Source organism: Neomonachus schauinslandi, chromosome 8 (genome assembly GCF_002201575.2).
Source record: "Neomonachus schauinslandi chromosome 8, ASM220157v2, whole genome shotgun sequence".
Classification (NCBI taxonomy): Eukaryota; Metazoa; Chordata; class Mammalia; order Carnivora; family Phocidae; genus Neomonachus; species Neomonachus schauinslandi.
The window spans coordinates 116,109,458-116,175,128 of NC_058410.1; the positions used below are offsets into that span (position 1 = coordinate 116,109,458).

Sequence of the window (65,671 nt, forward strand, 5' to 3'; positions counted from 1 at the left end):
TTCCCTTTTCCAAATCTAATGGACATTTTTCATCTTCATTTTGTTTTTTCTTCCCTGGAGCATTTGACCTTATTGACTACCCTTTGAAGTTCTTTTCCCTGCTGGTTTTTGTGAAACCACTCTCTTGCTCTCTCTCCCTCTCATTTGTCCTTTTACCTCTCTTCCTGGCCTTTCTCAGGCTACTTTCCATGACTTGGTCCAGGCCCCCTTCTTTCCTTATCTGCACAGTTCTTTAAGGCACTCTCATACCATCACTATGCTGGTGACTCTGAAATGTGTATTTTTAGCCCCCATTTCTCCTTTAACCTTTACTCCTAGATATCTGTCTCATGAATCTTTTCATCTGAATGTCCCCAGTTGCTTAAAAATTAATGTTTCAATTTAAACTTATTGTGCAAGCATTGAATATTCCCTAATTTGAAATTTGTCTTTTCTTCCAAACCTGCTCCTTCTTCATTATTCCTGGTTTCAGTAGACAGAATCACCAACCACCCGGTTGCCCAAGCCAGAATCCTGGAAGGATCCCCAGGCCACACTCTTTCTTGCCTCCCCCCTCCCATTCCCATTCTAATAACCAAGTCCTAGCGAGTTTACTGTCTAGCTAATCAGAATAGCATTACATTATGAACCCTGAGGACACTGCCTGCCTACCTACCTCTGGCCTTTCCCCAGCCCTGGGCACCATGTGCCCACCCACTTTACAGATGAATCACAAGTGCTCCCTGGGCCTTGGGGCCTCTGCTTAGGACATCTCCTGGTCATTCTTGACCTACTCCCCCAGTCTTGCTTCTTTCCAGCTCCCAACTCTAGCTCCAACCTTAATCTCATCTCTGGACTTCTGGATTCCAGGGCTAGAGCCAATTTCCCCCACTGGATTGTGACATGGCCTTCAGTTCTCTATATGCTTCAGAGATGGTCTTTATCCTACTTTCTGCCCTTGAACCTAACCCCGAATCAGCCACTTGGCCAGCTGTGCTAGTCCCGATGAGGAAGGAATGCAGCACTGCTCGGGTGTCCCCACCCAGACCTTTGAAGATGTCTCTTTACTGGTCTTCTGCTTCTAGTTTGCCATCTCCTCTAGTCCATGCTCCTCCCGGCTGCTGGAGGGATGCTTCTGAAGTGAAAACCAGAACCTCTCACTCTCCTACTCACAATTCCTTGATGGCTACCTCTCCCCTTCAGGTAAAATCTCCACTTGTTCACCTGGCACACAAGGCCCTTCAGGATCTGACTTAAGATATGAAGTAGGGTGGAAAGAACACAGCTTGTACAGAGTGGCTTTGAACCTTGGCTCTGCCATTTTTTGGCTCTGTGATCTCTGGCAAGTTACTCTGGACCACGACTTCCTCATGTACAAAATGAGAGAGGAATGTTTTGAGGACTCATGATTTATATGATTTTGTGAAGCATGTATCACTGAGCCTGGCACATGGTAAGTGCTCAAGAAATGTTAGAGATGTTCTCTACCTTCCCTCCCATCTTTGTGCTTTATGTTCCCATCAGCAAAACTGACTTACTTGGGGGTCCTTGATTATGCACACTTTTCATCATCCACGCTGTGTGCATGCTTTTTCCTCCTTCTGGAAAGTTTACCACTTACCGTCCACTCCCCCTCCACAAAGAAAGCCAATGTATGCCTTTTTCAAGAATTAGCTCAAATCTCAAATGCTATGGACCCATCTCTGACTCTTGTAGGTAGAGTGAGACCTCTTTTTTCTAATGCTGCCTGTTTTAGTTATCTATCCCTGTTCCATAAGCCACCCTAATATTTAGCATTTTAACAGAAATGTATTCTCACAATTCTGCAAGTTAATTGGGCAGCTCTGCTTCAGTTAGTGTTTGGCCGGGGCACTGGGGTGGTGGGATGTCCCAGCCTCATCACTTGGCAAGCAGTTGACACTGGCTACAGCTGGAGCTCAGCCACTGCTGGCATCTATGGGCTTCGGGTCTGCCTCATATGGTTCTCTCAGTGGCTGCTCGGGCTTCCTCACAACATGGTGACCAGGTCCTGAGGAGGCACGTTCCAGGTGCCAAAAGTGGGACCTGCAGATCTCATAAGACCCAACCTCAGAAGTTACACGTTCACTCCTGCCACATTCTGTTGGTCAAAACAGGTCACAGGGCCAACCCAGACTCCAGGGAAGGGGGGATAGACTGGACGTCGTAATGGGAGGAGGGACAAAGAATCTGCTGCCATCTTCAATCCCCCATGCTCCCACTGCACTCTGTCACTCACCTTTATTGTAGCTCTAATTACAGTGTACTTTTAAGACCTGCTCCTGCATCTGTCTCTGTGCCAGGCTCTGTCTCAGAGCTCAGAAAATGGCAACCCACTCAAGTATTTCATTTGGTTCCCAATGTGCTTTTATGATTCTTTTGAATTAATTACAACACTTAAAAATGGAGAAATTTTATAAAAAATTTGGGATTTATAGTTCTTTTAGAAAAAAAAAAAGCTTTAAATGAGGCAATGCTAGCTTTGAATTCCCACACGGCAACACCCGACCAGGAGCTGCTGCCTCTCCAGACAACCTTGCACCCAGGGCGCCTGGGTGGCTCAGTCAGTGAAGCGTGTGCCTGCGGTTCAGGTCATAATCCCAGGGTCCTGGAATGGAGCCCCAAGTTGGGCTCCTTGCTCAATGGGGAGTCTGCTTCTCCCTCTGCCTTCCCCGCTACTCTTTTCATGCTCACTCTCTCTCTCTTTCTCAAATAAATAAATAAAATCTTAAAAAACAAAACCTTGCATTTGGCACATTACCTGCCTGGCCTTCACAGAAATGTGAATTTGCCACCTTCAATTTTAGTTCCTTGAAGGCAGAGTTTGGAGCATCTCAGACACTGGGCACTTTCATTGCCAGGTAAGGTTTTTTTGTTGTTTTTTTTTTAACTTATTTTTAAAGATTTTATTTATTTATTTGTCCGAGAGAGAGAGCAAGCACAAGCAGGGGGAGCGGCAGGCAGAGGGCGAGGGAGAAGCAGGCTCCCCGCTGAGCAAGGAGCCCGATGTGGGGCTTGATCCCAGGACCCCAGGATCATGACCTGAGGCGAAGGCAGTCGCCTAACCAACTGAGCCACCCGGGTGCCCCTTATTTTATTTTCAAAGATTTTATTTTTAAGTAATCTCTACACCCAATGTGGGGCTCAAATTCATAACTCTGCTATCAAGAGTCACAAGCTCCACCAACTGAGCCAGCAAGGTATCCCTATCAGAGTTATTTTAATTTTGCTGAGTTAGTATGTGTAAAATTGTATCTCATGGTTTTGATTTGCATTTGTTCATTACTAATGAAGTTGAGCATCTTTTCTTATATTTATTGGCCATTTGGGTTTCCATTTTGGTGACTTGCCTATTCATAGCTTTTGCTCATTTTCTCCTGTCTTGTCCTTTTCCTAGTGATCTGCAAGAGTTCTATATAAATCCCAGATACCAAACTTTCGTCGATCGTATAGGTTGTAAATATTCTCCAAGTCTGTGGCTTGTATTTTTATTTTGTTGTGATGTCTCTTATCTTATAAAAGTTAAAAAAATTAAAGATATAGTCATATGTGTCTATATTTCCCTTTATTGTTTGTGCTCTTTGTATCTTGTTTAAGAAATCCTTCCCTACCGGGCGCCTGGGTGGCTCAGTTGGTTGAGCGACTGCCTTCGGCTCAGGTCATGATCCTGGAGTCCCTGGATCGAGTCCCGCATCGGGCTCCCTGCTCGGCGGGGAGTCTGCTTCTCCCTCTCCCACTCCCTGTTTGTGTTCCCTCTCTCGCTGTGTCTTTCTCTGTCAAATAAATAAATAAAATCTTTAAAAAAAAAAAAAAAAGAAATCCTTCCCTACCATGATATCATCAGTATATTATCTTACAGTTTCTTCAAACAGTTTAAAATTTTGTTTTTCACATATTTAAACCACCTAAAATTGGTTTTGGGGTATGTTGTAATGTAGGGATCTATTTTTTTTCTATTTGGATAGCCAATTAACTCAAGACAGTTTAACAGATAGTCCATCCTTTTCCACCAATTTATGTCACTTTTGTCATATGCCAAGTTCTCAAGTCTTTGAAGGTCTGAGTCCAAGAAGTTCTACTCTATAAAAATGGTCTATTTATTTGCCCATGTGCCAGGACTATACTGTTTGATCACTCTGGCTTTATAGTAAAGTTGTGATTATGGTACAGCTAGCCTCTCGTATTCTTCGATTTCAAACTCGTGTTGGCTTTTCTTGGCTATTTACTTCTTTATAAGAATTTTAAGGACAGTTTTTTTTTTCTCTCTCTCTTTAATGACTTTATTTATTTATTTGACAGGGAGAGAGCAAGAGAGCCACCTGGGCACCCAGTTAGCTAGATTTTTAAAAAAATAATAAATTCCTGGGGTGCCTGGGTGGCTCAGTCATTAAGCGTCTGCCTTCGGCTCAGGTCATGATCCCAGGGTCCTGGGATCGAGTCCCACATCGGGCTCCCTGCTCTGCGGGAAGCCTGCTTCTCCCTCTCCCACTCCTGCTTGTGTTCCTGCTGTCACTGTCTCTCTGTCAAATAATAAGTAAAATCTTTAAAAAAATAAATAATAAATTCCTGTTAAACTTTATCCAATGTGTTCTCTGTACCTATTGGGACAATCTTTATTTTCCCTTTAATATGACAAATTGTACATATCATTAATAGAGTTTTAAAGTACACCATCCTTGTGTTCCTGCAATAAAGCCTGCTGGTCACGCATACACACACACACACACACTTGCACAAACTCCACCAGATTCAGTTTGCTAATATCTTATTTAGGATTTTAGTCTTTCTTTTTTAAAGATTTTATTTATTTGTTTGAGAGCGAGAGAATGAGCAGTGGGGAGGGGCAGAAGGAGAGAGAGAAGCAGACGATGCGGGCTGATCCCAGGACCTGGAGATCATGACCTGAGCTGAAGGCAGAGGCTTAACTAACTGAGCCACCCAGGCACCCCTAGGATTTTAGTCTTATAAGTGTGATTGTCCCTCTTTTTCTGTTGTCTGCTACAGTTTGTATAAGTAAATGAAAAAAAATGGTTTTTGATAGTTGGCAAAATAGGGACACCTGGCTGGCTCAGTCTATAGAACATGTGACTCTCGCTCTTGGGGTCATGAGTTCAAGCTTCATGTTAGGTGTAGAGCTTACTTAAAAAAAAAATAGTTGGTAGAATAATACATCTATAAAACCATCTAGATAGGGGTATGTGTGTTTTAACTTCTCATTCCATTTATTAGAATTACAGATCTGTTCAGGTTTTCTATTTCTTCTTGAGTCAACTTTGTCCACTTTTCATATGATTTCCCCACCTCTTCAGGACCAAGACCTCATCTCCCATCTTTTGGTGGCTGGTAAAACATTTTTAGTTCATAGAACCAATTCTTTCCCAGTCCCCTTCTAGCAACCATTGCCATGGTCAACTTATTATCTGGCTTTCAGTTTTCTCTTTGTTTCTAGCACTTGGGATTTTATTTTCCTTTTGAGAACTCAGTCATGTTTACTCTTCCCCCCATATTTCATTCAGTATTTCCAGGTGATGGGTGCGTTTAGATATTCTAAGTCCTCCATCTTGCTTGATTCTTTTTTTTTTTTAAAGATTTTATCTATTTATTTGACAGAGAGAGACACAGCGAGAGAGGGAACACAAGCAGGGGGAGTGGGAGAGGGAGAAGCAGGCCTCCCACAGAGCAGGGAGCCCGATGCGGGACTCGATCCCGGGACTCCAGGATCATGACCTGAGCCGAAGGCAGTCGCCCAACCAACTGAGCCACCCAGGCGCCCCATCTTGCTTGATTCTGAAGTTGTTCCCATTTTATAGATAAGAAAGCTAGGGTTCAGAGTGATTTAACAGCCTGTTGAAGGTTGCACCACTAATACTTTTAACCTAGTAATTGAACCCAGATATTATGGTTCTAGATCCTGTGCTGTTGCCACATTATTCCATGCTGCCTTCTGAAGCCAATGAAGCAAGACCAGAAAGGGACATTGCAAAGCTAAAGGGAAGGAGGGTCTCATAGGCAAGACGGAGGAGGCCTGAGATGAAGGTGGAACTGTGTAGATGGACAAAGCTAGGAAATATGGAGGAAGTAATGGTGTTAAGAAAATGGCATATGGGATTCCTGGGCCGCAACTGTTGGAGGGAGAATCATGGCCTCAAACCATCCTCTCTGAGATCCTGAAATATGTAGCCCTCTAGCCAGATCCTGTCATGCATGCATCCATTAAACGAATATTTTAACTCAATATTTATGGAGTTCGAGGTCCCCTGTGTATGACAAGAGTGAGCATCTGTAGTCACGATCCCTGCCCTCAGGGAGCTTACATCCTCCAGAGAGACAGACCTCCATCAAATTATGAACAAATGTTGAACTGCAACTTTGCCAAGTGCCTCTGAGGAAAGGCACACCTTGGTGTGGGAGCTCAGAAAAGGGGAATCTGACCCAGGAAGGAAGGGCAGGGTACCTTTCCTGAGGATGTGGCAGAGACACTGAGATCTGAAGAATGAAGAGGAGCTAGCTAAAAGAGAAATGGGAGAAAGGGCCTTTCAGGCTGTGGGCCCAGGCTGCACAAAGTCTCTCTGCAGGATGAAGCGCTGAGTGGACCGGAAGTGGAGCCCTCCCACTGGGAGAGTGGTGGGAGAAGAATCTGGAGAGGCCGGCAGAGCCACACCTGGCAGGGCCTTAGAGGCCAGGTTAAGGACTTGGGTTTTTAACCTAAGATCAGTGGGAAACCGCAGAGTGGGTTTAAGCAGAGTGCCTGAAACAATCAGATTTGCATTTCAAAAAGGCCTCTTAACTCAGGTGTGCCGTGTGTCTTAGAGAAGGCCATTGTCAAGCTCTCCAGCTACCGCAGTGATTCAGAGTGGAGCCAGATGGTCCAGATGGTGGCTGGACCAGGGAGGTGGAGGGATGGAGAAGAGGGACAGACTTGAGAGCTATCGTAGTGGATACAACTGATTGGAGTAGAGGTGGATTCAGTACTGAGATGCTCACCACAAACACCGCTACATCACATCCTTCGATGGCAAGGGCCACATCATATGCCTGTTTGTAATACCCAGATCCCAGAACAGCCCTCGTTAGGTGGTGGACTTGGTACGCACTTCCTGAAAAGGTGAAACTGACTAGCGGTCTCCCAAGTGATCCTCTTACCTCTAAGTTTCTTTCATTCCTTCTTGAAAAAATCAAGTGTCAATAATCAGCCTCTCTGATACATCCATAGGGAGAACTCTGCCAAATTCTAAAGAGTATACTTTGGGGGGCAGTTTATGCAAGAACTAAGGTCTACCTTATACTTTAACATGAACAGTAACAGGGGCACCTGGGTGGCTCAGTCGGTTAAGCGTCTGCCTTCGGCTCAGGTCATGATCCCAGGGATCCTGGGATCGAGCCCCACATCGGGCTCCCCGCTCGGCAGGAAGCCTGCTTCTCCCTCTCCCGCTCCCCCTGCTTGTATTCCCTCTCTCGCTGTCTCTCTCTCTGTCAAATAAATAAATAAAACCTTTAAAAAAACAAAACAAAACAAAACAAAAAACATGAACAGTAACAATAATCTTACTGCGAGTGTTGTCCAAGGGAGGAACCTTCTAAAAGGGTGAATGGTAATAGCACCCTCGTCAGTGCCCGGCTGGGGTCAGAGGTGCCATCTGGAGGGGATGCTTCTGTGGGACCCCCTGCTGACTGTTCAAAACCATCTGCCCAGCACAAGAAGAGGACATTAAGCAAACAATTTTATGGAAGAAGTGCAAATAGCCAGACATGAAGTGTTTATCTTGGAGCTTGACAACACGGGGCGGGGGTGGGGGTGGGAGACACAAATTGTAGAAGAGATGAGTGGTCTCCCTGGAGACATTTGTACCTGAAGGCGGTCCTAAGTTTTTTTGAGATGTCTCTTGTGTGTATTGTCTCACACAGTGCTTTTTTTTTTTTTTTTTAAGATTTTATTTATTTGAGACAGAGAATGAGATAGAGCATGAGAGGGGGGAGAGTCAGAGGGAGAAGCATACTCCCTGCTGAGCAGGGAGCCCGATGTGGGGCTCGATCCCGGGGCTCCAGGATCATGACCTGAGCCGAAGGCAGTCGCTTAACCAACTGAGCCACCCAGGCGCCCTCACACAGTGCTCTTACTTTGTGCTCAGACGCATGATTTGCTATGGTTTGGGGACTGAGAAGCCTGAGCAAGGGAAAAGTGGGAGATGGATAGGTAAGGGAGAAAGAGGCTCCTTTCCTTCTCACCCCTCCACCAAAGACTTTCTTCTTCCCTTCTCATCCATCCTGGCCCGGTCCCACCTCCTCTGTGAGGCCCTACCCAACCACCCTACAGGTTCCCAGAGATCCCCTGCTCCAGAGGTGTGGGGCCCCTTCTGCATGGGGCACTTGCCGTTCACCCTATGCGGAGGGAGCTAACTCTCATGGAGCATCTACTGCAGTGCTTCTCTGTCTTGGTGCACATCAGAATCACAGGGAGGGTTTGTTAAAACACAATGCCCCACCCCCAACCCCTCCGGAGTTTCATGTGTAAGGACCTTCTGTTTAAGTGTCAGGGTGAAGATTTACTCCCAGGTCTCCTTGACTCTAGTAACCTTTCTTTCTCTGCCTTGCTCCTTTGCATAGTTAGTTATTCTCCTGCATGTATCTAGTTCCTCAACAAAATAGTCAAGTTCTTTTTTGTATACTTTGCATCTCCTGCTTTGTCTAACCTATATCTGTGGGCTTAATTGACAGGAGACTGAAGGATTTGGGCAACTAACCCAGGGAAGCTCCCGGTGCAACAGAATCTGAGCTGCTCCCCATCCCACAACACCTCCTTCTCCCAGCACTAGGGAAGGAGAACACCTGGTCAAGGAGGGTAGTTATTTTTCCTTCCTGCGCAGGTAAGGGAGACGCCTAGGGCAACAGTTTGGTACAGTTTGGTATGTCTCCCACATGATGTCACCGAAATAAACGCCTGTTTATCTTCCAAGTTCAGTCATGTAGGCAGCAGAGAGGGGACAGCGGCAGAAATGTGAGAAGTGGAGAGGAGGGGAAGGTGGGGTGGTGTTGACTGGGGAGCCGAGGAGGGAGAGATGGGCCATAGGAAGGGAGATACGGGTACCAGGGGCCGCTGGCTGTTCCAGGGTTAAGGGACAGAGAGGAGAGCGGGGAACGGAGACAGAGAGGCTGCGGGTCGGTCAGGCCTGGAGAGAATGAAGAAAGTGAGGGGGTGACGCTCCCGGCAGCCCCTGGAACCAGAAGAGAAGCCGGGTTCATTCCGTACTCTCCAGTTCCCACCTCGGTCTCCTTCCCGACTCCTCCGCGTCTGTTTCTCTCTCTTTTGAAACTCCGGGAGCAACGCCCACCTTCCTCCCGCCCCAAAGTCCCGGGAGCGCCGCAGCCGCTGGATACCTGGGGTTGGAAAGGAGGGGAGCCAGGATCAAGGGTTCTGGGGAGCGGGTATAGAAAGGGGGCTCCTGCAAGGGTGAAGTGGGTGTTGTCTATTTCTGCAGGGCAAGAGGGCTCTGGGGGTGAGCTCCAGGCCGCCAGGTCTGTGGGACTTGCCTGGGTGGGAAGGTGCCCCTGAAGTCGGTATTGAAGGTACTGGGGATCAGGGGAAAAATCGAGAAATCCCAAGCGTGGGGTGGGGTGCCCTCGGGTCTGTGGATCACACCAAGAGGCTGACTCCTCTGCCAGCGGGGCAGAGAACTGAGCAAGCCGCAGGAATCTGGGGCGGATCGGGGTGGGGGCGCGAAGGGCAACGGAAACAGGAAGTGAGGGGCAGAGAGGCTGAAGAGGGCGGGTAGAGGGAGCATCAGTTACTCCGGGTGAGGCGAGTCCTCCTCCCCGACCCCGGCACTGCACGGGACGCGGCGCGCAGTCGGGCACCCCTGGACCCTGGACCGGGCTTGGGGCCCAGCCCCGCCCGCGCAACTCGAGGCCGGGGGCCAGCGACCGCTTCACTTGAGGCCCCCACCCCTCTGCTCTCGGCCGCAGCCCGACCAGGAACGGAACTACAGCTCCCGTGCGGCCCTCCCTCCACTCAGCCCGCGGCTCGGCGGGCACCGGCTCGCGCACTCCTGGGAACTGTAGTCCCTGGCCCTCCCCGCCTTCTCTGGGAGGCGGCCGGGATGTCCAGCCGGGAAGTGCTCGCAGCCCTCTCCACGTCCCTCCCTCTTGTCTTTCCAGCTATGGAAACCAGCTTCTTGCAGTGATGAGGAATTACTCTGCTGCCAAACATCACGGTCCCGTTGGCATCTACAAACGTGCCTTACTCTCTCGAGTCACTTTCCTACTTTCCCTTTGATATTGAAACCCTGGATTTCAGGCTGGGCGATTCAGGTTTTAGGGGGCAGTTTTGAGATCTGACTTGACATGCTGCGCAGCTCTTCACTCTGTCTCTTCCAGTTTCACAGATCGTTCCCCACTATTTTCATACGTATTTGTTGACTTGGGGTTCAGAAAATTGGAATTCACACACCGTGAATAACCTTTGACACCCCCCCCATTTCCAAGGCTGATTTCCACATGGTTTCCAGGCTTGTCTCCCCAATCTTTTTGTTTGTTTTGTTTTTCCCCTTCTAGCACACCCCTGATAAACAGACACACAGAACTGCAGGTTTCAAAGAAGAAAAGAAGCAAATTTGTTGTTGTTGGTAGGAGGGCATGAAGGAGAGGGTTCTTCATCTTCCCCAACATCTTGTATAGACGAGAGGTTGGGGGGGGGGGCAATAGAAAAGGCAGTAGATGGGGGCGCATGCCCCGCTCTGTACAATATAGAAGAATCTGATATAGATACTTTGTATAAAAGCCACTTGTCCTCATTTGTGTCCGCTTGCTGGCTGGCTGGGTTGGGGGGGGGGGCACTGGGGGACAAAGAAGCTGGGGGTGGTGGACCAGGACACAGAGACACCCCATGGTCCCCATCCTCTGGCTGTCCCCTTGTGGGGTCACTTTGGATCCTTGGTGGGGGCATAGCAGAGCTCCAGTGGCCGGGATACCTTCCAGAACTTCTCATTTACCAGTTCCAGGGTCAGCGAGCCATTCAGTGTCTACAGACGGGGTGGAAGAGAGAGAGGCAGGGTAAGAAAAAAGAAAGTTGGAGAAGGTGGTAAAGGATTTGAATAAGGCAGAAAGTGACCAAGGGAGGAAGAAAGAAAAAAAGAGTTAATAAAAGAGATGGGGCAAGGCAAAGCAGGGGCATAGGGAGTGATGGGGGAGGAGACAGAGATGGGAGATGCAGCGGGAGAAAGGAAGGTGGGCCAGTTAGAAGGTCAGGATCCCGGGTTCTGTGTGGCCCCAGGCCACCCTCCCCTCTCTCCCCTCTTACAGCCCTGCCCTCAGAGGCGCTTACCGTGAAAGCTCCGCCCCCAGGGGCGATGTAGATGGTGTACTGCTTTTCGCTGACACCTTCCAGACTGGGCAAGGCAGGCTCCTCAGGGCCGTCACCTCCTCCGGTACCCCCACCCTCCCCACCACCCCCATCAGGTCCCCCGGCATCAGAGGCGCCCCCTCCAGGCCCTCCTGGCTCCCCAGCCTCCTGCTGCTGCCTCCGCTCAAGGGCAATGCGCAGGGCCAAGTACTTGGAAAGATGGTCCACTGTGGCATTCCCAGTTGTCTTCACATACCTGAAGTGGGAAAGAGGGCAGGTTTAGGGCACAGAAAGCCTTAAATGGCCAAGGGAAGTAGGGGACTTTCCAACAGGGCCTCTGGGTTGGGGTTTCTTGCTGGGTTTGGGTGCAGCCCACTTCTGATGGAAGTCTATGTGATCTCTGGTTTCTCAGAGGTCAGGGGAAAGACAGGGCTCTCACCTAGTCTGGCAGTATTCTCCCTTCTCCACGAGCAGGGGGTGGGGCCGGAACACGAGCTCAATTTCTCCACCTGGCTCCGGGGGACTGGGGGCCCCAGGAGGGCTTGGGGGGCCTAGGGTTCCCCCTCCCAAGGTCCCTCCCCGGTCACCAGAGTCTTCAGAACCGGCGCCCCCACCCACCCCACCAGTGCCACCTCCCCCTGTCCCTACACTGCTCCCCCCTGCGCCCCCACCACGGGGTCGCTTGGGAGCAGGGCCTGGGGCAGAGTCAGGGGCGGAGTCTGAGCTCACATCCTCTCCATCCCCCTCTCCCTCCCCAGGCTCTCCTTCCCCCCCACTCATCGTGGTGGTCTGATCTGACCCGGGCATCGGTCGCCTCACACGCTGGGCCCTGTAGAAGCAAGTGGTTGAGGTTAGAAAGCACCAAGGATAAAGGGTTTAGACTTTAAACTTATGAGAGAACAAGAGATCAGGGAAATCTTACTGATGACACCTAATATTTGTTAAATACTAACTACATGCTAAGCACACTGGCTAAGTATTTTGCACTGCTGGCCTCTCATAGTACAAATCCTAGAAGCAGGTGATTATATTCTATTTATGGTTGAGGAAACTGAGGCTTAGAGAGGTTAAATAACTTGTTTGCGATCACAGCCCCTTGCCTCTCTCCTCATGGACTCCAAGAACCAGTAGCATAGGTTTGTAGAAATGCGGAATTTCAGGCCCAACTCCAGACCTACTGAAATAGAATTTGCATTTTTAACAAGACCCTCAGGTAATCTAGATTCCTATTAAAGACTGAGCAATGCTGGCCTGGGAGGTCATTTAATTCCCAGTGGTGTTTATGCTCACAATCACTCCGCCGCTCTAACTTCTAGAAAGTTAGAGGGCGAGCCATTTTCTTCTTAAGAATAGTAGTGCCAAGTGCTAACTAAGAAGTTGCAATTTATGTCCCTGACTTCCGGGCTTCAACAATCAGGCTGTGGTTAGCTATTAGGGTGCTAAGGCTTAGAAGCTGGCAGGCAGCGAAGACAGCACCAGGAGTCTGACCCACGCATCTGTCCCACCAGCCCTGCTACCGCCTCTCTCTAGGCCCGAACCTGTGCATGGCCTGCATGCGCAGCCCCTCCTCAATGCTGGAGCTCAGTGCCTGCTGGTTGTGCAGGCGACTGAGGCGGATGAGCACCCGGTCTTGGTGGGCCTCGTATTCCTCCCGGCTGGGATAGATCTTAGAGATCAGGGCATCAAAGTTGGGGTCTGGCCGCAGAGACCGCTTGGATACCAGCTTCTTGCGGCAGGTAGGGCACTCCTTGTTCCTGGGGTGGGAGAGAGGAGGCCGTGAACAGTCAGTTGCCAGGGTATTGAGGCCCCAACTCTGTACCCTTCACCCCATCTCAAACACATCCCTCCTGTTACCCGCTCCGCAGGGCCGTGACAATACAGTCCGAGCAGAATCGGTGGAGGCACTCCTTGGTGGTCATTGTATTCTTCAGCATGTCCAGGCAGATGGGACACATGAGTTCTGAATGCAGTGACCGAGGGGAAACCGCAATCTCTGTGCCATCCATGATGGCTTCCTGGAGGCATCAGTGAGTGGAAACGTGATAGTGGGTTGGGGGGAAAGGGATTTTAGAAATAAGTAGTCCATGGAATGGGAATTTTGAGAAATACAGTGAAATAGCAGAATCTGGGTACCCCATGTTGGCCACTTGAGGAAGATGGTAATTCTGAGAGAGAGGAGCTTTGACTTGGAGAGAATGGAAAACAAAAAGGATTAGTGTCCATTAACTAAAAGTAGGAGCTTTGCAACAGGAGGATTTGAGGTTTGGTGAGAGGTCTGGGAGTGGGGGTGGCACAGATTTGGAGTTTGGGGAGGACTTTTTCAACAGAATTTCTTAAAGTGTGGTCTAGGTTCGACCTATATCAGAATCTCCTAGGGTACTTGCTTAAGCCGCAGATTCTGGGGCCCCATCTCATTATTGTATCAAAATGTTGGGGGTGGGGGAAGGCCGAGAGGCTCCATTTTTAATAAACTTGGGAGGAGAATCTCATATGCACTGACTTATGACACTGAGCTGAGGAACAGTGAAGATAATTTCTGTCTGTTTACTATCTTTCAGATGAAGGCAGTCATACTTGCCCATCTGTGGCACTAGCTGATGTGAGGATTAAATGAGATAAATGTGAAGTGCTTGGAAAAGATTAAGATGATTCAAAGGTAGGACCAAGGGAGTCTGACATCGGGCAGGGTCCGCAGAACAGGGCAAAAAATGGCAGAGGCTGGGGGATGGGGTCAGTGGATTGAAAGGTTTGGGGAAAGGGAGTAAGCTGTGAAGGGAGAGTCCCTGTCACCTGCGGGGTCCGGTGGAGCTCATACAGACTCAGTTCCCACGTTTTGCTTGCATTCTGGGCATTCGCCGGCGTCGTCATGGTGACCGAGCACAGACCCCCCCCCACTAGGGTTCCGCAGCGGTGGAGGAGGAGGAGAGGTAGGCTGGGGAGAGGGGGAAGGGGGAAGGGGTGTTAGGGGGGCCGCCCTCGCGCAGACCCCGCCCCTCCGGTGGCTCCCCCCACCCCCCTCCGCCCCGCGCCGCGCTGCCCCTCACCCGGCTCCAGCCGTCCGCGCCCCGGTTGCCGCAGCGCCTCTCCCTGGGCCCGGGCTCCCAGCCCCAGTTCGCTCGGCCCGCAGCCGCTGCTCAGACAGCAGCTCCCGCCGCCGCCGCCGCCATGGCCCGGGCGCTGGGGCCCTACGTCACTTCCGCCTGTCCCTCCACTACACCCCCCCACCCCGGCCAGCGGAGACGTCACCCGCCACTCGGGGCTCGGGTGGGACGCGACGTGGGCGCCCGGGTACCCCGCCCTCGGGACGCGCCCGCTTCGCGTGTAGAGCCGGCGTCCCCGGAGTCCCGAGCTACTTGGGGACCCCGGTCTCAGTCCCCGGGCCGGCACCGTCGCGCTGCCAACCTTAGCCACCGTTCCCTTCCCGAGGTCCCCACCCGGGGCCTCCGCTCCGGAGGGCGGGGCCTGGGATCTCTTGGACCCCGGGAGGGGACAGAAGGGTTGGAAAAGGGGCCACCTCCCCCACTCCGCGTCCCCTAGAGGCTCTGGGGAACAGCTGCCCCCCTCCCCACAACTTCTCCGTAACCTCAGCCCTGCATTCCGGGGAGGGGAGGGGGTAAGGTTGCAAAGGATCCTCGGCCGCTTCAGTCCTCCAGTCCTGTGAATGCAACTAAATCCGGATGAGCCCGGGATTCCCCTTACCACCCTGGGGACTTGCTCCACCCTCCGCTTTGGCTCTCCCTGGACCCTCCGACCTGGTCTCTCCTCGAGGTTTGGGGGCGGCGGCTCGGGACGTCCAGACTCAACTCTCGGCCAGAGCCATAGACTCGAGAATTGCGTTTGGACAATCAGGAGCCGCGGCCCGGGGCGGGGGAGGGAGGCGCACGGGAGGAACGGGGGAATGGAGACACCACGCGGAAGCAGGGACACACACACAAGATGGGGCCCCTATAGGGGAGGGGGTGTGCGTGTGGGGGGGGGGTTGGGGGCACAAGGGGCAGAAAGTCTGGAGTGGGAAGCGGGCAGGAGCCTCCTCCAGGACTTCCCAGTAAAGGAAGGGGACGGGGAGGAAAGAGAAGAGGAAGGGGCAGAGCGATCCCCATTGAGGGCAGGGGATGAGATTCAGGGCGGGGGGTGGGGGGTAGATGGAAAGAGACCATGGTGGGCGTCCTGTCTCCTCCAGCCTGAGCTGGGGTTCCCGGACTTGGGCTGCAGCTGCCAGGGGGTAGCCTGTTTCTGGGACCAGGCAGCAGTGGGTCCCCTTGCCCCCTCCCCCAGTTCCCCCCTACTTCCCTGTCCTCTCCTTCAGTCCGTGGCCAGTCCTTATGTGGGCTCCAGAGTCGATTAGCGCGGACCCCCTCCCCTTCCTCCTCCTCCTCCCAACCCCCTCCCTTCTGCTCTCCTCCAGCCCCTTTCATCGGCTGGTCCATTCCCCTAATCCTGGCCCCCTCCCCTAATCCCCCCCCCCCCCCCCCCCCCCGCCGGCTGCAGCTATTGTAAGGTGGAGAGGAAGGGGGGGGGACTCAGAGAAGGGAGGGGTGGGGGAGGGCCACCTGTTCCAAGACCCCCTCCCAAGGCCAGACTGGACACCAGGATGGGGCCATGAACAAACCACCCTTGGGGACCATAAGGACCCAGGGAATTGGGGGGGAGGGGATTGGGGCTGCAGGACCAGGGGAAGGGGGTGGGGCAGAGACCCCCTCCCTCTAAAAAGACCCAGAATGTCACGCATACACAGTGACACACACTCTCTCCTCTCATACCCGGCGGCGGGGGTTGCCCTGGGAGACCAGGCAGTGAAAGGGAACAATCCTTCGGGAAAGGGAAAGGAGGGGGAGGTGGGGAAGGGTCTGAGGGCTTAGACACAAGAAGAACCGGAGGTGGCAGGGAAGAGGATTTGGAATTTATTAGGGTCACAAACATCCCTGCCTCCCATATTCAGCATTCCAGAGCCATACACTGCCACCCCTTTTGTAGCCTGGGAACTCAGAGTCCTCATCAGCAGGAGGCCGGGTGGAGTGGTGGGGGAGTGAGCAGAGTCCAGGGTCCGCGAGGCAGTTACATGAAAAGACCTCCTGGGAGGGGCAGAAACATTTGGATAGATGCATAGGTGGAGACAAATGGGCTGGGGGGGCACCCACTTCGGTCCCTCGCCTGTGGGAACTTCTGCTCTTCCCTCAGTGGCTCCAGACTCCCTTCACTTGCTTTCTCTTATCATCTGGGTTCCACTTCTCTGCCCTCTCCCTCCCCATGATGGCCTCATACCAGTGACTTCCACTGAGGCCCCTGTGATGTATCCACTGTCTTCAGATGCCAAGAATGCAACCACATCTGCCACATCTATGGGAATGGCGGGGAGAAGGCAGAATCCTACTCACTCTCATGGACCCAAAGTCATCACCTCCCACCAGAACCCCTCCCCACCAACACACACACTCCAACCACCAATCCTAGTGAAATTCTCTCAGATATGACAAACATTGGGATCTCTTCCTTCAGGCCCCCTCCCTAGGGCCTCCTCCTCATTCAGTGCTCACCCTCAGGATCCCCCATATGTCCCATTGGGATCATTCCAATCACCTGTAAGAAAATATAAGTGGGTGAAAGTTTCTTTTATGGATTTTTTTTTTTTTTTTGTAGGTTGAGTCTGTGACCCTTTTGTCTTCATTCCTTGTACACTTACTGAATATCTACTATTTGCCAGGCCCTGTGCCCAGATTCTCTCTGAAGCCCAGAGAGATTGGGTATCTGAACGATTCTGCCCTCTGCCCTCTACCCACAGCCTCCTACCTTGTCCAGCACTTTCTGTGGCACTTTCTGTGTCATGGGTGTTGTAATAAACCCTGGGAGGACAGAGTTACAGCGGATCCCATGTCTGTGGAAGGGAAAGTGGCTGCTGACTCTGGAGAGGACTGAGCACTGACCTGCCCCTCAGACCTCCTGCATGCCTCAGCAAATCCCTCTGTACTCCCAGTGGTGTCTGACCAACCGTCCAAGCTCCCGAGCTGCCGTCTGGGTCAGCCCAATCACTCCAGCCTTGGATGCTGCGTAGTTTGTCTGTCCCATGTTCCCCACCTATAGGTGGGTCAGAGATTTGGGATGAGTCAGGAGTCCCAAGGAGGGGCTCTCTGATCTATGCCCAACTAGCTGGCTGACCTCATCCCAACTCAGTCTGACCTTCCCTATGATGCTACTGATGTTGATGATGGACCCACGGCAACCACTGGACACCAGGGCTTGGGCTGCAGCCTGAGTGACTAGAAAGATGCCCTAGTGAGGAAAGAGCAACAAGGCAGAAAGGATCAGCTGGGGTGACAGTCTTCTTCCAGCTCCCTCCCCCAGGCTGGAGGAACCAGAAGTCACAGGTTCAGGGGTCACCACCTTGAGATTGACAGCTATGACTTTGTCCCAGTCATCCTCAGACATGCGGAGCAGAACCTCATCCCTGGTGATCCCCGCACAAGACACAACGACAGATGGCGGGCGAGAAAAGCAGGCCTATGGAAGTGGGCGGTTACACACCAAAACCCAAGGAGAGCCCGGGCAATGGAGGCAATGTCGGCTCTTTAAAGAGGGCGAGGTCCTGTCGCGTTCACCTGTACTTGTTCCAGCAGGCGCCTGACCGCCCCGGACTCAGACACGTTAGCCTGGAAGGCGGCATGGGCCCCGCCGGGCGCCACCTCCTCGCTCCCCTGCCCGCCCAGCAGCCACACCGTCTTGCATGCCGCCGCCTTGTCCAGGTCGCAAGCGGCCACGGTGGCCCCCTCTCTGGCTAGGCGCACACTGACAGCCCGGCCGATGCCGCCACCCGCGCCTGAGGTGGGAGAGAACACGCAGGAGAGAACACGCAGGAGGGGGGAAAAGGGGAGTGGGCAGGGGTCAGAGGTCAACAGGGCGCAAAGTTAGTAAAATTTGGACCGGGGGCCAGAGGTCACAGCGCCTGTAGACGCCGAAGGCGCGCCCCCGACAACACTCCGGCACCCCAACCCCCCTGGGGAGGGCATCCCCTCAACCTGTGACCAGGGCCAGCGCGGAGCGGAGCCTGAGCTGAGACGCCATGTCCGGCCGCGGGTGGGCGGGCACCCAGCACTGAGCCAATCCCAGCGCAGAGGGGGCGTGGCAAGAGCAAAGCCGCGCCAATCTAAGCCAGGCCAGCGTTGGGCCATCTGCGGCCACCAGCGCAGGCTGACCTCCCACTGTGGGGGCGTGGCCAGTCACCACCACTTGGGGGCCTGGGGAGTGGGGAGATGAGGGGCCCCCATTCCTCCAGAAAAAGACAAAGACCGCGTGTGGGGCGGAAGATCCGAGGACTTTATTTCCGGTCACCACCCCTACCCCTCGATTCAAACAGTGATATCAAAAGAATAGAAAAAAAATCAGGCCAGGAGATTAGCAACCCACCTCCTCCCTCAATCACTCCCAAATCAAGACACACGATTGATGTTTAATTGATGTACATCCCCAGCTCTTCCTGCTACCCCCCCCCCCCCAGGGCTCTGGTTTTCCCTGAAGCTTCCACCAACAGGTGGGAAGGGGAGGCAGACCTTGGAAGAAACCTGTGTGTGGTAGCTTGGTCCTCTGAAAACAGGTTGGGTATGGTACACGGCATAGGCTGTCATCAACCCCTCTCTTTTCCAGCCTTCTTCATGGCCCCATTTAGCCCCCAAACCCAACAACATGGTCAGCACATGACTAACACTATGGTCCCTCTGACTTCTCACTCTCACTTCTGCAGCTCCTGTAAGACTGCAAAGTCTTGATGGCCCTAATGCCAAAGTCACCACTTCCCTAGGATACAACTTCCTTTGGCAGATGTCTCTGGCCAGGGCCCCCAACCTCCACAGATCCCTGACCTGGAAGACTTAAGAGGCTAGAGGTTTGGGGCTGGGGTGGGGGCGGTTTACCCCACCTCTCACTCGAGGTGGGCTATCAGCACCATCATGACAACTCCCCCCAGCAGCCCCAGCACCTCCAGAAGTGACTGCAATGGTGATGCCTCCCTCAACAGCTCAGGCAACACGGACACCGTTGCTACGTAGATAAAGCCACCTGCAGTGAATGGCAGAATCCAGCCAGGACCTGTACCACCTGCAACTTCACTGCCCACTGCCCCTCCTTCAGTTAGGAGGGCACAGGCTGTGCCTGCCAGTGCCCCTATTGCTGTCAGTAGTTGTAGACGCATCGCCTGGTGGGCAGAAAAGACAGAAAAGTACTCAGCAACATCTAAAGATGATCAGCTGTTAGGCACGTCTGGTGGGGCATAGGTATATATGGGCAGAGTGCATGTCTTTGGGAACTAAAGACTAAGTCAAAAAGAGGAGGATCTAGAATAGACACTGTCTGGAAAATCTTAAAATATCAAAGAGGTCCTTCCTACAGGCCTTCTGATTGAGTAGGTCAGGGTGAAAGACCCTCATAAACCATTCAGATGGTTTGTGGACCATAGTTGAAGAAATACTCAGCCACAGGACAAAGAAACAGAATTTCTTCCCCCTCATTTCTGGAGAACTTGTTGTTCGTAACATTACAGCCTGTTTGGAACTAATGAGAGGTGATCATGGGTTTTGGGTGGGTGAACAGGAGGTAAAGAGTTTGAGGCAATCATGTCTGATGCACAGCATCACCAACCTGCTTTTTGCTGCACCCAGACTGAACCAGGATGGCAAAGTCCCCGACTTCATGGGGTACTTCGTGTAGCAGGACGGTCATTGTGGTCAGGATCCCTAGCCCCCAACCTCCTCTAAATGAAGCACCAATGGCCAGACCATCTGTGAAGTTGTGTGCCAGGTCAGCAGCCAGATTCAGGTACCCTGATACACGTAGGTCTTGTACAAGTGGAAAGGAAGACAAAATGATTATCACCCCTAATTCCAGCCCTGGTCAGCCCTTATCACATCTCTCCCCAGAGATCACTTCACACCCAGCCCCTTCATGTTTCTCAGACACCTGCCATTACCCACAGTGCACATTCCATGTGAAATATGATAACCCTTGCCCATGTTTATCAATAACTCTGGCCCTCACCTGAACCTGTTTTTTCTTCTCCAGAATTCTGAGGTCTCACTGGCCCATCTTTGAGCCCTGTGCTTCCTCCTCTCCTCTTCCGAGACCCACCTGCTTCCTTTTCTTCCTCCTCTGAGCGCTGTTTCTCCTTTGAAGTATGCTCTGAGAGAAGAAGTTAGTAAAAGCGGAGAACAGAGATCTCCAAAAATGTCCTCAAAAGAGAAGTCCCCTTCCACCTAAGAGCCATAGGGTGAAGGGATTCTGAGGCAGGCAAGGTGCTTCTTAAGGAAAGTTGTTCCTAGACTTACCCTGTTTTCCATGCCCATGACTTCCCTGTGTGTGACCATGAGTTTGTCCATGTCCATGACTGTGTCCATGTCCGCCTTTCACATGTCTCACAAATTTCTCCACCACAAGAAAGGCAACAATTCCACTGAGGACCCACAGTCCCACAGACAGAATGGGGCCCTGGCCTGGAAATAGAGACATTGAGACATTGAGGGAGATGTGGATTCGAGACTCCTTTTCCCCAAGTACAGGAGGAGAATAGGGAGAGAAAGACCTTCCCCAACATTCCAACACATCTCCATCCATTCCCTCTTTACCACTGTGAGAGTGTCCATGCCCAGGCTGCTCCAGAGGGTGGTGAGAATGAGGTTCTAGAGAAAGGGAGAGAAAAGGTCAAATGAGAAACTACCCTGCCCAAGTGGCATGCATTTGGGGAGATACTGGAAAGTCAGGGATGACAAAGGGGAAAAGAACCCTTTTGCCCAAAGAATAAAATATATTAAGATTTGCAGTAGTGGCCAAAGATCACTTACCCAGGGCGTGAGGGATGAGGTGCAGAAAGGCATCTCCCAAGAGCCCACCCGAAGCAAAACTGAGCAAGATCTGGAGCAGAGAGCGGTGCCGGGGGGAGTTTGATTCCACAGGGATAAGGAAGAGGACAAAAAATGGAGCTGCAGAGATCAGAACGGTGGCCCCCAGTGCCTGGTGGGGAGAGAGTCAGGGGTCAAGTGGTGCGGGGTTTCCCAAAAATCCAGAACCGGCCCCTCTCTCCCCCATCCCTTGGGGACTCACATAAGCCCAGAGAGTGACAGTGTCCAGGTCCTGCTTGATGCCTGGAGCCCCAGACTCCCCATAGCCTCCATGGCTGTGCTCATGGTCATGTCCATGTCCATGTCCTCTGTGGTAGAGGCTCTCATGTGATTGGCCATGGCTATGGCCATGGTGCAAATCCTCATGTGAATGTCCATGTTCGTGACCGTGGGTATGCCCGTGCCAGATGCTCTCGTGAGTGTGGCCATGGCCAGGAGCATGACTGTGTCCATGGTGGAAATCCTCATGTGAGCGCCTGTGGCTGTGGCCATGGAAGTCCTCGTGCAAGTCCTCGTGCAGGTCGCCATCACCCCCGTGTCCGGCCACTAGCAGCCCCAAGGCCGCCCAGGTCAGCAGTCCCACGGCCACCCAGTGGGGGGCCCCCAGGCCTCTGGCCATCGCGCTGACCAGAGGGACAGAGACAGTGACTCCACTTGACCCTCAACTCTATACCTATGAGGGGTCAGCTTTACTCCGTTCGTGCCCTCCGTCCACTTCTATGGGCCGCTACCCCATTCCGCTGTCCCCACCCACACTGTTCCCAAGACTCGGTCCCTTTATCTCAAACCCCCTCCCGGATATAGGGCCCCCGGGGCACCGCTCTAGGCTTTGATCCTCCACTTTACGGACTCTCTGGGCCCTCGTCTCTATGATCCACTAAGTAGTGGAAAGGGCCTGGAAAGGACGGTAGGGTAAAGCAGGGAATTCTCACCGGCTTCGGGATCCTCTCCTTTCCCGGTTTGCTCGGACGTGGCAGTCCCGCCTCTGGCTCCCGCGAGAGCAGGAAGTTCCGTTCCAGCTCGGTCCCGATACCTTTACCAATATGGTGGCACTCTGGTGGCGGCCCAGATGCCCTACTCTGGCGCGCATGCGCGGGTGTGGAGGTTATTTGAGGGGAGGCTGGGCGAGGCCGGCTAACAGGGCCGAGGAGACCGCCTCCTCCGTTTCCAACTAGACGAGGGGGCGGGAACTAGCGCGGAGACTTCCCGTCTATACCAAGATGGCTGCCATATCGGCGCTGTCATTTTGGTACAGAGCAGAGCGAAGCGCTTAATTCGACCCGGTTCAGGCCAGAGTCTTTTTCTCTGGGGCTTCCTCGTGCTCAGCTAACCCCCTGGTCAATACTTGGGAATCCCTGATACCTCTTCGGTATCCTTGCACTCAGCCAAGACTCATGTCTTGGGCTGCTCGCCCGCCCTTCCTCCCCCAGCGGCATGCCGCAGGGCAGTGTGGGCCGGTGGGGGTGCGAAAAGAAATGCATTGTGGGGTCGCCTCCCGGTGGCGGCGGCGACGGCCCTGGCTGGATCCCGCAGCGGCGGCGGCGGCGGCAGCAGCCGGAGAACAACAAACCCCGGAGCCGGAGCCGGGGGAGGCTGGACGGGACGGGATGGGCGACAGCGGGCGGGGTGAGTGCCCTAGCGGACGGACGGGCGAACCAGTGACCGCGTTATCTGCGACCCCTCCCCCGCGTCCCCTGGCGCTCTTTCCCTGGCGCTCCCGCCCCCTTGTTTGTAAACATGCGTCCCCTCCCTCCCTAGGGCCTTAGCGCCCTCCCCCCCCTGGGCGGGGCGGGGAGGGGGGAGCTTCCGCCCTCCTAGCTTTGGCTGTTTGAGGCCCTACAATCTGGAGGTCCCGGGCGTGGGACACGAGTCCTCAAGTTTGGGGACTCTGGACGTTTGAAGGCAGATCCTGCTTCCTAGGAGGGGTTCTCTTCCGCCTCTTTTGCTTGTACAGTCGGGCTACAAGCTGGGAATGGAGGGGCCGTCAGTTGCACCCCACGTGCAGCCCCACCCACATAAGACATGACTGGCTTGGGGTGACTAAATGCATTGCTTGGAATTCTCCCTCGCCTGAACTAGCCTGTCTCTTGTCAACCCCCTCCTCTCACCACAATTAGGAGTTAAGCCCTTGTTTGACAACGGGGTGTTTCTGGACATGAGGATGAGTGGGGTGGGTTCGGGTGGGGTGCGGTGGGGGATTAGAGAGAGAATTAAAGTCTCCAGTTGGATGATCTAAGACTCATTTTCTCTTTTTTGTCTTTCTGTCTGTGTGTCTCTGTGCCTGTATGTACCCCTCCCTCAGACTCCCGAAGCCCAGACAGTTCCTCCCCGAATCCCCTTCCCCAGGGGGCCCCTCCCCCTTCTCCTCCTGGGCTACCCTTACCCCCGTCAGCAGCCTCATCCCTTGGAGGTTCCGGGGCCCCCCCCCCCCCCCCCCTGCCCCCCCCCCCCCCGGGCTCCCCTTTCCCGGTCATCAGCTCTTCCATGGGGTCCCCTGGTCTGCCCCCTCCAGCTCCCCCAGGATTCTCCGGGCCTGTCAGCAGTCCCCAGGTGAGAGGTCATGGCTCACTGACTGCCTCTCCACTTTCATTTCCTTGTTTTCCTTGTGACCCCAGATCCTTGTGTGAACTTCCCCATGGTCCACTGACCTTCCAGTCCTCTAATCCTGGCAGGCCTGTGGTCCTTGTGAGACCCTTTGCCCTTCCTGAGGTGACTGATCTTTCAGTGCATGCTTCCTCCCCACCTTATAAAAGAACCCTGAATATTCTGATGTCCCTTTCATCTATCTGTTATTTTTGCCCTTTTTGTCCCATCTGCCATCCTGAAATACATGCCCTTCAGGGCCCCTGTATTGCACAATTTCAGGGAGAACTGTATGTCTGATCTCTTTGCGGTTGTGCTCCAGGGGTGGCCCTTCACAGACTGCAGTGTAAATAATGTCCTCTGTAATGTGCAATGCAGGGCCCTGCCTAGGTGGTAGGGGATGATTTCCATGACCTCTGAGAGATTCTCCTTCCCAATGAGTCTCCCTGTGACTTCCCTATTTCCCCCATCCCAGATTAACTCAACAGTGTCGCTCCCTGGGGGTGGGTCTGGCCCCCCTGAAGATGTGAAGCCACCAGTCTTAGGGGTCCGGGGCCTGCACTGTCCACCCCCTCCAGGTGGCCCTGGGGCTGGCAAAAGGCTTTGTGCCATCTGCGGGGACCGAAGCTCAGGTATGGGGCTCAGAGGATCACCAGAGAGGAAGAAAGAGAGTGTCTGACATTTACCAACACCTGTGGGATTCCCAGGGGCTCACAGGGTTACATTGGAGCAAGTGGGTGGGGGGAAGCCTGGTGATAGGTAAGGGACCTGGAGCTCAGATCTGGGATGGGGGATGGTCAGAGGAAAGCGGGGGCTGGTATAGGGTTTTGAACAGTGAGGAGTGTGGGACTGGATCATCCCTCGTGTCCGGGTTCCCCATCTCTGGATTTGGCAATGGATTTAAGCTAAGTTTGCTGGGGGGAAGCTGGCAAGAGACATAATGGCAAGGGACCTCCGTGCAGCCTTGTTGCTCTTCCCCTCACCTTCTAGGCAAACACTATGGGGTTTACAGCTGTGAGGGCTGCAAAGGCTTCTTCAAGCGCACCATCCGTAAGGACCTGACCTACTCGTGCCGGGACAACAAGGACTGCACCGTGGACAAGCGCCAGCGCAACCGCTGTCAGTACTGCCGCTACCAGAAGTGCCTGGCCACCGGCATGAAGAGGGAGGGTAAGGGCCCGCCAGCCAGGCTTCCCTAGGCTACCCTGCGGGAGAGGAGGGAGGAGGTGGAGGGAGACTGCAGGAAAGGCCAAACTGTGCCTCTAGGGAGGACGGCACTGTTCTCTCTCCTCCTCCAGAGGGCGGTATTCGATTCCTCTCTCCCGTCAGCAGCTCTTGTCCCTGGTATGCTGCTTCGTTCTCTAGTTTCCTTCTTAATGGGGGTGCTTCTCTGTGGCCTGCCCCTAGGACCCGTCCTCCCGTCCCTAGTGCTAGGGTAGGCTAAGCTTTCCTTACCCATGAGGGCCTTCTCTGTCTCCCCTTCAGTTACCTGAATAGTCCCTCCTCTTTGACCCAGTGGTTGCTTCTCTGTGGTCCGTCCTCCAAAGTCTGGGACTCTCCTCATTTAGAAAGTTACAGACTTTACTGAAGACCTCAGGGATGCCTTCCCTTTTCTTTATCTTCTTAAGTCTGATTCTGGAATTCTCAGACTCTTTGGAGTGTCTTAGTCAAATCCCTCATTTTAGCGAAGATGAGCCTGAGGCCTGGTTTTCCCAAGGTCATGTAACAAAGGAGGGGCAGGGCTGGGATCAGAATCCATCCTTGAAGACTCAGGCCAGTGATCCTTTCACTGCTCTTTGTTGAATCAGAAGAGCATCGGATTTGCAGTCAGGCACCCTTGGATTTAGATGGATGACTTGCCGTGTATTACGTGAACTTGGGCAAGCTATCTAACTTCTCCAAGCCCTGCATTCTTCATCTTTAATAACAGAGATAAGAGCTCACAAGATTCTTACAGTAATTGAGGGAACATTAAAATGTGTTTTCACATTTCTTAGCATGTAGTTGGTCCTCAGTTTAAACGTTAGCTTTCTCCATCATCCTTTACCCTCCCTTCCCCTCCTCCTTCTTGGTTTATTTATCTGCCCTTTTGTTTTGTTTTTTTTATCTGCCCTTTTGTAACCCCTGCTTCCAGACTGCCCCTAGTCCACCATTGCTGGTGACTTCCCCAATTCCTATAAATATCTCCTAAGGGCCATGAGAACCCTGATAAGACCCTAAGGACATTTCAGAACCCCTCACGGCTGACTGTTGACTTTCCCCTTTTTTTTTTCCTCCTCTTCCCACCCCCAGCGGTACAGGAGGAGCGTCAGCGGGGGAAGGACAAGGACGGGGATGGGGAGGGGGCTGGGGGAGCCCCCGAGGAGATGCCTGTGGACAGGATCCTGGAGGCAGAGCTTGCTGTGGAGCAGAAGAGTGACCAGGGCGTTGAGGGTCCTGGGGGAACCGGGGGTAGCGGCAGCAGCGTGAGTGATGGGGTCAATCCAGTCTCTTTCCTGATGGGGGTGGGGGATGGGAGTCTAGGTTGGTTCTATTTCCCTCTCCTCTCCCTTTCCCTCCCAACCCCCACCCCACCCCCAAACACTGCCTGGGACTGGAAGTGCTGCCAAACAAGGTCTCTCAAACATCTGAGGTGGGTGTGATAGTTTTCTCTGTCCCCATCCCAAAACAACCCAGTGGCAGAACCACAGGCAAGTCCTAAATACGTAACTGTTTTCATGAATGCCTGAGGAGAAGCCTGACTTACAAGTATTGGTTCAGATGGTTTTGAAGGGAGACTCCTTTAAGGAGGTGGTATCAGAAACATCTTACAAGGGGGGGGCTTCCACTGTACCTCCAGACCTTCCATAACTCTTACCCCCCATCCCCTGCAGCCAAATGACCCCGTGACTAACATCTGTCAGGCAGCTGACAAACAGCTATTCACGCTTGTTGAGTGGGCGAAGAGGATCCCACACTTTTCCTCCTTGCCTCTGGATGACCAGGTCATATTGCTACGGGCAGGTCAGTGACCTTGGATCCCCTTGAGCTCTTGACATATGACCCCTACTCGACCTTCTGACCTTCAGTGACCCCAGTGCATACTTACATACCAAGGGGGCCAAGTTCATTGACCTCACCGCTTCTTCTTCTCTTCCCCGGATACGCTTTGAATCCCATGGTCTGCTCTCTGGCTCCTGACCCTTGCTGCCCCCAACCCAGGCTGGAATGAGCTCCTCATTGCTTCCTTCTCCCACCGATCCATTGATGTCCGAGATGGCATCCTCCTCGCCACAGGTCTTCATGTGCACCGCAACTCAGCCCATTCGGCAGGCGTGGGAGCCATCTTTGATCGGTCAGTGGCCCTCGGCTGGGCTGGCCTGTAGGTAGAGGGGGTGGGGCTATAGGCTGGTCCGTGTCCAAGGCTGGCTGAGCTGTGACCTTTGAGTGACCTGCAGGTCCCTCTCCAGGGTGCTGACAGAGCTAGTGTCCAAAATGCGTGACATGAGGATGGACAAGACAGAGCTTGGCTGCCTGAGGGCAATCATTCTGTTCAATCCAGGTAAGAGGAGGATCACCCCTGTCTCTCAAGACCAAGGCAACCTTGGAGCCTCCTCTTCTCCAGAGACTCCTAAGTTACCCAGCTATCCCCCTCAACCCGGAAATCTCCCAGCTGACCAAGAAAAGCCCACATCCACTGATACATTCCCCTTTGATCCCATTCCATAACTTGCCCTGCTTCCCTTTCCAGGCGTCTGGTAAAGGGCTAGTAGGTGGGGCCCAGAAGGGACATTGTGTGGGCCACATCTCCACATTTCTGACTTGATTTGTCTTCCTTCTTCTTCCTCCTCTTTTCCCTGCCATCTCAGATGCCAAGGGCCTCTCCAACCCTAGTGAGGTGGAGGTTCTGCGGGAGAAAGTGTACGCTTCACTGGAGACCTATTGCAAGCAGAAGTACCCTGAGCAGCAGGGACGGTGAGAAGGAGCTGTGGGGGTGAGGGGTTGTGGGGTGCCATGAGGGTGTGTTCAGGGCCCATGTGGTTCCATCTGTCTTCTCCCACCTCTACCTCAGGTTTGCCAAGCTGCTGCTACGTCTTCCTGCCCTCAGATCCATCGGCCTTAAGTGTCTAGAGCATCTGTTTTTCTTCAAGCTCATTGGAGACACCCCCATTGACACCTTCCTCATGGAGATGCTTGAGGCTCCCCACCAGCTGGCCTGAGCCCAGACCCAAACATGGTGCTCCTCCTCACACCTGAGGAGTACACATCTGAGGGGGACTCCAGCCTTGGGGCATGGTGGGGAGGGGCCATGCCCTAGAATCTTGATGGGGTGAGGAGTACAGGGCAGAGCTGAGACCTCCAAGGGGATCCATAAACCCTCCAGGGGGTTTCCGTGACATCCCAAGTCAGAGGGGACCCCAGATCCTTGTGAGGGCTGGACCTCTCCCTTCAGTGGCCTTGAGTCTCTGAATTTATCTGGGTCTGCCATGATTTGGGGTGATTTCTCACCCCCTGCCTGGAACGATCTCTCCTTCCCCCAGCACAAAGCACTGGCCTTGCTCACAGGACCTTGCTTCCTTCTCATCTTGCCTCACTTAGCTACCCATGCAAAAAGAGAGAATGGGAACTCGCCCAGAGATGGATATTGGGGGGCAGGCCCCCCAAACTGACGGACATGAGAGTAGTACTCTGACAGGCCTTCCTTGAGGCCTTGACAGTAGCCCGGCAGGTGGGGGCTACTCTGGAAGAGGGAGGGGCCCTGTCACTGTTTCCAGTCCAGAGTCCCTCTCACACCTCACCTCCTGCTGCAGTCAGACTGAAAAATAAAAAGGTGGTGGTGGTTAGGGGGTGGGTGAAGATGTAGGAACCCATCTGCTATTTTTAATTTCCTCTGAGGATAGAGACTTGCAGTTAGACTCAAAGAAGTACTGTACTTTCCCAGGTTGACTAAGAGATGCCAGCGGTGGAGGTGGTGTTTGGGAAAGGCTGGGCCCTGAGATGGTCTGTCCCTGGGGCCCTTCAAGCACTGGCCTTCCCAACCCCCTCCCCATCTCTTCTTGTCTAACTAGGGGAAGGGGCCTGGGATGTGATGGCGGGGAGGGGCAGGGGATGGTTTGGTGAGTAGTCCTCTCAGGCCCTTCCTTTCACAGACTTCCCCCAGACCTGGGCACACACAGTGTAGCCTGGGGGACACAGGACCCTGGCCTGAGAATTGAGGGGGAATGGTCAGCCTGCAGAGATGGGGTGCTGGGGCTGCATGATTTTTGCCCTGCAGCTCTTCTCTCTGGGATTCCTTTCCCTTCTCTTTCACTCACACATAAAATAGCTTTCAAATTAAAATCGCTGTTTTCTGGACTGCGGTGACTGTATTGGGGGGCAGCACTGCGTCGGCCACGGGCGCGTGCGGGGGGGGTGGGTATCCGGTCGGGAGCTCCGGACGCGCTCCCTTGACGCCGCCGCCGAGGTTCCCTGGGGCCCGAGAGGCGGGCACAGGGTGGGGGACACAAGGCGGCTTTGTCGGGGAGGGGGGGAGAGGGTGTGCCAGGCTGGGGGCGGGGCCGGCCGGAGGAGGAAGAGGGGAGCGGCTGATTCTCAAAGGCGCCTTGTTCGCTTGCGCCCTCCTCGCGCCAGCGGGCGGCGGCGCCTCGGCTCGCCCCTGTCTTCTCCGGCTGCGCCGCGGGCTCCAGGCAGACCCGGCGCCGTGCCCGTCCGTGGGGACGCACTGGGTGCTGAGCGCGGCGGCCTCTTCAGGCGTTGCCCGCCCGGAGGCGGTCTCTCGTCCCTGAGTGACCCTGTTTCCCCGCATTCTTCCAACTAGCTTCGACGGCCCCCTCATCTCTCCGATGGGTCCCTTGCCATCTGGGCTCCCGGGCTCCCTGACTTCGTCCCCCTCGTTTTCATCTCCTTGGACCTGATTATGCTGTGTGTGTCGGGCTGTCCAGTCTCTGGCTCTCTCCGCCCCCCACGCCGGGTCCCTCTGCCTCCCTTCTAACCACCTGTCTCCGGCCCCTTGCAGCCGTCGGGTAGCAGGTCCCCAGTCGCTATCTATAGCCTAGTCTATAAATACCCCCTCCCCAGGCCGGCTCTGTAATTACACTGGGCGGGGCGAGGGGAAGTAATTATGGAGACCTGATAGGGGGGAGGTAGAGACCCCCCCCCCAGGCCCGCCTCTCCCCTCCCACCGTGCCCTAAGTCCCGCCCAGGACTGCTGAAAAGGAGTCTCTGGGCCCCCAGGTGGGAGGGAGTTGAGGTGGGGGCTCTGAGTGGACCTCTGGGTCCTAGAAAAGGAAGGGGCAAGGGAAGAGATATCGGGGTTCCCGAAAAGGTAATCTTGGGTACAGGCCACTCAGTCTCTGCAAGGAGCAGGGGAAAGCAGTCTGAGGGTCAGCGAAGGAGGACTCCTGCCCCCCCACTCCCAACCAGGTGGAGATCGAGGGTGGGGTTTCCCCTCGGTGGCTGTGGGCGGGCGGCTGGAGGAGGGGGCTGGGCCGGGGGCGGGGTGGGGGCTGTGGGCCGCCGGGGTGGCCGAGGACACACAGGAGCGGTGGCCACCGAGGAAGGAGCAGCGCCAGAGACCCGACGGCGCCCGGCTGCATGGAGCTGGGCCGCTGAGAGCTGTCGCTACCCGACAGCCTCTGACCTCCGCCGGACCCCAGCGTCCGAGGCTCAAAGCCTGCTCATTCTCTCCCGTCAGCCTTGGGGCGTTCTGCTCCTCTGGCCGCCCATAGATCCTTGGGACCCGGCGTTCGGGTCGCCAGCCATGGAGCGGTGCAGCCGCTGCCATCGCCTCCTCCTGCTGGTACCGCTGGTGCTGGGGTTGAGCGCGGTCCCCGCCAGGGCAGGTAAGAGGAGTCCCGACACCTGCGTCCTCAGAGTCAGGCTGCAGCTCTCATAACCCGCCCCCCCCCACCTGCTGATGCCTGGGGCAGAGCTTCCAAATCCAAGAAAGGCTGGAGGGCAGGTCACCTAGGTCCCTGGGAACCAAGGTAGGGATCTCTTTGCCTCCTTGAAGTGACTGGGAGAGGGCAGGGAAGGCTGAAAGGTGGAGGCTCACCTTAAAGAAGGGACTGGATGCTGGGGTACTCCAGGGAGAGCCAAAGGTGGCCGGGGCTGGTGTAGTCCAGCAGATGGTGGGGTGGGGAGGTAGATGCCAGTGTTGATGGGTGAGGATTGTGTGTGTATCTTCTGGGCTTTCTATCTCTATGTCTGGGGTGAGAGGGAAGCATCTGTGGGTCAGCGCAGAGCCTAGTAAGTAGAGAAAGGAGGGACGCCTGGATTATTTGTCCCACTGGCTTCCGGGACAGGATCCCCTTCCCCCTCCCTGTGCCCTCGATGCTGCCACGCGGCTGGCTCTGGGGAGCACCGGGGCTGGCTGCCAACAGGACGGCCGCTGGACAGGCTGGGATCAGGTGTCTGAGGTGGGAGCCAACTCTTTGCATTCCTGCCCCACCCCTCCCCCTCTGGCACAAAGGGACCCCTGGGACCCTGGTGTCCACAACCCCAATCATTTCCTTCTTTTTCCCAGGATCCAGAAGTCCTGGCACCTAGGAAAGGGATTTGATGCCGGACAGGAGGAGGCTGGGTGTACCTGGGTCCTGGGCAGTCCTGGGGGCAAGCCTCCCACTCCTGGCAACACTGAAGGCTGATTTGCATGTAACTCCACTATTCATTTCTTCTCCATCCTGGAGAGAAAATGGTCAGAATAGCAGCATAAAGGATTTAGATTAGATTACAGAAAGAAGAACTTCCAAGATTCGAGGAGCATGAGGCTGAGGGACAGGAAATGGACGTGTGTGATGTCTGTGGACTCTTGGAGCCTTTCTTAGGGAAGAAAGGAATCCTCTAGCATGGAGGCTGAGATGACTGTCTCTTATTTTGGGTTTGAGTGGCTAGAGATGGGACTCTATAGGGAAATGGGCTAGTGTGGAATTCATAAGAGTAAAAAAATGCGGCATTTGGGGGCCAAAGGTAGAGTGGTGGGGCTGATGGGGCTACCAGTGAGGAGCCTGTGGGGCAGACTGAGGTCGGAGTCAGTGGGCACATATGTGGCCTGAGATGGGCAGATGGGTGGGCAGACCTGTGGGTAGGTCGTCTATAGGATAGAACTATACTCCTGTGGTGTTTGGAGAAGGGCGGGGGCCTCTGAGGTCTCCTTGGCCTGGGGTCTCTGTGAGTCTCTGTGTCTCTGTCTCACTCACCCTTCCTCTCTCAAAGCGGCCCTTGTGTGTTGGTGTTTGCGGAGCTGCCACACTCAGGGGCCAGGCTAGGGAGGGGGGGCGGGTGGTGAAGGGGAGGGCGAGGCCGTGGTTTCCCGGCTCCTGGACTCAAAGGGCCTTTTTTCTGCCTGTCCGCCCCACCTCACCCACCCCACCCAGCTCTACTCTCCTGATCGCTCTGGCCCCTGCCCTGCCCTATGCTTCTCTAAAAATTTTGCTGGACTTTCTTTGGGATTTTTCCAATCTGGACCTGATGGCGTGAGGAGTGTGTGTACCAGGGAGCAAGTGAAGGAAAGGTGACCTTTGTCTTCCAGGGAGTTTGAGCCTGAGGAAGCTGAATTCTAGGTGGTTGGGGGGATGGCCTGGGTCTCAAATCTTTGGATCCAAGAGGTGGGGGTAGTGGGGCAGGGTTGAAGTTCCAGGTGTGGGGAACTTGCCCGGGTTTTGGGCAAGGACTCTGATGGGATCCACAGATGTATGGCTCAGGGCCCTGGACCAGCTCCGGATCCTCGTGGCAGTTTCTGCCCCCACCCCCCCCCCCCCCCGTCCATCTCCCCAGCCAGGGGTACAGGCTCCTGGGGTGGCTCTTTCTGCTATCTCCTTCCTCAGCATGGTCAGAGTTGTCCCCACCTCCCCAAATGCAGGCACTGAAGCAGTTTGGAGCCCCATCCCCTAAGGTTTGCCTCTCTGCTCCCTCCCAAGTGGCCCCCCCTGCACCTCCTGTGCTCAGGATGATCGATTGCCCAGATGTTGTTTGTGCTGGAGATAGGGGAAAGAGGCCAGAGACCCAGAGACCCAGAGATATGGAAAGGGAGTGAGAGAGGGAGAAAGACAGGGGAGAGAAAAGCATAGAAAGAGCATGAGGGAGGTGGAGGAAGACAGAAGAGACAGGGAGACAGAAAGATCAACAGATCCAGAGACAAGAAGAGTGAGAGAGACAGAGAAGGGGAGATGGTGGAGAGTAGAGAGAAATCCACAGGTTGAAAGACAGAGATGGGGAGAGACTGAGCAAGACACACTGGGAGGGAGATGGGCAGGGGTCATGTGGAGCTGAACACAGGGCCAGTGCTGCCCTCTTCCAGGTGACTCTGGTTTCCTATCCATTCAGGGCCCATTCAGGGGAAAGTAAGGGAGAGGTGACCTTTGCCTTCAGGGAGCTTGAGCTCCAGGAAGTTGAGTTCTGGACTCCAAATACCCCCATATCTTGGCGCTCCTGAAGGTGTGTCCCTTCTCCTGATCCTCATGGATTCTCCCAGGTGCACGCCCTGTGGATGTGCTCCGGGCCCTGAGGTTCCCCTCCCTTCCTGATGGCGTCCAGAGGGCAAGAGGCATCTGTCTGGCTGATGTGGCCTACCGAGTATCCCGACCAGCCCAGCTCAGTGCACCCACCCACCAGCTCTTCCCAGGTATGGGTGACATGCTGGAGTAGCGAGAGCTGGGGGAGAGCCTGGAGTGGGGTCTAGAATCAGACACCAGAAGGGAAAGATTTTATGGCTCTTTTTGCCTCTCATTCCACCTGGTTGTGTCTCTCTCGGGTACCAGGAGGTTTTCCCAAAGATTTCTCATTGCTGACTGCTGTCCGGACCCACCCTGGCCTCCAGGCTCCCCTCCTGACTCTCTACAGTGCCCAGGGTGTCCAACAGCTGGGCCTGGAGCTTGGCCGACCCTTCCGCTTCCTGTATGAGGACCAGACTGGACGGCCTCGACCTCCGGCTCAGCCAGTCTTCCGAGGCCTCAGCCTAGCAGATGGCAAGTAAGTCAGTTTGCTCCTCTGGTCTGCCTGGACTGGCCTTTCAGGAGCTCCCCTCTGGCCACTGGCCCCAGAACCCCCAATCCCTGAACTAGGAAGCCTTTTGGCCACACCTCACCTACCTACTGCCCAAACTTCAGACGCTTCTGGCCCAGAGTTTAGGCTTTAGAGTTTAAATCCTTGCATGTAGTACTAGCCTGTGCTTTGGGCAAGTTAACTTTTTTAAGCCTCAGTTTCTATGGCTATAACATAGGGATGATACTATTATCATTAGCTCCAACCTTTCCATCATCTGCTCTCCAGCCCTGTTGACTCCCCCCACACCCTCAGTCAGTCAATTGAACCACTCCCCCCATGACCAGGTGGCACCGTGTGGCTGTGGCTGTGAAGGGCCAGTCTATCACCCTCATAGTTGACTGCAAGAAGCGAGTCACCCGGCCTCTCCCCCGAAGTGCTCGTCCACTGTTGGACATCCACGGAGTGATTATCTTTGGTGCCCGTATCCTGGATGAAGAAGTGTTTGAGGTAACCAGAACATAGAACAGAGTGGTTTCTGGTCCCACATCTTGTGCCTGTTCTCCTTCTGGCCCCAGTACTCCATCTTCTTATAGCCTAGCCCTTCATTTGAGCTCTCATGAATCTCTATTTCCATTTCCTATCCTCAGGGCTAATTTTCTCTGTAGGACAATTAGGTGCCCACTTATATGGCAGGACAGCTGTCTTTATCAGTCTTCATGAGTCTGCCTGTCCATTCATCCCTTCAACCAATCTCTCTATCTGCACCCACTCATTCATAGACTCATCTAATACCCATCCATCCATTTATGCACTCACTCACCAATCAAGCATTCAGGTTTGTACCCACTCTCTTGCCCATCTTCCTCTGCCCGGCCACTTTCTTCTTCACTCATCCATCAATCTATCATCTTTAACCCATCCATTTATTCACTCATTCATCCACCCACCCAGCCCATCTACCCATGCATGCGAGGATGCATGTATTCATCCATCCCCTCATTCACCCACCCATCTCCTCACCCACCCACTTTCCATCCAACCATTCACTCATTCATTCACATATTCACTTCCATCCATCTATCTACCAATCTGTTTCCTCTACTCCATACCTCCATTTATCTACCCACCAATCCTCCCATTCATTCATTCACCATCCACCAACTCTCCCGTTCAGTCAGTCATGCATTTGAGCCCCCATTCATTCACCCACTGACCCATCCATCCCATCCATCCATCCATCCATCCTTCTATCCATCCACCTGTCCATCCATCCACCCACCCAGCCAGTCAATATTCTCTGAATACCTGCTGTCCCAGTGTCAAGGGGAACACAGAAGAATAATAGAAGGTCTCTATTATTCTCAGGAGCTCCCAGTTCCTCTTTTAAGATGAGACAATAACCCCAAACTATAATACAAGGCAAGATATGCTAAGTACCATGTGTGGGCACAAATAAATGCCATTGGAATTCAAAAGTGGCTTCCCTCTCCCCCATTTCTAGAGGTCCTGAGAATTCTCATCATCACTGCCATTGGAAGGTCAAAGCAACTAAGGCTGGGCCACTGTTTCCAGAAGCCTTTGTGGAAAGGTCCATGCATTACCACAGTGTTGGATTTAGAGTTGGAATGTTTGAATTCTAGTCCCGAGTCTACCATTGCAAGTGACCTTGGGCCAGTCATTGCCTCTTTGAGTTTTCCTGAATGGAATATTTGAACAATAGGCATTGTCCTACTGATTTTTCCAGTTGTGGTGAAGGTCCAGTGGAATTATGGATGGGAAGGTCCTTTGAAAATGAAAAGGGCTGTGTACATGGGAGGGCTGATAATGATCTTTCCCATTATGTCCTTTTACCTAGGATTGGCTCTTACCCTGTGTCCCAGACTTGACCCTCTGTCTCTCTCTGAAACCCTCTCTGCCTCCCTCCATTGATGTTCGTTCCCCATGTCTTTGCAGGGTGATATCCAGGAGCTTGTCATTGTCCCAGGGGTGCAAGCTGCTTACGAATCCTGTGAACAGAAGGAGCTGGAGTGTGAAGGAGCATGGAGGGAGAGACCTCAGAAACAACAGTCTCACAGGGCCCAGAGATCTCCAAAGCAGCAGCCATCAAGACTTCATAGGCCACAAAACCAGGAACCTCAGCGACAGGTGAGGGAGCTGGGTGAACCCCAAACCACAGCACGCTCCAGGGAGGGAAGGTACCCAGACACCTCCCCAGGGGAATTTCCCCAATGTTCCAGAGCTCCCCATCCTATTTTGGGCTCCTGTTCCCCCCTTCACTGGAGCCACTCCAACCACACCTCCCTCTCCCAACCATCACTCCCTCCTCCCAGTCCTCATTCATCAACCTTTTTATTTTCAATTAAAAATAAAAAGAGTCGGGGCGCCTGGGTGGCTCAGTCGTTGGGCGTCTGCCTTCGGCTCAGGTCATGATCCCAGGGTCCTGGGATCAAGCCCCGCGTCGGGCTCCCTGCTCGGCGGGAAGCCTGCCTCTCCCTCTCCCACTCCCCCTGCTTGTGTTCCTGCTCTCGCTATCTCTCTCTGTCAAATAAATAAATAAAATCTTTAAAAAAAAATAAAAATAAAAATAAAAAAAATAAAAAAATAAAAAGAGTCATTATGAAAGACTTCATGACTGGGAGCTGTGTCCCCTGCTTGCATCTCCTTTCCTCTGCCAGTCTTTCTGGAACTGTGTCCTTGGTCTTCCCATCCCTTCCTTGAATTAAGAGATTGGGGGGCAGTGTGTGTGGGGGGGATAAGATGCAGGGACAGAGGATGGGAGAGCAGAGTAGGGGAGAGACAGAACCAGAGAGACAAAAGTTGAAATGGTAAGACCTAGGAGGAGAAATGGGGAGGAGCAGGAGATAGAGAAAGTCCCAGAAGAGTGCTGGGTCCATGCAATTCTGTGTTGGGGCCCAGTCTCTGGCCCCCTGCATGTGGAGGTGCAGAATAAAGGGCTGGGTGGCAGGGGGTGGGGAGGGAGGGACAGGGGACTCTGGGTTGGGTGGGGTCCAGATGGTTAGGGTGACAGATATGATCTGGGGTCAGTGGTCTGAAGGTTAGAGGGTCAATCTCTTAATCATGTCTGCTTCTGTTCCACATGTGGGACCCACGCCCCCACCTCTCCCCATCTCTCTCCTGACCCCCAACCTCTCCTTTCATCCCCAACTCCTACCCCTTTTCCAAACTCCCACACCATCCCCTTCTCTCCCTCTCCTCACCCTTATACCCCTACCTCTTCCTACTATTCCCACTGCCCATTCCCGAACCTTAGCCCACTGAGTCTTTCTACTATGACTACGAGACCCACTATTATGATGTGAGGACTGCAGGGACGACCCCTAATTATCAGGTAAACTTGAGGGACCCCTTCATTTCTTCCCCTCCTCCCACCACTCCTTGTAAACATCTCCTATGGCACCTTCCTCCCCTCTTAACATGTGGGGAGAGACATCATATATTTAGATTACGGGAGTGTCCTCACTGCCCCCTCCCATGTCTCTCTGCTACAGAGGCCACCAAGCCCCAACCACAGGGCTCCCCCTCCCCCCAGGGGGCGTCGGACCCCTCCCAGAAAGCCTACCCCACCTGCCACGAGGTCAGCAGCCCGGCAGGCGCCCCCCTCACCAGGCCGGAGGCCCTCTCGAATTGGAGGTTCCGGCCCAGCACGGGGCCTGCCTGCCCCCTTCCGACGCCCAGCTCGGCAGGCAGCTCCCCCCACTGCCCGGGCCCCCCCCAGGACCAGAGGAAGCGGTTACCGGCAGGTAGAGCCGGGGCATCTAGATCTGTGCCCCCAAACCTCTATGACCTTGGAGATTTACTCTCCCCAAACTGTACCCCCTCCAAAGGGGCTGCAAGATCTGAGATTACCCCCACCCCCCCCAGTACAGACAGACAGTGCCCACAGTGGGGGACAAGGTGCTGCTTTGCCTCCCCTCCCGCTAACCTCTCTCCTTCCTTTCCGCCCCATGTTACTCTTCTCCCCGTTCTCCTTGGGGTTAGGACCCCTCCCCAGGTGAAGAGGAAGGAATCCTGGAATCAAGCCCCTTGCCACCCCCTGAGGAGGTAACTCCATCCCCCACCCTCACGCTAGCTGGGGGCAGTGGGCATCTGTGACCCACTCCCCTTGCCCCATGTCATCTCAGTGAATTAGCTCTTTCTCTGGCTGGAGGGCTCCTTGTCATATCCAACTGTGGTCTTCCAGTCACTCCAGACCTGTCGACCTGCTTGTCTTTTTAAGTACAGCCATTTTTCTTCAGTGTCCATGTCTCCTTCCATTATTCTTTGATTCTGGAACAACTTCTTCCCCATGTTGGTGTCAAAAGGTTTTCATCATATTTCTGTTCCCCGGAGTTTTCTGTCCATGTTGTCACTTTTTCTGTTCTCTGTTTTTCCATCCATTTCTTTGATTATTCTCTGGACTCCTTTGTCTACCATTATCTCCACAGACTGTCTCCTCTGTGTCCAGCCCTCCGGCCACCCTTCGTCCTTCTTGTAATTCATCATTTCTTCCCACCAGTCCCATTTTTGGGGCATCCCTCATCATTTGGGGCCTTTGATGGCCCTCCCCTTTCTGTACAACCACCTCCCTCGCTCTTCTTGGGAGAAAAACTCCAGTCCCAGTTATCCTCAGATTCCTTTGGGCCAGAAGTTGCCACACTGTCGGGTCCAAGGAAAACCTCCTCTCAGCCCTAATGCCCCCATCTACCCCTCTCCCTCCCCATCCCTGGGAAGGAGCAGACAGATCTCCAGGTCCCCTCCACAGCCGACAGGTTCCTGACAGAGGAATATGGGGAGGGTGGCACAGACCCCCCATCAGGGCCCTACGATTACACCTATGGCTATGGGGACGATTATCGTGAGGAGACGAAGCTTGGCCCTGCCCTGTCTGCGGAGACAGCCCCCTCGGGAGCCGTAAGTGAAAGGAGCTCCTCTTCCATTCTTGACCTCCAGTGGGAGCTGTAAGAATTGCTTCCTGTTGTTTCTGATTATTGTCTATTGGCTGCAAGCTACTTCCCATTGATGATTTGCCTTTTTCTGTTCACATAAGATGTATATGTTGCTTGAAAGGATGACTTTCTGCTTTCCCTTGCCAAATATCTTGCCCTGTGACACCTCATGGGTCCTTCTGCCCAGGGCAATTGGGATTTTTTTTTTTTCTTTTTTAATCCTATGGCCACTTCCTGTCTTTCTTGGCCGCCTTCTGTCTCAATCAAGCTGTATTTCATAAAGCTTTTGGCCAATAATCCCCTACTTTTTGTCCATTGTCAGTTTTGTCTCCATCATTTCTTCTTGGTAAAAACAATTTCTTATCCATGTTGCTGCCAAATGATCTAACTTCCTATGTCATGTTTTCTAACTTACAGGTCACCCCCTGTCTGTCCTTTCCTGTCTTCCTTGGCCATGGCATCCATCTTGGTGACTGTGACAATTTGTACTGAAAGGGACTTATTTATGTTTTGGCTCTAGTTTTTCATGCTGTCTTGTAACAATTTCCTTTGCTAATAAGCCACTTCCTGTGTGTCTCAGGTCATCCAAATCATAAAGTCTCCATTGTGGGCCTAGATATTTATCATGGCTACTTCCTGTGTGTACTAGCCTTGATGTTCGTGTTTTCTGGAAGAATTGCCTTTCGTTGTCATAATCCCCTTTCCAGGAGTCACTTTTTGTCTGTTTTGTGAACTTCTTCTTTCTCTTGGTCGTGGTAGCCATGTTGTTGTTGAAGGTCCACTTCCTGGATCTTCTTTTCTTGGCTGCTTCCTGTCTGTCCAACCATTTCCTGTTTGTCCAGTTCATTTCTAGCCATCTTGGCCATGTTTAATTTTTCTTGGCCCTGGCATCATTCTTGCTTCCAAGTGTTTGTCCCTTTGAAATGTCTCCCTTAATTGTTTCCCATGTCTTCAACCACTCCCTCTCAGTTGGGAAATTTCCTATCTACTCCATTCATCTTTTGCTTGCCTTGCAATTAGAGCTGCCTCCTCTACCCTGCTGCCTCGTCCCACAATTTCCTTCTCTAATATTGCCACCCTTGACCCTGTGCTGCCTTTCCCTTTTGCTGATTTCTGGAAATTTGGGGTTGATCTGGGATATGGGAGAGTTTGGAAATTCATCACTGCTGTTTGGTCAGGATGGAGGTGGAGGGGTGCATTCTGAAGATTTTTGTTGGGAGAGTTGGGGGCTGGTGGGGAATGATTTCCATTCTTCCCATCCTAATCTTGGTTCTGGCCTTAGTGTTGGGGGTGGGCATCTGAGAAGTGTGGAAAAGAAGGAACTGGTGGGCTTGGAGTATAAATGAGGGCCAGAGGAAGGGTGTAGTGTCCTTGCTGGGAGAGGAACTGGGGGTCTGCTCTGGGGCTTGAGCAATAGCCCAAGAGCTATATTTTTCCAAACACCAGTTATGAGGTCTGACTTTGGGATATCAGTGGGGACTGCCCTCCAATTCTACTTAGAGTATGGATGTTTAACCTCTGGAGAGTTTTTAACTTGTGAACCCCTTGAAATTCTAAGAAAAATTCTGTGCACAAGGGTATATACTTTTTCTTTCCTGGAAAAGACTTTTTGGATTATATCAGATTCTCATATGGATCCATGCCCTCCCTTCAAACCCCAATAAAAATCAATCCACAACCTTAGAGAGATGCTTATTTGGTGGATTGCAGTAAGGGTGAGGTAGTTGATAGTTTCTTAAAGTTCTAAGAATTCCTGGAGTCAGAGAGCATTTGGGGAATAGGGTAGGGTCCTCCAGAAGAGGGTTTGGGAAGGTTGGGGGGGGTGGTTGGAATTCCAGGAAGGGTGTGAAGAGGTCGTTAGGGAGATGAGGAAGTTTGTTTGCTAAGATGGGGCTGGGAATTGGGAGGTGGAGAGCCATGAGGTCTCCTTGGAAGGCCTGGGAGGTCTGCGAAGAGGGAGTCTTAGAGGAGGGCTGGGAGATTTTACAGGTCGGGTTGGGGAGGTCTCCAGAGAATCTGAGAGTGAAAGAAGGTGGGAGTTGGGATGGGGGCAGTCCTGGTGTCCTGGCTGCTCACAGGCCCCACTGGGGGTTACATGTGTGTCTCCTTCAGGCTGCCCGTGGACCCCGGGGGCTGAAGGGAGAGAAGGGGGAGCCTGCGGTGCTGGAACCTGTAAGTCACTGTTGGTCACTGAGCTGGAGGCAGGGGAAAGAAGAAAAGGAGGTGGGGGTGCTAGCCCTGTAGCCTCTGACTTTTAACCTTTGGCTCTACAGGGTATGCTAGTGGAGGGGCCTCCTGGCCCAGAAGGCCCTGCGGTAAGTGTAGCTGTGACCCATTAGCCTCCACTCTTTTCTCAGAGACCCTTCTTACAAACTCATCTATGCCTTGTCCACATATGCCCAGGCCTCCTTCTCAGAACTCTGGAGAATCCTTCCAAAGCTTCCCAGATCCTCAAATCTCTTTTGTAGAGACCACCCCTCAGCCACATACCCCTCTTCTATCTGAATGCCCACACCTGACCCACTCCTTTTTTGTTCTTCAGGGGTTGATTGGTCCCCCTGGCATCCAGGGCAACCCAGGCCCAGTTGGAGACCCTGGCGAGAGGGTAAGGGAGTAGCGTGTGTGTGGGGAGGGGGGCGGGGGGAGGACTGCAGAGGAGCCTCTGGTACCCAACAGGGGCACCAAGCTCAGTAATTCCTCATTAACTGTCTGACTAATGAACAAGGGGCTGGTGTGGTCCCCAGCACCCAGAAAGGAGGACAGGCTCTGGTTGGGGAGCAGAGTAATCTGTTGTCTCACCCTCATTTTTCTGTATGGGGGTGGGAGGGTTCAAGAAAGGTGTAGAGAAGTCTATATTTATTCTGTAGAGGGCTTCACAATGATGCCAGGACCCTAACATTCCCTAACTGTCACCTATCCTCATTTTCTCCCTATTCCAGGGCCCCCCTGGCCGAGCAGGGCTCCCTGGATCGGATGGGGCCCCTGGCGCTCCTGGCACATCTCTCATGCTCCCAGTGAGTTGTCTTCTGGGCTTTGGAATGGGAAGGGCAGGGGAATTGTATTCTGTCACCAAGAACCAGAAGACCAGGAAAGCTAAGGAGGAGTCTCTAAAGACCACCAACACAAAGAGATTGATCTTTGAGGTGGATGGACTAGGGACTCATTAGATGACCTAGAACCAAACATGAATCATCTAGAACTGGGCAGAAAATCCCACATTTCAGGGACTGTAGAACCAAAGGAAAGTTTTTTCTGGAGGAAGAAGCCAGAGAGTGGGGGAGGGAGACAGGAGTAGAGTTTCTGAAAACCTCTACATGATTATCTGAAAACCTTCCGTGGGAGACACTGGACGAGGGCATGGGGTGGGGGGTGTCCCTGAACCTGGGAGATGGGGCAGAAGTGCTGGATGAAGCTTTTGGCTGGGAGGGTCACATGGGTTTCCTGGAAGAGAATCTGGACCTTTCTTTTTCTCTGCCCCTCAGTTCCGGTTTGGCAGTGGTGGGGGTGACAAGGGCCCTGTGGTGGCATCCCAAGAGGCTCAGGCCCAGGCAATTCTGCAGCAGGCACGTGTAAGTAAGGCTGGAGGGGATGTTGGTGAAGGGAGGGGTATGGAGGGCAAGTGAAGACTTCAGGAGGGGTTGGAAGGGTAGGTTGGAGTAAATGTGGGGCAGGGTAAGGTCTGGGTTGGTTTGGGGCTGAGAGGGAGGTTAGGGAGAATACAAGGCAGTAGAATGAGGATTAGGAGTGGAAAGGTGAATTTGGAACGTGTACTGGGGTTGGGAGTTCTCCTGCTGCTTCTTCCTCAGCTCTGCTATGTCCCCTGCCCCCCTAGCTGGCGCTCCGGGGACCCCCTGGCCCCATGGGATACACAGGCCGCCCTGGACCCTTGGTGAGTGTGTTGGATATTGGGGTAGGGAGTTCTTTATTTGTGTGTCGGGGTACGGATAGTTCTGGAAAGGGACCAAGTTGAAAGTTATTTTGCTACTTTGGGGGAGGGCTTTGAAGTCATTGTTGGGTGTGTCCTTCAACATAGCCACTCTCTCTTCTCTGTCACAGGGACAACCTGGGAGCCCTGGCCTGAAGGGAGAATTGGGAGACCTAGGACCTCAGGTGACAAGCCCCACCCATCTGATCCCCCATCCAGTGCCTCCCTTTCCAACTATGCCCTTTAACTCTGCCCCTGAGTCTCTCTCACCAGGGCCCCAGAGGACCTCAAGGCCTCACAGGCCCTCCTGGCAAGGCTGGGCGAAGGGTGAGTGGGTGTGTGGTGGGTGTGGATGGGAGACAGGACCCAGAGTGTGGGGGACTGTGCCTCTGTTTGCTCTGACACTTCCTTTGCACCCCCAGGGCCGAGCGGGTGCTGATGGAGCCCGAGGGATGCCTGGAGAACCTGGAGTGAAGGTGACAAGCATGGGTCCCTCTCTGATGCCTATGACTTCTAGCCCCATCTAAGCTCATTGTTTTCTGGGCGTGACCAAGTTCCCAGGGTTTCCCCATGAAGTGGCACCTCCCCACTCAGGACACAGTAGGGAGGGATGGGGTGGAAAAAGAGCTAGCACCTCACTCGGGCTGCCGCTCTTCCTCTAGGGTGACCGAGGTTTTGATGGACTCCCAGGGCTACCTGGGGAGAAGGGACACTGGGTGAGTATATTGGGGGTAATGCATTGTGATGAGGGGGTAGACCTTCTGTGGAGGGGTGGGGAGGTAGGGAGCTCAAGGCAAGGGAAAGAAGCTGAGGGTCCCTGCAGGAGCTCAATGGGTGAAACCGGTTGGTTAATTGAAGAGGGTCAGTTTCTGCCTGTGCTGGGGGCTCTGAGGCCCCTCTTATCTGTTCCCCCATTTTCCAGGGTGATACTGGTGCCCAGGGCCTTCCTGGCCCCCCTGGTGAGGATGGAGAGCGGGTAAGTATTGTGGCCAGGGCAGGGGCTCAGTATGGGAGAGGCGTGGAGGATGAGGCTGATTCACCATGTCCTCCTCCTCCAGGGAGATGATGGAGAGATTGGGCCTCGAGGACTGCCTGGAGAGTCGGTGAGTGTCCAGGGGGTCAAGGGTGGGGCTCTGAGGATGCCAAGGGAGGGATATGGACACAAAAGGGACATATTATCTCTTGCCCATGCATGTCATATCTTCCCCTCACCTGATTGCAGGGACCTCGAGGTCTCCTTGGCCCCAAAGGCCCACCTGGTATTCCTGGACCCCCGGTATGTGACTATCCCTGGCTTCTGACCTTGACCTCACCCCCTGACCTTTCCAACTCTCCACCTTTCCTAGCTGCCTCTCCTCCCCTACATTTAGTTCTCCCTCCCTGGCCCCCCCTCACTCTGCTCCAGCCTTTAATCCTAGGTGCCCTTGCAGGGTTCTATGGTACAGTGCACCAAAGGCTCTGAGCATAGCTTAAAAAAAAAAATCCTCAAAGAAACAAAACAAAAGCCCACAAACCCACAGACCCATAGACCCACGCCCTGTGGATCTGGGCCGGCTATGTTTACTTAGGTTTGGGATGGACTGGAGGTCTGACCAATGTGAGGTTGCCCTGTCCCACCCTCTGGAGTGGCTGGGCCTCCCAGAAACCACAGGTCCTTCCAGGGCCCAGGCCCCACCTTCCAGCCTACTCACACCCCTCTCATGTTTCAGGGAGTCCGAGGCATGGATGGTCCCCATGGTCCCAAAGGGAGCTTGGTGAGTAATGGGCATGGAGAACCTTAGCCAAGGTCCTGTTTCCTTGGTGACCATTTTGACCCCCTGCCTGCTTCTGGTTCTTGTGCCCCTGCTGTCCCAGCTAGGACTCAGCTCTCTGCCCCAAGTTTGTTCTGTCACCATCTTCTTTTGACCTCTGCCTGATTGCCTGTTTCTAGGGACCCCAGGGAGAGCCAGGACCTCCTGGACAACAGGGCACTCCTGGAACCCAGGTGAGTTGTCCTGTCCAACCCCTCCCCATCTTTAACAACTTCCCCTGGGCTTCCACAGTGGGTCACACCCTGGATAGAAATTAAGGGTCTCCAGCTCCACTGCTCATGCTCTGAATGGGGATGCTGGCTACAGGAGAAAGCAGCCCACCCCTGTGGGGCCCCTGTGACTTCTTTCTCTCTCTGTGTAGGGTCTCCCCGGGCCCCAGGGTGCCATTGGGCCTCATGGAGAGAAGGTAAGTGACTGACTGGGGGATAGGGGATGAGCTGGGAGGGGGGGTTGAAGAGAGAGCCTTAAATGTGTGGCTAGGACTTCATTCATAGTCTGATCTGGTCCCTCTTGTGGCCCTGTGCCTCCTCGTCTTCCTGCAGGGTCCTCGAGGGAAACCAGGGCTCCCTGGCATGCCTGGCTCAGATGGACCGCCGGTGAGTGGGTATCCACCTCTTAATCCAAATTCCACTTGACCCTCCACCCCAAGTGAATGACCTTCAAGTGCCTTTGGTGACTATCCACACAGTGTATCCCTGACACTGGGAGGTCACTGGTGGTGCCTGCCCCTGGTCAGTTGGCTTCATTAGGGTCATAAGGGGGAGAGGGGTTAAAGAAGTGAAGGGAGGGATGCAGGGAAGGTGACAGTGGCCAGTGGTCACATTCTCCTTCCCCTACCCCAGGGTCACCCAGGAAAGGAAGGTCCTCCTGGAACTAAAGGAAACCAGGTGAGATCTTCCATACCTGCTTTCACCCCTGAGGGAGTTTCCACCCAGTCTTGGGCCCCAAAGTCCTTGGAATTTCCTTGTCTTATCATTCACGTGGCTCTGTATTCTCGGTCCCATGCCCTGTATCCCTATTCAGACTCCAATGTTGTCTCTACCGTTTCTTCCACCCCCTGAGGCCTCCACAGTCACACCCTGAGACCCCTTTTTAGATACCTTTCTTTCTTCTTCCAGGGTCCATCTGGACCTCAGGGTCCTCTAGGATACCCGGGACCTCGAGGTGTCAAGGTAATGGACAACCAGGCTGGGAGATAAAGGACTGTGGTCGGGGGAGCCAGCTGGGGTCTCAGGAGCTTGATCCTTCCAATCTAACCTCTGTCTCTGATCTCTCTGTCTCTGTCTCCCTTCTAATTCTAGGGTGTGGATGGAATTCGTGGTCTGAAGGGTCATAAGGGTGAAAAGGTGAGAGATGTGCTCCCAGCTTCCTAGCACCTCCATCCTGTCCCACACCACCCCTTCTGCCCAGCTCTTCCCCACTTCCTTCCCTCCAGCCTGCCCTGCACTGCTCTCCAGCTCTGAAATCCACCCTTCCACCCACGTTTTCTGAAATGCTCCATCTTACCTCCTGGCCCCCCATCATCTCTGGTGACCTCTCATCCCCATCTTTCTCAGGGCGAGGATGGCTTTCCTGGGTTCAAAGGGGACATGGGCGTGAAAGGTGACAGGGTGAGTAGAAACCCACACACTGGCCCTCCAACCCTAAGTCCTGATGTTCCTCCATGTTGGAGCCCCCAATCACCAGCCTATTTCCTGAAACCCCAGACTCCCCATCTCCAGTGCTCTTCTCCCTTGGAGTCTGACCCAGCAGGATGACAGCTTGCACAGTCTGCATCCCATCAGCCTGATAGTCACATTGCTCTCCCTGTCCCTGTGGGGCTCCCTGTCCTGCAGTAGCTTCTGGCACCCTACTCCGCTTCACGGGGGTCCACCTCTCCTCTTGGGGCCCAGCCCACACCATCAGTCCCTGACACTCCCCTCTTCAACCGTCTTACCCAGGGAGAGGTTGGAGTTCCTGGTTCCAGGGGAGAAGACGGTCCCGAGGGGCCGAAGGGACGCACTGGACCCACTGGAGACCCTGGCCCCCCCGGGCTCATGGGTGAAAAGGTGACAGGGGATGGGAGGGTATGAGGGCCTGGGTCCTGGGATCAGGATGGGCTTGGGGGTGCCAACAGCTGGAGTCAATGAGTCATTTGAAGACCTCTATACATTAATTATGCTCCTCTCTGTAGAAGGCACCCCCTGGCCACTGACAGTTGGGGGTGGGGGTGGGGATATATAAGAAGTCAAGGAAAAGTCCCTGTCGTGAGAATTTACGTGGCATAGAGGTGGGGACAAGGCATGAGGCTGGCATAAGAAATGTAGGTATAAGGCAGGGTGAAAATGTGTTCAGACTCAGAGCAGCAGGAATTGCAAGAAGGGAGAGTCAAAGAGGAGGTGAGCGCAGACCTGCAGAGCTAACTCTCAGTCAGCCCTCAACGGGGGCCAACACTGCGCCTGCTTGTCCTAAGCCTCCTGTTGCGGAGAGTGTTCACTGAGGCACCAGGAGGTGAAGAGGCTTGTTAGTAACACAGCCAGTGAGGGGCATGGCATGGGTTTGAGCCCAGGCAGGCTGCAGAATCCCTGCTCCTAACCTCGGCTTCACCGCTGTCTGGGCAAGGCGGGCCCTGAAGCATCAGGAGGAAGGGGGGGTGCCAGGGGGCTTGGGGTGGTGCAGACATGGGTGGGGGGCGGAGGTGGTCCTGAGTGTGGTGTGTGCGAACCTGCAAGGGGACTGGTCTTGGTGGCCTAGGAGTGTGTGCTGGGGAAGGAGAGCTGAGGTTGACGGGTAGGAGGGGCTAGATCACGATCCTGAGGAACTTGAAGGAGCTGCGGATTTAAAGACACAGAGGAGGCAAGATCCCAGCACCAGAGTTGGGGAAAATCCACTCTCAGGAAGGAGAGATGACAAAGGCCAGGCAGCCTGTGGAGTAGGAGATGAGGGGCCAGGGGCTGGAGATTTGCTGGGGAGGCTTGCTGGGTGGGGGCTGGCTCCCGTGTCTGGGGCTTGGGGTCTCCAGGGATGGTGTGGTGTCTGACCCATCTTGCTCCTAACTGCTCCTGTCTCTCCACAGGGCAAGCTGGGTGTTCCTGGTCTGCCTGGCTACCCTGGACGCCAGGGTCCCAAGGTGATATGGTGCCCCATTTGTGACCCCTCCTCCTCTTCCCTTCTCTGACCCCCGATTCCAGGAAGCACAGACTGACAGAGCAGTGGGGGACCCTAGAACAAATTTAGCCTAGCCCCATTCTACAGATGGGGGAACCGAAGGCCAAGCAGCAGCGGGGGTTTGTCCAAGGTCACCAAGTTATTGGAAGAGCACAGGCCTCCCACCCTACTGCCTCCATCACCTCTCCTGACCCCTGCTGGCCCTCCCCTTTCCTGAGGTCTCAATTTTCTCCTTCTCCATCCTCCCCAGGGGTCCCTGGGATTTCCTGGTTTTCCTGGTGCCAGTGGAGAGAAGGGAGCCCGGGTAAGCTGGGGCAAGGGAGAGGGTGCGGAGGGCAGGCCTGTGGGTGGAATCACGCCCTGGTTGATGTGTTGTTTCTGCTTCCTTCCCGTCAGGGCCTGTCGGGGAAGTCAGGGCCTCGGGGAGAGCGGGGCCCCACGGTGAGTGCAAGGGGCAGACATGTGGCTCAAGATCCAAGGAGGTCCAACTGGGTTTTTCTGACAACTCCTCTCCCCTCTCTCTAGGGTCCCCGGGGTCAGCGGGGACCCCGAGGTGCCACTGGGAAGTCTGGCGCTAAGGTTAGTGGTCTTGGCAGGGTTCCATCTGCTGTCTGCCCCTTAGCCCAGCTCCCTGTTGACTCCTCTGACCTCCAGCAGAGCTAGAAGGCAGTGCCTCTTGCCCTCTGACTCTCTTTCCCCCCAACAGGGAACATCAGGTGGTGATGGCCCCCATGGGCCCCCCGGAGAAAGGGTGAGTACAGCTTGAGTCTCCTGTTCCCCAGTGCTCCCCAGGATCCTTAGTGGAGCCCTCGCTCTTTCACCCTGGTCGGGGGGTGAGGTGGGGGGAGCTGCACCCCGTGACCATTCTCCTGATTCAATCCGGCTCTTTCTCTAGGGTCTCCCTGGACCTCAAGGCCCCAATGGATTTCCTGGCCCCAAAGGACCTCCGGTAAGCTAACCTCTGACCTCTGACCCGCTTGGGTTCTGTGAATCCTTCTCCAACCTCCTTCCAACCCAGAGTTCACCTGACACCTGAATCCCTTCTAGGGTCCCCCTGGGAAGGACGGGCTGCCAGGACACCCAGGCCAGAGAGGAGAAGTGGTAAGTAATGCCCCGGGCCCCCTCAGACCTTCCAGAGCTGTCTGGAAGGCCCACCAGGGAGGTTCTGCTGGCAGAGTGATCATCCTGGTGCTGCTCAGACCCATGGCCAAGTGCTCCGTGGTGACTCTGCCCTTCCCCCAGGAACCTGGGATCCATCCCACAGTGTCCATGCCTGACATACTTTGACCGCTCTCTCCCCTCTTCCTCTTTCAGGGTTTCCAAGGGAAGACTGGCCCCCCTGGCCCTCCAGGGGTGGTGGGACCTCAGGTATGTCTGCCCCCTGGGGAGAGTGGGCCCCAGACCCTGGAGTCAGTTTGTCTGCCCCTCTTCTCCCTTGTCCCAATCACATGCCCCAGCCCCTGCTTTGCCTGACCTGGACGCCAGGGCTGGGATTTGGAGCAGGATCCCAACTGGGCCAGTTCTCATCTCGTGTCCCAAAGGGGCAGCTCCCCAGTGGGGACGCAGGGTGGTGCAGTTACCCCAAACTGGGGAATTACAGTGGCCTAGGAGAGCCCCAGGAATTCCCCAGTAGCTTTGGGGCGGGGATAAAGCGGGTCCAGAGGGGTCATTTTAGCGTGGCAGGGTGGCCTCTTTGGGCAGGGAAGGGGGCAGACGGTCTGAACTTGGAGTCTTTCTGTCTCTTTCTCAGGGTGCAGCAGGAGAAACCGGGCCCATGGGGGAGAGAGGTCACCCCGGCCCCCCAGGTCCCCCGGGAGAGCAGGGACTGACTGGAACAGCTGGAAAAGAAGGAACGAAGGTCAGTAAAGGGCCAGGCAGAGGGGAACTTGGGAGACCAGGGTTGGGGTGCTGAAGGGAACAGATAATTTGGGAATTGAGAAAGGCCAGAGACCTCTCTGTCCAATATAGGAGCATGGCTGTGGCTCATGACCTTTTGTTTCATCTTAGGGTGACCCTGGTCCCCCAGGGGCTCCAGGGAAGGATGGACCTGCTGGTCTGAGGGGCTTCCCAGGGGAGAGAGGCCTCCCCGGCACTGCCGTGAGTGTGATCCCTGTCTCCCAACAAGTCACGGGGCATCCTGGCGTCGCTCAGCATCACCCCCACTCCCATTCCTCCGAGTCTGTCTCCTCTCCCCTCCCCTCATCCTTCCCTGCATGTCTCTTGGACCCTCATTCTTGTAATGTCCCCCCTGCCCGTCTCACATCTGTTGCTTCAAATCTCTGGTTCCTAGGGTGGATCCGGTTTGAAGGGAAACGAAGGTCCGGCCGGTCCCCCTGGCCCTGCAGTGAGTCTGGGGGTCCTGGGGGGCAGGAGGGAGGAACCAGGAAAGAATGGGTGAGGAGGGATGAAGAGTGGCATCTGGATCTAGGCAAGGCTGGGGACTGGGCAGAGGGGGTCTAGGATCAGCCATAGTGTATTCAATTTTGGGCTATTCTCCTGAGAACCAGGGTCAGAGCTCCTCTGGGGTGGGTGGACTATGGTGTCCTCCTTGGGGGTCTGACTCCATTTCCTGTCTCAGGGCTCCCCTGGGGAGCGAGGTGCAGCAGGATCTGGGGGACCCATTGGCCCCCCGGGGCGCCCAGGCCCACAGGGTCCCCCTGGAGCCGCAGGAGAGAAAGGTGTCCCGGTGAGTGTGGGGTCCCTGGGGAGAGACACTGGGGAAGGGTCTGAGCTGTGAGCTGCTGGGCTATGGAGGGTTTCCTTTGAGGGTGAGGGTCATTTTCAGGTCATGACTCCTTTCTTCTTTTCCTACAGGGTGAGAAGGGCCCCGTTGGTCCAACTGGCCGAGATGGGGTACAGGGTCCTGTGGGGCTCCCTGGTCCTGCTGGACCCCCGGGTGTGGCAGGAGAGGATGGAGACAAGGTGTGGAACCTACAGACCCTGGGCCCAATCTTTCCAGATGAGATCGCTGACCTGGGCATGCCTCCCACCCCTATCCCTGTCTTATCCTCCCTGCCCCACCCAGGGCCTTTCTCTAAGATCTCATCTGCCTTGTCCCCGCAGGGTGAGGTGGGAGACCCCGGACAGAAGGGCACTAAAGGGAATAAAGGTGAACATGTAAGTGACCATGACTTTTGACTTCTGACTTCTGGCCTTTATTAGCCTTGTTTCTACCTGGTTTCTGTCCCTGTCTTGGTGTCTCTGACTCTCCTTTTTACCCCAGGGCCCTCCTGGACCCCCTGGACCCCTTGGTCCTGTGGGGCAACCTGGAGCAGCGGTAAGTGACTGATGTCCCGTCTGCCCCCTCCCTGCCCACCCCCCAGGGGCGCTGGCAACTTCCAGTCTGCCCTCAGTTCCCCTTTGCCCTTGGGGTTGAGCTTGGGAGTGGGGGCTCTGGGCCTGGCGCCCAGCTCAGTGTGAGGTTTGTGAATAGAGAACTCCTGACCCACGACCATCTCTGTGTCCTCGTCCCTGCCCTCCCTCCACCTCAGGGAGCAGATGGGGAGCCCGGAGCTCGGGGACCCCAGGGACACTTTGGAGTCAAAGGTGATGAAGGAACAAGAGGATTCAATGGGCCCCCAGGTCCCATTGGCCTACAGGTGGGTTGGGGGGTAGAGGCAGGGGCTGAGAGGTGGGGTCAGGATGGGTCTGATGACCATCCCCTGCTGCTGAGGACTGGGGAGGTGGGGCAGAGGACTGGGGGGCATGAGGGATCGGAGGGAAGGGCACTGGAGGCTCCGTCTACCTGGAGCTGTGCTCTGGTGGGTTGGTCATCTGGGTCTGTGCCGTGTACCCCTTGCACAGGGTTTGCCAGGCCCCTCGGGTGAGAAAGGAGAAACAGGAGATGTGGGCCCTATGGTGAGTGAGACCCCACTGACAGTGTGTGACCCTCTGGCCCTAACCCCACCTACTAGTCTCCCCCTATCCAGCTCCCCCAGCATCCCCTGCTCCCTGCATACTGCTTCCTGGCGGGGCTGCCCCCCTCCCCTGCTACCCCGCCCCTCACGATGTCTGCCTCACCCAACCCTCTGCCATTCCTGTGTGCTTAATGCTCTTTCTTTCTCCTCCGTTCCCCATCTCTGCTGTATCTCTTTTCCCCAGGGACCACCCGGCCCCCCAGGACCTCGAGGCCCAGCTGGACCCAATGGAGCTGATGTGAGTCCTCTCAGCCTCTGTCCCTTCAGATCACTCTGGCCAGTTCTGCCTCCCTTTCCCCAGACTACAAACTCTAGTCTCATCTCAGCTGCTATGAGAAGTCACCGGCCCTGGAAGGCCTCCCACTGTCTCACTGCTGTGACCTTGGGGTGCTCATTCAGGCTCTACCTCCTCCCTTAAGCAATGATTCCTACTTCTGTTCCTCTTCCAGGGTCCGCAAGGTCCCCCGGGAGGTGTTGGGAACCTGGGTCCCCCTGGAGAGAAGGTAACTGGGAAGGGGGTGAATGAATGGACTTGTCCTGGGCGGGGGGGGTATCAAGGTTGGACTTCTGCCAGTTTTGATTGGGGGTGGGGCAAAAGGGAATGAGATGTGGGGAATATCAAGATTTTTTTGGGAAAGGAGGTTTTTGACCCGAGTCTCCTTGCAGGGGGAGCCAGGAGAGTCAGGAGCTCCAGGGGTCCAGGGTGAGCCAGGTGTCAAGGTGAGTGAAATCTCTGAGGCCTTGCTCCCTAATCCCCATCACCCTCCTCAACACCAGCTCCCGGTTGCTGTGACCTCCCGGAGCTGGAGCGTCTCCAAAGCCCAGGAGCCTGTTCTCCTAATCCTCTGTGAGGCTGGACCCCTGGGTCTGAGTGAGCCCCATGCTCTTTCTTTGAAGGGAAGCAGGACCAGAGGACTCCCTATGGGCTTGACTTTCTGTGTGCATCCCCCTGTCACTGAGGGGGTGGAGGGGAGGCTGAAGGTGTCTTGGAAGCAGGGGCTGCGTCCTTGATCTTCAAGACCCCTTTGGGACCATCTGTACCCTCTACTCATCCTTCAGGGCCCACGTGGGGAGCGTGGGGAGAAAGGAGAGTCGGGGCAGCCAGGAGAGGCAGGACCACCAGGGCCTAAAGGCCCCACCGGTGATGATGGCCCCAAAGGGAACCCTGTGAGTTTGGGGGGAGGGGCTGGGAAGAGGGCCTTGTGAATGAGAGACCTGGGAATGTGGGTGTGTGTGAGTGGGAGGGTCTTGCAGTAGGGGGAACCCAAGAATGGGGGGCCATTTGGGTGGAAGGCTCTGGGAATGAGGTCTCCTGGGAGGGATGTTTGGGATCTGAAATCCAGAGAGAGAAAGTGAGAGATGCCTTCTAATTAATTCCCTGAAAGCATCAGAAAGCATGAAGTGCATGAGGTGAGGAAGAGAGAGTGCGGGAGACTATCTCCCCAGGGTGTGCAGGTGGGTATGGCCTGCAGAAAGGGAGAATGTGACATGTGCCCTGGGGCTCTGTGTTGGCTCTGGAGGCTTAGGGGGTTGTGACCTTGACCCTGTTCTCCACATTAGGGTCCTGTTGGTTTTCCTGGTGATCCCGGCCCTCCTGGAGAAGGTGGCCCTCGGGTGAGTCTTCCCTAGGGAGGAGAAGGGGGAGAGAGGGTGGGCTCCTGTACAGGGCCTTCATGCGGCTGATGGGCTTGAGTGGGGGAAGCTGGGGGTATGGCAGGGCAGGCAGAGGGATGAGAGGATTGGCAGTTTTGGGGCTGATGCCAGCCAGGTTGGGGCAACCCCTGACCTTGCTTCATCCCTGCAGGGCCAGGATGGTGCGAAGGGTGACCGAGGAGAGGACGGCGAGCCAGGACAGTCTGTGAGTGACCAGTGACCCCTCCCTCCACCACCGAGTCCAAGCCTTCAGGCCCATTACCCCCTTTTTATACCCTGCTCCTGAAGGGTCCATTGGCTGGAGGCTAAACACTCACCCACCCCTATTCCTCCCTCCATAGGGATCCCCTGGTCCCACTGGGGAGAATGGACCCCCTGGACCACTTGGAAAGCGGGTAAGTGAGGTGGACATCTGGGACCTTGAGGGGCAGTCCTTGGGCAAGGTAGATGGAGGATGGGGCAGTGGCAGATGGGATGGTCAGGGGGGTGCCTGGGGATGGGGTGCATGTGCGTGAACATTTGTATTTGTAAGTGTGCCGTGTATAAGTGAGTATGTCTGTTCCTGGGTATGTTCTTGCAGGGGGGCGGGGTGGGGGTAGTACTCATCAACTGATCAGAATGCACCCTGGAGGAAGGGGCTAGCTTTCCCGGAGGGCCCCTGCTAGGCTAAGGATTAACCCTCTAGTTGCTGGGGTAGAAGGTGGCGCACTAGATGGTGTGTGGGCAAGTGACTCTTTGCTGAATACACAGAGCTCCTCAGTATTTTAACAACTGGTACAGCTGTACCAGCTCATCTGTCAATCAGCTCCTGTGACTCTGTTGGTGCGTGCACAAGTGTGTGTGTGTGTGTGTGTGTGTGTGTGCAGGGGGAAAGTAGCTGAGCCTGGAGACTCACTACCTCATTGACTTTTCCTTCCTGTCTCCATCTGCAGGGTCCTGCTGGCTCGCCTGGTCCTGAGGGGCGGCAAGGAGAGAAGGGAGCCAAGGTGAGGGCGAGGCTATCCTGGATGCTGGAATATTCCCTCTATCTCCTGGCACCTCTGGTTCCTCAGATTCCTCTCTCCAGATGTCTACCCCATGCTGAGCCTCTTGTCTCGAGGGAGGTTCCCTGTACTTATTCCTGTTCCTGCTCCAGGAGCTCCTGGGGTTTGGCGCCTCCTCTCTGCCTCATCCTGTCCACCTTGGACCCCCCCTACCCCCACCCGTACCCCTTTCCTTTGCCCTTTAAGACTCATTCCTTGTACATGTTTCAGGGGGATCCTGGTGCTGTGGGTGCCCCAGGGAAGACAGGTCCTGTGGGTCCAGCAGGCCCAGCAGGGAAACCTGGTCCTGATGGTCTAAGGGGACTCCCGGGCTCAGTGGTGAGTCATGGAGCAGAGAGGCTTGGCTGGGGGTAGGAGGGGTCTGGGGCCTTTGGAGGGGTGCCTGTGTGGGGACAGTTCTCCTGATCTCTGTGGTCCCCTTGAATCTGCAGGGTCAGCAAGGCCGTCCTGGGGCCACAGGCCAGGCGGGGCCTCCAGGTCCTGTGGTGAGTGACTCTGGATTAGGTGGGGTGGGTGGGGGTGAGGATGGTGGTGCCCTTGGGCAGTGGGCATCCAGCTGAAGCCCTGGAGGAAGTGGGAAATGGCGGTGGGGAGAGCTTGTTCCCACCTTTCCATGGAGAGAGTGACTTCCTGTCTCCTCACAGGGGCCCCCGGGGCTTCCTGGCCTTCGAGGTGATGTTGGAGCCAAGGGCGAGAAGGTGAGTGACAGACATGCGGCCAGGTATCTCCCCTCAACCTCACCCCGGAAGCCTATGGGGACCCTGAGTGCCTACCACTGTGCTCAGGCCTCCAGCACCGAGGGGGTTCTTACTCAGCATCTTACCCAGCATCTTTGGGGGTCCTTACTCAGTGAGGATTGTTCACAGGCCCTGCTCTGTCCTCAGGCCCTGTGCCCAAGTCTCTCTTGTCTTCTGGGCTCTGACCCCTGTGGGCTTTCTCTTCTGCACCCACGTGTCTCCTCTCTGCCTCCCCCGACCACCTGTCCGTTCTCCAGGGTCACCCAGGTCTCATCGGACTGATCGGGCCCCCTGGGGAGCAGGGAGAGAAGGGTGATCGGGGACTTCCTGGCCCTCAGGGCTCTGCTGGACAGAAGGGAGAGACGGTGAGGACATGGTCTTGGAAGGTCTGGGTGGATGAGTGTGGGGATTTGTGTTGGGGGTGGAAGGGAGGAGGTGGAGACTCAGCTGGGGGGTAAGGGAGGGGGTGTGGAGGAGGACCCAGTTGAACCATGCCCCTCTCCTTCCTAGGGTATCCCGGGAGCATCTGGTCCTATTGGTCCTGGAGGGCCTCCTGGCCTCCCCGTGAGTACCCCATCTGTTCCTCACTAAATCCCCTCAACCCCACTACTCCCCGCTCCATAATCCCCCAATGGCTTCCATGGCAACCACCAGCCTAAGCAGAATAGGCCCCAGTGTCCTCCATATGTCCTCACACCTGCAGTGTTCCCCCCGATCCTTCCAGGGCCCCCCGAATATCCCCGTGGTCCCTCACGCCTGCCCCTCCCTCCTGCTGTAAAGCCAGGGTCCTGTGGACTCATGATTTAGCCTCTCCATTCCTCCACGTCCCAACCGTCCCCTGTGGTGACCGTCTCTCTCTTGTTCCTCATTTCACAGGGACCTGCTGGCCCCAAAGGAGCCAAAGGAGCCACAGTGAGTGACCCCCAGGCAGCTGTGAGCTCTGTCCCCTTCCCCCAGCTGGACTTGACGCTTTCTCTCCAGGGCAAACATGCTCCCTCCAGTGGAGCTCCTCATTCCCAGCCCAGAGACTGACTTGACCCTTCTGGGGCCTTGATTGCACGCGTGACCCCTTGACTCCTCCATGACCTCATTTACTCCTTTGGCAGGGCCCAGCTGGACCCAAGGGAGAGAAGGGCATCCAGGGTCCTCCAGGACACCCGGTGAGTTACATGTCAGGGCCTGCTTCTCTGCCTCGGCCTCTCTGTCTCCGTGTTTCTCAGCTTCCCCCTCCTATCAACCTTGTCTCTCACCTTCTCCATCCGTCCCTCCAACCAGGGCCCCCCGGGCGAGGTGATCCAGCCCCTGCCCATCCAGATGCCCAAGAAGACTCGGCGCTCGGTGGACGGAAGCCGCCTTATGCAGGAGGATGAGGCCATACCGACTGGGGGGGCTCCGGGCAGTGCTGGGGGGCTGGAGGAGATCTTTGGCTCTCTTGACTCCCTGCGGGAGGAGATTGAGCAGATGAGGCAGCCGACAGGGACCCAGGACAGCCCCGCTCGCACCTGCCAGGACCTGAAGCTCTGCCACCCGGAGCTGCCTGACGGTCAGTGCCCACCTCAGGAAACAGCGTAACAACAGAATGAAAAGCAGAATGGACGCAGGGACTTCTTGGGGAAGGTGTGGGATAGGGGTGAGGGTCCAGGGGCTTGGAGCAGCAGCTCTTTACCAACTAGGTCAGAAGGCTTTCAACATTTAACAACTGATCTGGTCCTACCGGCGCGTGCCGGCTCACAATCAGCCCGCTGTCTACAGGAAGTGACAAACATGCACACGTGTACACACGTGTTTGCATTTACAGACGGGCATGCGTGCGAATCTACGACCACATATACCGACGTGAGGGAGTCAGTGCTCCTGCCTCCTCCGTCGGGAGCCTGGGGGTACTGCTGCAGGGAGGGGTGCCACAGGCGAAGTAGGGTGGGCAGCGTTGTGGGGTTCTGGGGGACAGTGGGACCTGGAGACTGAGGTCATGGTGGGGAGGGGTGGTGGGGAGGGTGGGGGGGTTAGAGCAGCGGGGTGGGGAGTGGGAAGGGGAGCAAGGAGCGTCTTGGGTCCCACCTGTGGGGGCCCTGACCCTTCCCTCTCCCTCACCCAACAGGAGAGTACTGGGTCGACCCCAACCAGGGCTGTGCTCGGGATGCCTTCCGGGTTTTCTGCAACTTTACAGCGGGGGGGGAAACATGTGTGACCCCCAGGGATGACGTCACGCAAGTGAGAGCTGGCCCCTCACTTCCTCCCCTGCCTCACTCACAGTCCCAGTGGCTTCTGGGATTCTGGGACAGGCGCTCTGGCCCTACAGAACCTGCTGCCCCTTCTTTCCTTGACTCTTCACTTCTCACCACCAGCCCGCCACTGCTCACTTTGTCTCCTTCCCTTGACAACCCAAGACAAAGCTTGCCTTTTGTTTACCCTCAGTCAGTCCCCGGCTCCTGCTTTGGCCCCTCATTCTCCCCCAGCCCTTTCTGCCTGCCCCCGTTCCCTGCCCGTGACCCTCCCCGTGACCCTGGCCCGGGGTCCCCGCTTCCGTAGACGCTCCGCAAGCCCTGCTCTGTCTGCCCCTCACTCGCTGGCCTCTCTCCTGCCAGTTCTCTTACGTGGACTCAGAAGGCTCCCTGGTCGGTGTGGTCCAGCTCACCTTCCTGCGGCTCCTCAGCGTCTCAGCCCACCAAGATGTCTCGTACCCCTGCTCTGGGGTGGCCCAAGATGGTCCCCTGAAGCTCCGGGGGGCCAATGAGGATGAGCTGAGCCTGGAGACCAGCCCCTATGTCAAGGAATTCAGAGACGGCTGTCAGGTGGGAAGCAGGAAGAGCTGGGCGGGGGGGTGCATCCTGGAGTCAGGCTGCTGGAAGACCCTTTGGGCAGAGGCACCCAGGAAGAGCAGGAGCATTCCCACTTCTTTGTGTCAGATACACCCGAGGGAGCGCTGGCAGGGGCGAGGAGGGTGGGGCTCACCTCTGGGCACACACCAGCATCACCCAGAGTGAGCCACGCAGGCTCGTGCACATGTTCACACGGGTTGTGCGACAGAGGCATGCAGGGGTGCAGATCACCCCCCGGCCTGTGAAGGCGCGGGAGCACACAGACACCCACAGTCTGTACATACACCCCCAGCGTTGCCTGGCCAGGGTCACCCAGGCATACACATGGGGAATCAGGTCAGATATTGTCACAGTTACACCACAGACACCTGTTTACACATCCCTGTGGGGTGACCCAGACTCGCACAACCACCACAGTGGATAATCTCAAAGACAAACCCAAAGCCTCAGGGACTGGCTTGTGAGCCCATGTGCGTGTGTGCGTACACACGTGCACACGTACACGCATATCCAATCTTCCTAGCTTTCCCAGTCCTGACTCTGGGAGAAATTTGAGGAAGGAAATCTAGCAAGTCTGACCACGTGACAAGGATTGGGCGCTCAGCGGAGAGGCGAGCCTGGGCCCGAGGCTGGGGCATCTGTGGGGTGTGCGCGCGCCTCCACCACGCTCACTGCTCCCTCTCCCCCTTCTCCCCCCAAGACACAGCAAGGCCGGATGGTGCTGGAGGTGCGGACACCGGTGGTGGAGCAGCTCCCAGTGCTGGACGCCTCCTTCTCAGACCTGGGGGCCCCCCCTCGGCGGGGAGGGCTGCTGCTGGGGCCCGCCTGCTTCATGGGCTAGGACCTTCTCTGTCTGACCCTGTCTGCTGAAACCAGGCCCACCTGGAATCCCACAGCATCAGCTCTGTGCCATCTCCTGAGAGGGCTCCTCACCATCTAGGGGGCTCTGGGCCAGGGCGCCGAGAGCCCCCAGTCAGGGGCAGACCAGGGGAGGGGTGAAGTGCATGTTCGGGTGCCCCAGGGGAGGGGTGGCATCTGGGGCTCTTGGCCCTCCCACCTGGAGCCTGTGACCTGTTAGACAGCCGGGACCCTTATTTAAAACTCACCTCCCAATCACCCCCAAACAAGTGGAAGAGAAGAGAAAGGACACTGTGTATTTTGTATTTAAAAGTAATTATATTAATTATTTAAAGAGTGGAGAACAAAAGAACAAAAAAAGATAGAAAAATGCCAACAAAAATCAGCAGACTTCGGAGACAGGGCTCCCCAGGGGTGAGCCCCGCACCCTCCTCCTTGCCTCAGGGCTTTCCTCAGTGACTGTGGGGGGACATTTTCAGGCCAAACCCCACCTCCCTCACAGCCCGCCTGCAGCTCCCACTGTGAATGTTGGAATATATGGTCTCCTTTGCCTCAGGGTCTGACTCTCTCTGCCCAGGGTGGGGCTTTCTCCGCTCCACCTCCCGGGTGTTTGGCTCCCTGACCCACACACTGGCTGTCTCTCACTTGGTCTGGGGCTTGCAGGACCTGCCTGCGACTTGGGGAGCAGGTCACACCCCCCAGGGGGAACTGGAAGGGTGAGGGGTGAGAGCAGGGCCTGTATTCAGTACTATTGAAATATGGAAATTCATCCTTATGAGCTCATCAATCCCGTGGCTCTGAGCCCCTGAGTATCCCACTGCCATCCTGGCCACCCTGGTCCCACCCCTGAGCACCCCCACACCTTCCCTGATCCTGCTATGGAAGAGTTAATGGGTGGCATCTGGATGGAAGGGACTCCCAGGACCTTGTCTAGCCCTATGACCAGTGTCCGTTCTGATTGATGGTTAAATAATGTGATCACCTCCTCCCGGGGCACACATGTGTGGTGCTTGTGTTGTTATTTCAACCTGTACCCCTCTTTGCCGGCTGAGGCTTTACCAGAAATGGAAGGCTTAATCCCTTTCCCCAGGGGGCCTGTCCTTTTGTGGTATCAGGGCCCAGAAAATGTTCATAAAACCTGGCTGACAAGTCCAGACTCACCAACTGATCTCCCAGTGACATCAGGTGGAGAGCCAGGGCTCTGTCTGACACGGATGCTGGATTGTTTCTGGGTGAGGGTGTGCCTGTCTTCCTTGTGTCCAGGTCAAACATGGCCTTCCTGCACCCCGGGCCCCATCTTTAGGGACCTCGGGGCTGGAAGGGGGCCTTACATGGTCTAGTCCAAACTCTTGGCAAATGAGGAGACTGAGACCCATATCCAAGACAATGTTTCTTGCCCCTGTGCCTCTGGTCACCTCATCCTTCCCCTTCAGGTGTGCCGTGGTCCTGGCAGCGGGTGTGGTCGAAGGCCACCCACACCTGCGCATATTACCGGCTATGCCCTTCCAGGCTTCTCTCTGTGTCAAGTGCACAGTCCTTGGCCCGTCGCGTGCTGATCCGCCCCCACTTACTCCTTCCCCAGCGGCCCCTCTCAGGGCTTGTTCGGTAGCTCTGTGCCCTCTGAGTCTGGGTAGGGCCCTTCTGTTCAGGGCAGCCGCTCAGCCAGGCATCCCTAGCTGGCTTCCCCGCCTCTCCTGGGGTTTCCCATCCTTACACAGCGTTTCCTGGCTCCCTCCCCTCCCGCCAGTAGAATAAAATTTACTCCGGGGCCTCTTCCCAATCCTCGCTGGAGCTCGCTTGGGCCCCTGTGTGCTTGCCGGCGGCCTCAACCCGCGCCCCCAGCTGGGCCCGGGAGGGACCCCGAGTCCCAGGAGGCCGCACCCCGCCCCTCCTGCTGGATCCCCGACCGCAGCACAGCCTTGATCGTCCCGTCCCGAGGAGAGAACTCCTTTCTCTGAAACCCTAGAGTGGTGGAGCAAGCTCATTGTCGATCCAAGGAAGCTCTCTTATGGGGTCTAGAAGCCCAGCTTGGCATCGACGGTGGGCAGGAAAACCGTTTGCAGGTGAAAACAACAACAAAAACAACCCCCCCAAAACAAACAAAAAACCCTTCTCCACGCATCTCCGCCTCTGCTGCCCCCTGGTGCCGGAGCCAAGACCTCGGCCCGCCAAAGGGCTGGTGGAGTAAAACGTCCCTAACACGCTGCCCCTTCCTTTGTCACCCACGGAACTCCCACTTTCCCAACCCAAGAGGAGGCTGAATGGAGGGGAAGCCCCCTGATCTCGTCTTTCCGGGGTCAGGCGGTGGATGGGTTTTTGGGATCACTGACACCCTCGGTCTCAGTCTCCAAGTCCCAAAGGCTTCGCGCAACCCCCTCCCTTTCCTCCTGGGCCTCAGCTCAAGGGAAGATCAGATCTAAATAGATCCTTGCCCACACCCACTCCCAGCCAGGCTGGGCCAGAGCTGGGGCTTTTCCGGGCTCTCTCTGCAATTGGAGCCAAACCCACAGAGGTTGCCCTCAGAGCACAAAGGGGAGTGTCCCCAAAGGTCACTTTTGGTCAGATGCTCTGAGCTTAGAGGGCTTTTCATCATGAAGCAATGCCATACATTCACTCAGATAACATTTATACATGGCAGTTGGGTCCCAGGCCAATCCACAAAAGCCTATTTAGCTAGAAGGCCAACCAACCCCAGACAACAGTTTTACGAGCGATTCTGTGCCAACTTGCAGCCGAGAATGTCAGAACCACAGCCCTCTCCTTGCAGCGGGACTTTTGCCTCCCGTGGGACAAGCGAAAGCCTGGCTCTAAGGAAAGATGGGAGGATCTGAAGGGCAGAGGTGGGAGTTTTGGGATGGCGCTGGGTGGGTAGCGCAGGGGCCCTGATATCTAAGCATGTGGGTGCTGGTAGCAGCTCCAAGGGCTGTGGGCGGTGGAGGCTTCTGGATGGGGCGGGGAGTCTGTAAAGAGGAGAGAGGCAGAGACTTTGGGGAGCTACTTTGGGTTTGATTGGGTCAGAACACAAACTTGCGGGAAGGGCTGGGTTCTGAAACTCCTGACTGCCTCTCAAACAAGTTTAACTTGAACCCAGTAAGGAGGAGGGAGTCACTGATGATGTTTGGAAAGATAAGTGATATGACAGATGTGTGCATTAGCAAGGCCCCACCCAGGTTGGATGAGGCTGTGAAGGGCCTGGACACAGGCCCACAGCCAAACTACCTCAGAGAGGTAGTGAGATTTAGCGCGAAGGCTGTGGGGATGGGTGCTCTAGCCCTTCACACTCTTGGAGCTGCTTCTTAGCCTCGCGCTGAGATTTTTGGCATCGTAACTTATGGTCAAAAAACAGCTTGTAAAATTCAGACCGCTTGGATTTCTGTACCTGGGAGCACTACATATCCCAGAAGGCCTCAAGATCCTTGGCTGTGTTGCATGCTGGGATTTGTAGTTTCTGCATGGATCAGGGTAGGTCGGGGTAGAGACCGACAGGGAAGGGAGTGGGTCAAGGTGAGGCTGTAGTTGCCTCAGAAAAAAGTGCCTGTGCAGTAGGCGGTGGTGACCCAGTTTTGTGGGTATGTAGCCCCTATTCCTTCAAGTTTGGTGTGGTCAGCAGAGAGTGTTAGGGCCATATCCTAACAGGCTATGGTAACGTTTCCCAGCTCAAACCTGTGCAGGTGAGCAGAAATCACCCCTGGGTGCTTGCCATTGGCTTCCTTTTACTTTTTTATTTTTCTCACCTTCAGGGTAGTTTCATGGGAACCGGCACTACCGGCTGACTGCCTTCTCAGTTGGGAAGACCTGTCCCACTGGTCCCTGAACGAGGACCGGGGACATCTATAAGGGCACCTCCTTTAGGGTTGCCCTCAAGCAGCCAAGATGGTAGAATAAGCCGCAGTGAGAGCCAGCCCACCACACTGCCTTCCCTCAGGTAACAGGGGCATGACAATCCACTGGTTAATTTGCTCTGCCTTCTCTTTCTAGTAGTAACATCTTTTTAAAAGACTTTATTTTTTTATTTGAGAGAGAGAGAGTGCAAGAGAGCACGAAAGAGAGAGAGAGAGAGAGCATGTGAGCCAGCACGAGCAGGAGGGAAGGGGCAGAGGGAGACGGAGAAGCAGATTCCCTGATGAGCCAGGAGCCCTACGCAGGGCTCGATCCCAGGACCCTGGGATCACGACCTGAGCCGAAGGCAGACGCCCAACTGACTAAGCCACCCAGGCGCCCCTCTATTAGTTACATCTTACTTCCAGGTGGAAGGCCTTTTGAATAGGTACGTGGTTTTCTAAAGCATAACAGATAAAAGCGACACTGGATGCTATGGCAGCTGGTGTAAAGGTCACGTTCCAGGTCTTGCCACTTCACCTCTACAGGGCTGGGTGGTGGTGACGCATTCCTGTGTTATGTTCATGTCTCCCCTCGGTCTGGGCTGTATTGGTGGGTCACACAGTGGGCCAGTTCTTCCCACTAACTCAGGTACACCTATGCTATTAGTGCTGGTAGAGATTTCTTCTAACTCTGCAACTTTCCACCACCTGCATTTTTAACACCTTAATATTTTCCCTACCTTTCAGAATTGAAAATCTATAGAAATAAACAAATAAAAATTAAAAACTAGGAAACGTGTTTCAGAGATATTCAGGTTAGGGAGAAGACAGGAAATAGCACCCCATTTGATTGGAGCCCTGGTGGCAGAGGACATCAGACAAAAAAGTCTGCTGTGGCAGCTGGTCTAGGCCGGGTAGGGTTGAGCAGACTCAGGGCGGAGGAGGGTACTGACCGATGCTAGCTGGCAGATCTCTCTGCATTGCTAACCAAGGCTTCTCCTGCATGTAACTTGCCAGTGGTGTTTTGCTTCTGGTGGGGCTACTTCTTTACTATGAGCATCAGTTTTCTCCTATGCAAAATGGGAGAGCACTTGCTCTATCAAGGAATAATCCCCCCGTTAGTGACAACCTTTGCACTGGAAAGAGAAGGGAGGGGAACTGGCCACACTGCCCTGGTTAAATCTCCTTGCCTTGATCACTGCTGACACACTGGGTCTGGGGCACACTGCTCCCCTTTCAACTTCTGATCTTAGTGCTGTCAAGACTCTGTACGTCTAAAGTTTCTTTTCTTTTCTATTCTTTCTTTATTCAATTTTTTAAAAAGAGGTTTTATTTATTTATTTTTGCAAGAGAGAGCATGAGTAGGGCTAGGGGGAGAGGGGCAGAGGGAGAAGCAGACTTCTCACTGAGGAGAGAGCGCGATGTGGGGACTTGATCCCAGGACCCTGGGATCATGACCTGAGCCGAAGGCAGACGCTTAACTGACTGAGCCACCCAGGCGCCCATCTATTCTTTTTTTAAATTTATTTTAAATAGGTTCCACACCCCATGTGGGGCTTGAACTTGCGACCCTGAGGTCAAGAGTCACATGCTCTACAGACTGAGCCAGCCAGGCGCCCCTAAAGTTTCTTTTTGTTACAAACATAAAATCTGATTCAGAACAGCTTAAGCCCCAAAGGAAACTTATGATAAAAATGTCAGGGTACTCAGGATTTGAAGGAAGGGTTGACTTCATAGGGAAGAGCAAGGACAGTTATGAGACCTCACGGGTTCATAGACTTTGTCCCTGAGTGTGGCCACAAACACTGCTCCATCAGTCCACTTTCAACCTCTGTGTGTCTGGGCTCTGTGGTTCAGGTTCCTGGAGCTCCAGTCCTGGTGAGCTGTCCCCCTGAGAACCAACTTTCTACGTCTGGTGGCCCAGTGTGACGACAGAAAATTTATATGAAGCCCTAGGGGGGTGTAAGGGAGGTGTTGGGGGCACTCTTCCCGCATAAGGTGGGATAATGGAGAAGACACCCCAAGAGGTGCTTGCTATCTTTGCCTCTATGCAGACCCCGTTCTGTAAGTTTGATCAGCATGATCCAACCAGCCCGTCATGACCATATTGGCACTCCCTGACTCACCCTCTCCCCAAGGGCCAACCAAAGTCACTTTCAGCGGTTGTAGCCACGATGTCATGAGCTGTCTAATCCCAGAGTCCAGCATCTCTGTTGTTTGTATTTTGCTGCTTTCCTCTTCAGCACATAAACATCCATGACCATGATACCCAGGGCTGCATTATGACTTCTACAGGCCCTACGCACATTTGCCTTTCTGGACCTTTTCCTCAAAAAAAATTCAGAACTGTATTTTACGACTGTGTTGTTATACAGATAAATAAATTCATATTATATATTTATATATTAAGATATTTTCTTCAATCTAAGAGTTCATTTTCTATTTTAAAAAGAAATGTAAACATTTTCATGAACCCCCAAAAGGACTGTGGACCCTACACCCTGTGTCTATTGTGCCAAATGGATAAGTGGACTCTCACTGTGTCTTCATTGAAGATTTTATGCTTTGTTAATAAAAAAAGATCCCTCTTCCTATTTACTGAATTTTATCTTGATCAGGATATTTTGTCTAATGTTAAAAAACCCTGCTTTTTCTCATTTGCTTTATCTGGTTTCTATGGGATGCCTATCACCTATTTTTAGAACTTTCTTTAATGGAGAATTTCAAATACACGAACATAGAGAGAATGGTAAAATGAATCTTCTGCTATCCATCAGCCATGAGTTGATAAAAATTTTCAACTCATAGCCAATCTTGTTTCATTTCTACCTCACCGGCTCTTTCCTCCTCATCTGGATTTTTTTAAAAAATTTTATTTTATTATGTTATGTTAGTCACCATACATTACATCATTAGTTTTTGATGTAGTGTTCCATGATTCATTGTTGGCGTATAACACCCAGTGCTCCATGCAGTATGTGCCCTCCTTAATACCCATCACCAGGCTAACCCATCCCCCACCCCCTCTCCTCTAGAACCCTCAGTTTGTTTCTCAGAGTCCATCGTCTCTCATGGTTCGTCTCCCCCTCCAATTCCCCCCCCTTCATTTTTCCTTCCTACTATCTTCTTTTTTTTTTTTTTAACACATAATGTATTATTTGTTTCAGAGGTACAGGTCTGTGATTCATCAGTCTTGCACAATTCACAGTGCTCACCATAGCACATACCCTCCCCAATG

The 65,671-nt window shown here is 54.6% G+C and overlaps 5 protein-coding genes across 11 annotated transcripts; 2 read left to right on the forward strand and 3 right to left on the reverse strand.

Moving 5' to 3' along the window:
• Positions 1-10,574: 10,574 nt before the first annotated feature.
• On the reverse strand, positions 10,575-15,185 carry RING1 (ring finger protein 1). 3 transcript variants are annotated; one of them, XM_021684544.2, is made up of 8 exons: positions 15,085-15,185; positions 14,377-14,987; positions 14,123-14,264; positions 13,187-13,347; positions 12,871-13,086; positions 11,772-12,161; positions 11,315-11,588; positions 10,575-11,012 (listed from the first exon to the last, which is right to left on the reverse strand). In XM_021684544.2, exons 3-8 carry the CDS (start codon positions 14,198-14,200, stop codon positions 10,911-10,913), a joined length of 1,221 nt encoding a protein of 406 aa, XP_021540219.1. In that variant the 5' UTR covers positions 14,201-14,264; positions 14,377-14,987; positions 15,085-15,185; the 3' UTR covers positions 10,575-10,910. The 3 variants fall into 3 exon arrangements, with proteins under 3 accessions (XP_021540219.1, XP_021540221.1, XP_021540220.1); XM_021684546.2 differs by lacking the exons at positions 14,377-14,987; positions 15,085-15,185 and having other exon boundaries at positions 10,582-11,012; positions 13,187-13,292; positions 14,123-14,188; XM_021684545.2 differs by lacking the exons at positions 14,377-14,987; positions 15,085-15,185 and having other exon boundaries at positions 10,582-11,012; positions 13,187-13,517; positions 14,123-14,162.
• A 1,032-nt stretch (positions 15,186-16,217) lies between these two features.
• HSD17B8 (hydroxysteroid 17-beta dehydrogenase 8) lies at positions 16,218-18,406 on the reverse strand. The gene is made up of 9 exons (XM_021684542.1): positions 18,343-18,406; positions 17,926-18,143; positions 17,711-17,827; positions 17,507-17,599; positions 17,319-17,404; positions 17,120-17,204; positions 16,867-16,909; positions 16,595-16,669; positions 16,218-16,404 (listed from the first exon to the last, which is right to left on the reverse strand). Exons 1-9 carry the CDS (start codon positions 18,386-18,388, stop codon positions 16,388-16,390), a joined length of 780 nt encoding a protein of 259 aa, XP_021540217.1. The 5' UTR covers positions 18,389-18,406; the 3' UTR covers positions 16,218-16,387.
• A 218-nt stretch (positions 18,407-18,624) lies between these two features.
• Positions 18,625-22,224, reverse strand: SLC39A7 (solute carrier family 39 member 7). 2 transcript variants are annotated; one of them, XM_021684652.1, is made up of 8 exons: positions 22,143-22,224; positions 21,413-21,833; positions 21,154-21,322; positions 20,938-20,991; positions 20,641-20,805; positions 20,354-20,494; positions 19,958-20,154; positions 18,625-19,514 (listed from the first exon to the last, which is right to left on the reverse strand). In XM_021684652.1, the coding sequence occupies exons 2-8, from the start codon at positions 21,827-21,829 to the stop codon at positions 19,242-19,244; spliced, it is 1,416 nt and encodes a 471-aa protein (XP_021540327.1). In that variant the 5' UTR covers positions 21,830-21,833; positions 22,143-22,224; the 3' UTR covers positions 18,625-19,241. The 2 variants fall into 2 exon arrangements, with proteins under 2 accessions (XP_021540327.1, XP_044773544.1); XM_044917609.1 differs by lacking the exon at positions 22,143-22,224 and having other exon boundaries at positions 21,694-21,819.
• A 74-nt stretch (positions 22,225-22,298) lies between these two features.
• Positions 22,299-29,129, forward strand: RXRB (retinoid X receptor beta). 4 transcript variants are annotated; one of them, XM_044917610.1, is made up of 10 exons: positions 22,432-22,836; positions 23,513-23,760; positions 24,269-24,425; positions 24,784-24,963; positions 26,086-26,258; positions 26,667-26,796; positions 26,995-27,127; positions 27,231-27,334; positions 27,642-27,747; positions 27,845-29,129. In XM_044917610.1, the coding sequence occupies exons 1-10, from the start codon at positions 22,605-22,607 to the stop codon at positions 27,990-27,992; spliced, it is 1,611 nt and encodes a 536-aa protein (XP_044773545.1). In that variant the 5' UTR covers positions 22,432-22,604; the 3' UTR covers positions 27,993-29,129. The 4 variants fall into 4 exon arrangements, with proteins under 4 accessions (XP_044773547.1, XP_044773545.1, XP_021540326.2 ...); XM_021684651.2 differs by having other exon boundaries at positions 27,243-27,334; XM_044917612.1 differs by lacking the exons at positions 22,432-22,836; positions 23,513-23,760 and adding an exon at positions 22,299-22,314 and having other exon boundaries at positions 24,372-24,425; positions 27,845-29,122.
• A 1,403-nt stretch (positions 29,130-30,532) lies between these two features.
• On the forward strand, positions 30,533-58,595 carry COL11A2 (collagen type XI alpha 2 chain). Its single transcript, XM_021684541.1, has 66 exons — positions 30,533-30,614; positions 33,245-33,394; positions 33,531-33,741; positions 34,101-34,263; positions 35,710-35,901; positions 37,028-37,105; positions 37,756-37,818; positions 38,488-38,667; positions 40,815-40,874; positions 40,976-41,017; positions 41,245-41,307; positions 41,642-41,716; positions 42,185-42,271; positions 42,535-42,591; positions 42,759-42,812; positions 42,901-42,954; positions 43,050-43,103; positions 43,290-43,343; positions 43,550-43,603; positions 43,686-43,730; positions 43,850-43,903; positions 44,337-44,381; positions 44,558-44,611; positions 44,800-44,844; positions 44,981-45,034; positions 45,281-45,325; positions 45,557-45,610; positions 45,740-45,784; positions 45,995-46,048; positions 46,379-46,486; positions 47,494-47,547; positions 47,836-47,889; positions 47,982-48,026; positions 48,111-48,164; positions 48,292-48,336; positions 48,481-48,534; positions 48,633-48,686; positions 48,900-48,953; positions 49,336-49,443; positions 49,593-49,682; positions 49,876-49,929; positions 50,164-50,271; positions 50,400-50,507; positions 50,649-50,702; positions 50,809-50,862; positions 51,077-51,184; positions 51,390-51,443; positions 51,687-51,740; positions 51,952-52,005; positions 52,169-52,222; positions 52,562-52,669; positions 53,063-53,116; positions 53,307-53,360; positions 53,497-53,550; positions 54,088-54,141; positions 54,409-54,516; positions 54,630-54,683; positions 54,843-54,896; positions 55,193-55,300; positions 55,446-55,499; positions 55,812-55,847; positions 56,042-56,095; positions 56,211-56,478; positions 57,034-57,146; positions 57,521-57,727; positions 58,455-58,595. The coding sequence occupies exons 1-66, from the start codon at positions 30,533-30,535 to the stop codon at positions 58,593-58,595; spliced, it is 5,211 nt and encodes a 1,736-aa protein (XP_021540216.1).
• Positions 58,596-65,671: the final 7,076 nt, after the last annotated feature.

Coding starts and splice junctions, on each gene's coding strand:
- RING1 (XM_021684544.2), bottom strand. CDS start 14,200: ATGACGACGCCGGCGAATGCCCAGAATGCAAGCAAAACGTGGGAACTG. Junction 13,348..14,122: donor AGCTCCACCGGACCCCGCAG/GTGACAGGGACT, acceptor TGATGCCTCCAG/GAAGCCATCATGGATGGCAC. Junction 13,087..13,186: donor GTCACGGCCCTGCGGAGCGG/GTAACAGGAGGG, acceptor CTCCCACCCCAG/GAACAAGGAGTGCCCTACCT.
- HSD17B8 (XM_021684542.1), bottom strand. CDS start 18,388: ATGGCGTCTCAGCTCAGGCTCCGCTCCGCGCTGGCCCTGGTCACAG. Junction 17,405..17,506: donor TCAGTAGCATCATAGGGAAG/GTCAGACTGAGT, acceptor ACCCACCTATAG/GTGGGGAACATGGGACAGAC. Junction 16,910..17,119: donor CACAGAAAGTGCTGGACAAG/GTAGGAGGCTGT, acceptor ATTTTCTTACAG/GTGATTGGAATGATCCCAAT.
- SLC39A7 (XM_021684652.1), bottom strand. CDS start 21,829: ATGGCCAGAGGCCTGGGGGCCCCCCACTGGGTGGCCGTGGGACTGCTG. Junction 21,323..21,412: donor CTGTCACTCTCTGGGCTTAT/GTGAGTCCCCAA, acceptor TCTCCCCACCAG/GCACTGGGGGCCACCGTTCT. Junction 20,806..20,937: donor GCATGGACACTCTCACAGTG/GTAAAGAGGGAA, acceptor CTCTATTTCCAG/GCCAGGGCCCCATTCTGTCT.
- RXRB (XM_044917610.1), top strand. CDS start 22,605: ATGTCTTGGGCTGCTCGCCCGCCCTTCCTCCCCCAGCGGCATGCCGCA. Junction 26,259..26,666: donor CCGGGGGTAGCGGCAGCAGC/GTGAGTGATGGG, acceptor CATCCCCTGCAG/CCAAATGACCCCGTGACTAA. Junction 27,128..27,230: donor GTGGGAGCCATCTTTGATCG/GTCAGTGGCCCT, acceptor AGTGACCTGCAG/GTCCCTCTCCAGGGTGCTGA.
- COL11A2 (XM_021684541.1), top strand. CDS start 30,533: ATGGAGCGGTGCAGCCGCTGCCATCGCCTCCTCCTGCTGGTACCGCTG. Junction 47,548..47,835: donor CTGGACGCCAGGGTCCCAAG/GTGATATGGTGC, acceptor CATCCTCCCCAG/GGGTCCCTGGGATTTCCTGG. Junction 50,863..51,076: donor TGGGGCAACCTGGAGCAGCG/GTAAGTGACTGA, acceptor CCTCCACCTCAG/GGAGCAGATGGGGAGCCCGG.